Here is a 72,089-nt window from a genome sequence, read left to right on the forward strand (position 1 = left end):
GCAGATCTCATAATACGTAAATAATTGAACTTTAATAGAATTTATGGCATTTCTATCAATTTAATACAAATCGTTCTAATTTTTGAAACACTAGAATGAGTTTATCTGAAGTTTTATAATTTTTCAACAAAATATTTCTGTAAATATAAATTTCGAATTAAGTCATATATGAAATAAACAAGCTATAATCTGCGAGTGTTTTCATGTCCACAAAAAAATACAATATAATGTAACAAATATAACGAGAATTTCATAACTTTTTAACAAATGATGCCATTTAAAAAATTACCTTCATTTTTAAATTTCTTTTAACATTTTCCCAATCAGACTGAAGTAAAAATGTCCAAATAAATTAAAAAATATAGGCATTTCTTACATACAAAGACTAATTATTCTCTTTACATAAATGTGCGTTTGCTGCTTGCGATACAAAATTGAATATACCGATTTAAATTATAATGGTACAGGAATTACTTTTCAATTCTATAAGGCCAGTAATTTATTATAAAAAATAAATAAAACTTCTGTAAAGTTAGAAAAACGTATAAAACTGTTTATAAAACTCAACAGGTTTTCTCTGTAATTAAATAAATATTTTCTTCGTTCAAAGTCATAAAAGTCGTTCAATAAAAATAAAGCGATTCGTTGCAATTGCAAATAAAATAGGAAATTAAGACCAAAACAGTCAGTTGTTAGGAATTCTATTAAAATATATAGAAAATTTTATGATTATTGTGCACATTTGTTTGTCTCTGTATATTTCGGTATTCGTTAATGTTACTTTATACAACATTATAAATGAACCAAACGAAATAAGCTACTGTTGCCATCGTGTCAGTGTTTCTTTCCATCAAAATAATAAAAATAAATTTATGCTTCTAACACAATATAGTGCTTTAAATTAAGACACTTGGCGGGTTTTTTCATCTTTATTTAGTTGATGTCTTAAGCCAAGTGTCTTAATTTATAGCACTTTATTGTGTTAGAAGCATAAACAAATTGTAAAGCACGGTTTCATATCATCAAAATAAAAATAAAGTTAATAAAATATTGATTGATATTTATATAATTTTAAAATTAACAAGAGAACGCACAAAAGTCAGTTAACCTGTATGTATACAGCATGGAAACAACAGTTTCTTCCAGGCCGAGTACTTTAATATTTAATCNAGTGCTTTAAATTGAGACACTTGGCGGGTTTTCTCATCTTTATTTAGTTGATGTCTTAAGCCAAGTGTCTTAATTTATAGCACTTTATTGTGTTAGAAGCATAAACAAATTGTAAAGCACAATTTCATATGATCAAAATAAAAATAAAGTTAATAAAATATTGACTGATATTTATATAATTCTAAAATTAACAAGAGAACGCACAAAAGTCAGTTAACCTGTATGTATACAGCATGGAAACAACAGTTTCTTCCAGGCCGAGTACTTTAATATTTAATCGATTCATTCGTGAAAGCATGTTCTGAATTCCATCTTAATATTTCAGAATACACTTAAGAGAATTAGCACTTATTTTTCATGCATTACAACTTTTAATTGAGAATGTTTTATCGTTTCAACAGTGACTGACATAGCAACGGTCATTTTTACAGATGGAACGGAGGAAATTCGCGCTAGAGTTTGGCGAATTCCGGCAAATTAGAAATATCTACGTTGAGTGCCCTATTAATCTACGAAATAACTGGCGTGCGAGAGACATGTTGCTATCCTGTAAAATTACGTTAAGAATAGTTTCTTTGAAAGAGTTGTCTGTTCCCATGTGTATTAAATAAAGCACTTTACACATCAAATATTATTAATAACTAAGACACATAAGCTTAATAAATTGCGACTTGCTACGTTTATTTATTTGTTTGAGTGAAAAACAATTATTGTTGAACTGACTGTTTGTTTTACTTCTCTCTTTATCTGAACTATTGCTATTATATTAAAACATACTACTTTATTTCAGGTATGAATCTATATATACAGGATGTATTGATATCAAAATGACAAGTTAAAAATTTGGGAGATGGTAGATGATGAAATTCTGAATGCTTTGATATAAGGAACCTATAGCCGAAAATGTGATATAAAGTTTCTACTGCTGATGGAATTGCTTGACCGCTCTTCACTTTGGTAGCTACCCTTCCGTCCATTGACGTTATGTTATTGCTGCTGATGTAAGACTGTAAACACACAACTACAGTGATCTAACTGAGCCTGTGTACAGGACGCTGTATACAGCATTCAATACCATCAGAGGAGAGCGTTGCATCTTACAGAGTGTCGGACAAAACATGAATCGTCGTTTCAGATTATGTAACGAAGTTGGTGGTCATCACATTGAACATTTACTCTAATGTAGTGCAGCCACTGATTCGATGTACAGTTTGATTGTACTCTACTTTTTTGTCAATAAAACTTGTTATAAATACTGTATTCTGCTATTTCATTCAGCATACCGACCGCATAGAACGTACAAAGTGCTGTAGAATCTTTATATCGCATTTCTGGCTATAGGTTCCTTATATTAAAACGTTCAAAATTTCATACTCTGCAATTCCTTAAAATTTAAAACGTCCTTTTGATACATTCTGTATAAAATCGAGTTGAGTTAATAATAATAATAATATTAAGCGCAGAGCCCAAACTATTAGGAGTTGAAAGTTGAAATTTGTCACAGGGTATGTCATGGAAATGTACTCTAAGAAACCATTTGTGGAAAGTCTTTCTTAGTGTACATTTTCCACGAAAAAGAGTATTTAGAAATTCTTATGCTTGAGGAGAAGGGGGTAGAGTGAACGATTACCTGGAANGGACAAAACATGGATCGTCGTTTCAGATTATGTAACGATGTTGGTGGTCATCACATTGAACATTTACTCTAAAGTAGTGCAGCCACTGATTCGATGTACAGTTTGATTGTACTCTACTTTTTTGTCAATAAAACTTGTCATAAATACTGTATTCTGCTGTTTCATTCAGAATACCGACCGCATAGAACGTGCAAAGTGCTGTAGAATCTTTATATCGCATTTCCGGCTATAGGTTCCTTATATAAAAACGTTCAACATTTCATCCTCTACAATTTTTTAAAATTTAAAACGTCCTTCTAATACATCCTGTATAAAATCGAGATGAGTTAATAATAATAATATTAAGCGCAGCACCCAAACTATTAGGAGTTGAAACTTGAAATTTGCCACAGGTATGTCATGAAAATGTACTCTGAAAAAGCATTTGTGAAAATTTTTTCTTAGTGTATATTTTCCGCGAGAAAGAATATTTACAAATTCTTATGCTCGAGGAGAAGGGGGAGAGTGAACGATAACCTCGAATAACACGGCTTCTACTGTACTGTATTTTAGATACGGTTTTTTGCATTTTTCGGATAATCGAACATGTTTTTAGACCCATCTAAAAATTCTCTAATTTCTCTCGAAAGAGGAAAGACCTAATTCTTGCAGACGGCGAAAACGGGTAAGATTGGCTATAATTCTATAATCTTAATCTTCGCTATCGTCACCTTTTGTCCGAGTAACGCCTGGTTCATCTGTTAGTTAATATACAGTATATTTTTAACGCAGAGGCCTACAAGTGGCCGAGTGCATAACACTACTAGCTACGTGGAATATTCTGGAATATCTTTACGTCTGTAGCACCTTAATAAAGACAGTTTTCCTTAGAATGTCTTCCCAGAAGGAAACCCTTTGGCCCATCGCCACGTGTAGCGTTGCCATATACAAACAAACAAAATCGATAGTGATGTTTGTTTGTTTGCTTTTATGGTAATTTTCATAAGAAATAAAACCTGAGTAATGTTTATAATAATTTGTTACTAATTTCAGCGGAACTGTTTACTTATGTTCAGCTATTTCTATATCGGTAAACTTTATATGGAAACAACAGTTGTGTGTTATTTATCCTGCAGATGATGTATGGATGCACATTAAGGTAGAGTTAAATTTTTACGTCTTTATTCTACTTTGTAGAATGAAGACAACACGACCAACATTTCGCACACTAAAATTTAATTAAATTATTTTTACTTTTAAAAGGCCATTTAACTAATCTAAGTACCAATAACCCGCATTTTGGTAATACGATTCCCAATATTTATCGAATTTAAATCTGATTGAAGGCACCCGAAGATCTATTTGCGTTTTTCTGATTCGATAATATGCTGTGTCGAAACACTGCTGTCGAAGTTCAGCAGCAGTGTTTATCGACAGCACATTATCGAATGATCAAGCATTAATGAAAAACACTGAGTAAAGCTTTTCTCGGCTTTCATGGCGTTCGGATGGGAGGATAAACAGATCAGGAATGTCTGATAACACTACTCAACAAATAAAATAAAAACAACAACATTTATGGAACTTATATTATAGCGAGTATATAATTGTATAAAAAAACACTTTTCATGAATATGGCAAACGTAATTTTCCAGCACGTAAATATCTTTAGATTAAGAATATCATTTAACTCTTGTTTATCACTGATGGCACCCAAATTTTCGGTAAATATAATTGAAATGCCTATGTAAAAGTGTAGTTTAAGCGACATTTTTCAAACCATTTCACTATACTTTTCAAGTAATTTTTCTACAAGTTTTTCATACTTTCTATTTTTCTGTTGCCTAAAAACTGTTACAACTTTTTTAAAAAATGTACATGCACTTTGTTCATTGTCATTCAGTTTTTGACTAAATTGTGAATCTTGTATTAATTTTATGATCTAATGTTCAACAAATATTTTTTTTTAAGCTTAGCGTCACTTAGTTTTGAAACATATCTGTTTAAGGTATTTAAGATCCGAGCCTTGGTTAATCTGTGCTTTGACGAAGGTTTTTATTAATCCAAGTTTTATATGCCGTCGGAATAACAAGACCTTTTTGAGATCATCTAGGGGAATATTCTTTACGTTAGCTTGAACTGAAACAATTTCGTCTATCTAAGGCCATTCTTTCACTTCAAAATCATTTACTCGATCAATCGCAAAATCATAACAAAAAAGTCAAGAAACGTTTAAACAAAATGGTTGTAAATATTCTGTAATTTTCAATTATACAACGATATAAAATTAAAATACTAGCAAAACACTAAAGAAAATAATTTTGATGAAATTCCATAAAAAATACTTAAATTTAAGAAACGCTAATACGCATTTTCTCAACGTTATAATGTGCGTAGCTCCACCTCTTACGAGATTTTACTAACAACTCATTTTTATATTACTAATTATTACAAAGAGATATAATTTTTCAAAAAAAAAAGAAATTTTTTAAAATATTGCAAATGCCAATCAAAAACAAAAATTTTCATTAAGTTCATCTTTACTCGAGATATATAGCCTATTTAACATATGACCGTTTTTTCGCTCTCTATTGTGCTGATGAATCAATACTTCTGACTTATTCTCATTTATTCTACATAAAATTGCAACACTTAACAAAGAATTTTGAAGTGTTTTAGACGAAGATATTTAATGTTTAAATCTTCACTTTCATTGTAATAAAGTTCCATTTCTATTAGAAATCGCAAATTGATTTGTTTTCAAGAATCTTTGTCAATAATTACATGAAATATTTCATGTACGCAGACTTTTTAAAAAATCCTTGACAAAAGATATGTTAGTTATGTCGATCAAACGAAAAAATCACGAGATATTATTACATGCCTGTAAACATGAATTATCTAAATGATCGTGAAGTGTTCCAAGAACTTGTTCAACTTAAAGTAAAATAAGTGATTATTATTTTTAAAAAAATTTAATGACATTCATTTATATTTCACATAAACATTTCTGTAATCAGTACGCATTTAATTTCTTCTGCAAATGGTAAAATTTAAAAAATGAAATGTTTCTTTTTAATGGCTCATTAATGTTGTTATAATTGGTGGAAACAGATGGATCGAACATGCAGAATCCACGTGTACGCGTTGTACCTGTTTGCATTCGATGTGTATAAATATCGACTTCTGCTCGTGGTAAATCATTCTAAACTCGTTTAGATACCATCGAAGATGAATTCGTTGTTGATGATCACTGCTTGTTTGGTCCTGATCGGTGAGTATGAACTTCTAATTGATGAAATTGGTTGTTAATTTTTTAAATGGCATCATTTGTTAAAAAGTTATGAAATTCTCGTTATATTTGTTACATTATATTGTATTTTTTTGTGACATGAAAACACTCGCAGATTATAGCTTGTTTATTTCATATATGACTTAATTCGAAATTTATATTTACAGAAATATTTTGTTGAAAAATTATAAAACTTCAGATAAACTCATTCTAGTGTTTCAAAAATTAGAACGATTTGTATTAAATTGATAGAAATGCCATAAATTCTATTAAAGTTCAATTATTTACGTATTATGAGATCTGCACTCGATTCGTGGATAACAATGCAACACAACGGCAATCTGCCAAGAAAGTATTCTTGTTAGGTGATATTCTACGAGTCACCAATCTCCATTATTTTAATATCTATTCTCTACTATTCTACTACTTTAATCTCTTATTTAAGAGTTTGACCTGTAAAGTAAATCAGTTTAATGGTGTTTCTACTTGACCAGTGATTGTCTTTTTATTTAAGTATGAATTTGTCGTCCTGTCTAAATGAGTGACAATTATTTTAGTTTAGTAATTCCTATTTGATTTATAGAATTCTTTAAGCATTTGCAGTCAATCTATTTGTTGACTTGAGAGAAGTGAGTTAATAGAAAAACATCATAAATTCAGATTTACAAGAAATTGCATCCACAAGTTTTTCGTTATAATATCGTTTTCCTGGCTCGATAAGTCGCTGATAGCAAGTGACACATCATCTCGCTAATGTTTAAAATAGCATATTTATAATCAGGACTGTTTTCAGTTTTTATACTTCATGTGGTACAATAATAATGTAATTTTTCGACACATTTTATTGCAAAGCATTAAATATTTTAATTTTATTGTATTAATAAGTATTATTTCTTACGGTTGAAGAAGACTATTTCTTTGTATTTGTTGCAGGAACAGTGTGGGCAAAGGACGGTTATCTAGTGGAAAAGACGGGCTGCAAAAAGACTTGCTACAAATTGGGAGAAAACGATTTTTGCAATAGGGAATGCAAATGGAAGCACATAGGAGGTAGTTATGGCTATTGCTACTTTTTTGGGTGCTATTGCGAAGGATTGCCCGATAGTACACAGACTTGGCCCCTTCCTAATAAAACATGCGGCAAAAAATAATGGCAACGACTTTTTATTGTTCACCAAAAGAAATATTGTAACGCTTCTTAATTCCAAGTAAATAAAATAAAATGTAATACTTTCATTTAAAATATTTTTATTATGTGATGTACAGTTTACTGTATACAAAAGCATTATTATTTTTTTCGTCTGAAATTATTTAACTTTTAATTATAAAAAATAATACGCTATGTTTATTCTCGTTCTATGAATGAACGTAGCCAACTTGATCTGAAAGACAGACAGTAACCAATTCACTCGTTTATTAGCCTAAATTTACATTTATAAAAATTTTTTAAATAATAATGTGAGGCGTTTGTCGGTGATACGGTGTTGATGAATTTCATGTACTGGTTAATCGGCTTTTCTCTCGGAGAAACAGACAGCGGTCGTCTAAAGATGGCTTACTAAGACGTTTATTATGACCAGGGGCTCTTTTGAACTCAAGGACATTATTTTTTCTGACACCAGATAGTCAAGTTGAGGGGTATCACGTATTTGTGATGAATTTCGAGAAAGAGAGTCGCGTGTAAATGGAGTGAACAAAGGCATTGGATTTAGTCATTAACGAGACCATATCATAAACAAATAACAAACAAATTTAATTGAATCAAACGAAATAACAATACAATTAATAGGAATACAAATCATATATTCTAGACCTACCTCGCAAAGAAAAATCAACTATCTAACTTAACCTATCTAATTAACCTGTACGCGTGAGAGAAAGTTTACATTAATTCTAAGGCCATACTACCTTTACAATATGAAGCTTATTTTTGTCTTCGGTTGTATTTCCGTTCGCGATATGAGAGAAATATGGGTTTAAAATTAGTGTCTTTTCCTCTTCTTGGTTCAGTTCGGGTCATGGAAGTGCGGGAGATGAAATGCACACAACTACCAATTGACTGTTTTATTAATTGCTCCACCGAGCTTCCTGTGATATTCTCTTTTATTTCCTTTGTTGTGAGAAAACGCGTCACGTGTTCGTGGAATGTCGACGGTTACAATGCCAAGTTGACACTTTTGAGTTAATTTTCCCATCGGATTGTTATGACTAATTGTAACCTCATCTCTAATTCTTCCCGGGATTGTTTTGCTGTCAAATTTGTTTACAAGTTCCTCGACAAATTAAAATTTCCGACAAATGAGTTAAGTCGCGGATCTTACACCCACGTATCGCGTTGTTTTATTCGTATCCATCAATCAACGTTGTTTGCGCAGATATTTAGCAGTCCGGATGTAACCAAATTTGATATGGTAGCATTTCAAAATATGCGAAAGACGTTTTCCATAAAAACTTATATCGAAACAGACAATTGTGGCTTTTTTGGTGTTGCAAGCAAAACAAATAGTTTTGTTTGTCGCCACACTTGAAAAATCTGGTTTATTGAAATGCTGCAAATTTGATAGCCTCGAAGATAGTATCACAAGGAATGTGCTGTCGAACAATGTTCATTATCATATTAAGTATTATTCTTTTATAGTTAGGATTTCGTGTAGCATGACCCGAATCGTAGCAATGCATTAGTTTTTAGTTGGCAGCGCATAAATGTTTGGAGGGAGAGGGGCACTATACACATGCCCCGCTGCCAATGCATTGATACGACACTGAGTATGATTCCTGCTACTGTAAAAAACACCTGTTGCTTGTGTCTTGAAATTAAATATGCGTTGTTTGCAGGCCCAAAGTATTATAACGGGTTTTGATACGAAATGTTTTTAAGGGAAGTGTCTTCCCCTTTCCTTGCACTGTTTCTACACAAAATTTGGTTTTATTTGGTCTAATAAATCTCGCTTTAGACAGATAGGAGTTCTTTAAATATAATCACCGGTACATAAAATTAACTTAACATTAATACAAGAATCAAGGTGTAATGCGGATTAATTGTAATGTTTTTCTAAAGAAAATAGTGTCACCGAAAACAACGTGTTAATTAATAAGGATGCATTACTTACAAAACGATATCTCAGGTATATTAGTTTTCCGGGTGTTACTGTATATATTACAGAGATAAAGTATGGATATTAGACAAAAAATTTCTTTTTCAGATAACATTTTTGGACTCAAAGTACTTGAAACATCGAGAAATCCAAAAAAAGAAAAAAAATTGTGGGTAATTTCTCTATGTATGGATGTTAGTGTATCCGTGTGTGTGAAGCACGATTTTCTTTACAATGTTTGACGCTTGATAACTCTTTTTCTTTTTGTCGAAAATTACTGAAATCATTTTAAAAGGTTTTTATGAGGGAAATTGAATCTATTAAATTTTGGTGATTAACGGTCGAATGGTATGGAGATAATGGGAATCTTCTTTATTTCTAGTACGGTCGGAATTAATACGATTTAACAATTTAACAAATAAAAATACAAATACGATTTTTTCGCATAGGCAGACACCTTGCTTTTGTCCTTCTTTTTCGTCGTGAGCCGTTCACACGTATTTGTAAAATCTAAGTGACTCGTACAACATGGAATACATATAAAACGGAATAATCAACAGTGTTATAGGGGGGTTGACTGTAATTTAGTTTGTTAATTGATATATAAGTCAGCATTCATATGTAAGCCCAGCGTTGCCCGGGTTAAAAATAACAACAAACTTTAGGATTGTTAAATTATTTCATACATCTGATCTTTCTATTATATTATGTTATATTATTTATTTATATTTAGAAAAAAATTTTAAAAAAGAGTTTATCACACCAAGTAACTAATCTAACACATTTTTAAATTTCTTTAAATTATGTACAGTAGAGAAGTAAAACACAATCACAATTTCTGGTATAAAAGATTTAAAAGCTGCTGCAAACACTAGAAAAACGTCTAGAGAATTAACAATTAACCATACGTGCAAAAATTCATTGAACAAATTATAGTTTACAGTACATAAAACCCAGCGTTACAACATTAAAGACTACACTACACATACCAATACACATGCTAAATTATTTGCATAAATACTTTGATTCATGCTAAACTATTTATTCGTAAGTGATAAAAAATATTTTAAAAATTATTAATATACTTATACAGTAGAGCGTCGTTTAACCGAATCAATTGGGAACTGAGGTTGTTCGGATAACTTATTTTTTCGGATAACCGATTATGTACGAAAAATATATTAACCTATTCCGTGTTGAAATTTTTTTCTGCTGCGTGTCGCTTCGCGTTGAATTTTCATCGATTTTAAACCTAACGTAAACTTTTTAAAATAATAATCGTGACTATTATATTGTTAAAAATTATTTATTTATTTTTTACAAACAAAATAAATATATTGAAAATTATAAAAACAGTAAAAATTATACTTTAAAAGTTAACCTAGTATCAAAAACGTTCGATTCGGCAGGACACACAGTTTTCAGAAAAACACCACACAAATGTGCCAGTGCTGCCGGCTAAAACACACACACCAACAAAAAAAAATATTGGAGTAGTCCAAGATATAGCCAAAGATTGTAGCGACACAGCACTAGCGAAAATTTAAATTTGCCGACTGGAATGCTTTTGGTTAACCGACGTTTCGGATAACCGGCTTTCGGATAAATCACGCTTTACTGTATAATAATATTTGAAAGTTTGGTAGAATTTGGCGAAATCTATATAGGTTAAACTTAATCCTAAGTAATTTGAGCTATTCAGTTCTTGAATAGTTTGAAATTTGCGGGTTTATTATTACTTATTTATATATGGTTTGTATCGTAAATCAAGTACATTCGAAACTTAGTTATAACTAGTACTAGGGACCGGAACGATTTCCTCTCTATACCCGTTAATAGTTATGTTTGAAGAGCAGTGACATAACTTGGAGGAAAATGGGCGGCTGCTTTGGGCGCAAACACGCATGGGAAGCCCCGTAGATGCCAAAATTTGTAGCTATGCCAAAGATGTTTAATGAATTTTATCTCTTAAGTTTTAATGTATGGACTTTCATGAAACTGTTCGAATTGATGAAAGAATACACAATTAAACATGATTACTATTTCTTATCAAAAGAAAGTAAATTTCTTATATTCATTCATCAGCTACAGATAAGAAACTGGTTTTTTTATTTCCATTCTTGTCTTTCAATAGCTAATCACTTGAATCACGACTATTTCTGGTAGTAAAATATTGCAACAGAAAGTTGGTCCAGTCGACAGTAAAAGTTACATCAGTAACTTTTCGGTGTTTAGGTCAACGCTATAGAAGAGTTTTGTTGGTTGAATGTGTTCCTGTTTTTTGCCACGATCGTCAAAGAAAATGTCTTTTGTAGTAGTTGGACATTCGAGTTTCCAAAGCAGAAACAATCGTCCAATTGTTTATGGCATTGTTTCTATTGTTCTATAGCTTTCAATTCAGTTATGTGAGGAACAGAAAATTGTACTTATCAAACAAAAATACTGCATTTAATCGTGCAGTAACACAAATGAGGAAATGGAAAATTAATTTTTGATATTCTTTTGCTTGACATCTTTTACTACAATTATAGCCGTAATTTATTTCGATATGTTCGTATAACTGGTTCTTTTCTGACAAATCGGTTGTGGAAATCACCTTCTGGGATATAATACAGGGACTAATTGTAATATTTGCATTGACTCAAATATTCTTTATGTTATTTTCTATCGGTACTTTATATTATATAATACACGTGGGACTACGACATCTGAGCCAGAAAGTAACTTTAGCTTTATTATTTAACGTACAAAGAATACACCTTCGCATGGAGGAAATAATTGTTATTTTAACTGGGATTTGTGGTATTGTATTCAATATAACAATGAAACAGGAAATTTATAACTAGCATCAATTTACGCATTCTACGTGTATTTTTATCTCTGTATATATCAGCCCCTTTATTCATGGACTTGGGTTGGCTTCTATTTATGGAAATTATGATTATAGCTGCGGTAATACCACTGACTGTTTCCCTATTTGCAAATTCAGTGCAGTAAATATATTTCAGTAAATATATGGCAGTAAATATATAATAAATTCAGTGCAGTAAATAAAATTCGCTTTCTTTCTTTGCAAATTCAGTGCAGTAAATATATGTTGATTCGACTAATACATTTGTTATCTTAAATTTTAATAAGATAAATGTTAATTTAAATTAATCTGACATTAACTCAATATTAACTATTAAATATTTACGGTTATGGAACAGATGGATGATGTTACATGTCATATCTCGGGTGGAGTCGGAGTTAATGAAGATTTTACTCGTTATTTGCACTTACATTTTCTTATAAAGCTCATCCTCACCCTCAAATCTAAGCCTTTTGCAATTTTATAGTAATTAAAAACATAAATTATACTTTTCTGGCTGTTGTATATAACAAAAGGAAAGTATGGCGATCGGTAAAAAAAATTATCTTTCTGTGATTTTGACATTTTTGGACTTAGAATATCTTAAAACGTCGAGAAATTCAAAACACATCGGCGTTTTTTCTGAATGTATTGATGTTAGTGTGCATGTGTGTAAAGCAGGATTTTGCGCACTCTCTTTGAAGCTCAATAGTGACTTTGCAGCCGAAGTTCAAACGTTCAACTTGTACGGCAAGCAGAAATAAACGTTCAACCTTTGAACTTTATGCAAAACACGTTGCACTACACGTTCACTTTCCGCACTGACTCATGGGATTTATATCTGAAACGCTATCGGGACATTCCAATTTTCAACGCGAGTGTTGAGTGTTGAAGTCAACAATTTGACGTCATCAACGACGTTCCAACTCGACTACGAAGTGCTTAGTTCCCATAATTCCATTCTCAGCAAGATGGATTTTATTCAAATGTCTTACCAATTACCCACAATTCATTAGAAAGCAGCAGTCAACATATCTGTTCAGTGCTGAGTGTGTTGAGTCAGCGCTAACAACAGCGCTACCTCAACGTTGAAAAAAGGAACGAATTTTAACGAATGTTGAGATCAGCGCTGAGTCAGCGTTGAAAATTGGAATGTCCCGAATGTTAACCCACACAACACGGACTATGTGTCATCTGTTACTCTCAAGAGAGCTGTTTTCATTATATTCTGGACTGTCCCAAGCTGGAGCATGAGAAGCTCCAATTACGTACTATCATCGACCTCGAGCACGGGCATTGGCCTAATAATGATCAAGACCATCTTAACGACCTGGACAATGATAGGGACACCATTAATCAGCTTACCATTTTTATCAAGCAATATAACAACAGAACCAACGTCCCTACCGGTACCCACGGTTCCAGTTAATCTCCCCTGCTCTGCTCGGCACCTTCTGTCTTGTGCATACACCTGTATATATTGTATCCTTCTTTATTTTTTTGATATTTTGTATTATCATTATGTAATCACCCCATTCTTATTTTCTAAATGTGTATTTTATTGAACTCTATCTTATCATTTATACCTTATTGTACGCGTCTTACATTCACTTTAACATTTATTGTACGCGGTTTCTTTGTTATTATTTTATGTAATCACTCGTCATTCCGCCTACCATTGTAATCATTTGTTATTCTGTCAACCATGAGTATTCATTTTTTACTCTGTTCTTTGGAACCATTTGTCATTCATATGTAATTCTATATCATTTGTATTCTGTAAGCACTTTTACTCCCATGTGAAAACAAATGTGCCATACCTCGCACTCTGTAATACTCATCCAGGGGCCTTAGTTTCGAGTTTTTCGTGTTACAACTCTAAACGTGTTGAAGGTGTCACGTGGTACCATCTCCCACACTGACGTCAAATTGGTAGTCTCGAGTTCTAACTCACGTGCTTTTCCATCTCACCATGCGAGTTGCTACTCACGTTGAGTCGAGCATGTGAGATCGCTACACGAAAGTAAAAATGGCTGACGGATACGCAATTCTTATCGCTATCGAAGAGTTAGAAAGAGCCGAAAGACGTTGTTTGAGAAAGCAACAAATTTTTCGACCACGAGTAGATGACTTTATCTTTTCGTGTCAAGTCAATACTAATTAAAAAGAACTTTAATTTATAATTGATAAATGTATACAGCAAATTTTTCTAAAAATAAAAAGAAGTATCTAATTCATCGAAAAAGAGTATTAAAATGATAGTAAATTATATGTATAGATTATTAAAAGCATAGACACTACATTAAGATTATTTATTAATCAGAAGTGTTAAGTTCTGATTAATAAATAATCTTAATAGACAAAACAATTTAAGAAATAGATCAAGGAAGAAAACTATATGAAGAAAGGATTAAGTTTAAATACATTTTCCATTACATAACGGATTTTTTAGGTTCAACACACGCAATTAATTTTTCAAGTAATTCTCTCCACAAAGCGAATTGTCTTTTTCTTGTAAATTCGTTGTCGAATTTTCCGCTGTTCATTTTCTTATTATTTTCTATATATGTTACTAATATTTCTTTTTGTTCTTCGCTTATTTTTTAAAATAAAACATTCGAGGTTTTCATTTTGTTTCTGCGTACTATATTGCCACAAGACAACTTTTAACTGTAGCACGTGTAAACTAATTCGCGTTGATTTGTTTACAACTTGTTACAGTTAAGTTGATTGGTCGAATCATTATAGTCGCAAACCCAGATGCATTGTAAATAATCCCATCATGCTTATCGACAAACGTAAACAAGTGAATATGACCTACTTCCGCTCGCCTTTCGAGTTCACTCGAAGGGTCTAACTCGAGACTACCGATTATGTGAGTCATAGTAACACGAGTGAATTCGATGACGTCAGTTCGAGTATAAAACGAAAAACTCGAGAATAAGGGCCCAGTTGTACCTAGGGGTACTGAATATGTACTTTAGTCCCTTAATAAAATAAATGATAGAATGAATGAATATTGAATAATGGCAGAAACGTTTAGCAACGACGAATATTACCAGCGAATGTAGATAAACAAATTAAACTATTTTAAAATATTTATATAATGTTTAATAACACTATATATTTATTTTTGCATTTAAGTAGCGTCGTATCCATTACCGTAAGAAACAATAGGAAAGTTCCAATGGGATTTTCCTGTTGTCACGACATACTTCTTTTGAGGGAAGTAGTAGTTGTAAATCCGTATGTGTATGAAAATCCAAAAGGTGCTTGGAAAAATATATCTGAAAATTATCATTTATGGCCACTGAATACCACTCTTTGATGTGTTTTTGGTCGACAAATAAGACGTGTCGTTTCATCTATGAACCCCCAACAATTTGTCAAAGGTGCACCTTTTGTTGTTATTACTTGACTAAATAATTTTAATTTTCCTCTTGTTAGTGTTATTGCGTCCATGTTGAATAGCTGTTTATAATGCATATTGTAAGTGATATTTAATGTTTCATGTACTAATCGTAAAAGTTCACTTCTTGTACTTCCCAACAAAACAGAAATACCATCAATTTTATTAGGATAAACTATCATCTTCGTAAAAATATACATACTGCATCAATTCCAAGTGATCATGATCCATTTTCAGAAATAATTAGAGATGGAAGGCGTAAAGCAGAATGGAGGCGAAACAAATCATCTCTGGAAAATCTGTTAAAATTATGAAATAAGAATTATTCCATTTTTTCATTTTTACTTTAATTTATAATCATTTACCGAAAATAAAAAAGCAATCCGAATCTGTCATTTCATTTTAATTCATTCTTAATTTTGTCACAGGTATAGCATTACTGATATAATAAAATAGCTTCTTCATCACTTTCATACTCATTTAACAAGACTAATACTTCATCAGTAGACTATAAATATAATTTTAATTAGACGATTACTGTGCAAAAAAAAAGTAAACACCGTCTTATAGTTTCTGTGGACACTTCACATTACTTTAAAATATATTAAATGATTACATTATTTCGGAATTCAAATCATCTATTTTTTACAATATTCAATATACAATATTCGTAAATGATAAAATAATCATTATTTTAATAAAATACGTCATAATTTTAACACAAAACACGTAAAGATAAAAAGTTTAAGTTGATTTTCTACTCATCGTGCTCGACATACCAAACGCCATTATCAACCTTCTAGACTTGCCAGATGGCAATGCTCGACCTCTGACATTCACGTTTCCACGATGAAAAGGTCGACCACAACGTCTGTAATAACTTCGTTGCTTTTTGTCGAAAAGTTCTGAAATTTTGAATGCAAGTTTTATTATTACGTGAATTGATTGTATTAAATTTTAGTGGTTAAAGGTCGATCAGATGGGAAAATAATGAAATCGTGTGTACTTTAGTAGGGTCCGACTTAATGAAAATTTTACTCGTTATTAGCATTTATATATGTTTCTAATTGCTTTTAGCCATTTTATAATAATTAAAAATATAAAATGTTTAAAACAAAATATCATAAATATCAATGCCAGCAAATGTCGTTTGGAAAGTTACGCATCTCATAGTTGAATGTATCATAATTAATAAGAGTAATTTCAGTTAAAGAAAGGTGCTATTTTAAATATCAATTTTTATTTTAGTTCATTGTTATTGCCATATTTTTGCTAAAGATAAATTTAATTTAACGTAACGTTATAAGCAACTACTAAGGAAATTTTTAATTCCTGAAAATGTTTTCTTCATAGAAACTTTTCTAGTAAAATGATATATTTGAAATTTAAAAATATTATTCAATAAAAATAAAAATAATGATATGTTTTTTTCAAGATCTATAGCAATTTTAATGATTTTCGAACCGATTTTCAAACGTGCACACTTCTTAAATTATAAGTTAAAAAACTGATGTTTTGTTTTATTGTTGCAATATTGTTTCAATATCTGTGATAAAATTTTTTTTTATAACTAGCTGCAAGGACCCGCTTTGCTGGGCAAAAAGTAACGATAGTGAAGATTAAGATAATTACATTATAGCCAATCTTACCCGTTTTCACAGAATGCAAGAATTAGCTCCTCCGTTTCCAGACTAATTAGAGAATTTCTACACGAGTCTAAAAATATGTTCGATTTTCCGCGAAAACGCAAAAAACCGCCTGTAAATCTTGCATGCCGCTTTATATTAACACTTCCTTTGTTACTCAACACTTCCATTGTTACTCAACACTTCCATTGTTAACATTTCCATTGTTAACACTTCCATTGTTAACACTTCTATTGTTAACACTTCTATTGTTAACACTTCCATTGTTGACACTTCCATTGTTACACATCTTCGAAGTCAACCACTTTCAAACCCATATCTCCCGCACCCTTATAGCACAGAATGTAATTACGTCCCCTGTTTCCAGACTAATTAAAGTATTTTTAGGTTTAGTCAAACGAACTATTTTCAGTTTGATAAATTTTCTGAAACGTTTTCAATCGTTCTATAATCGATCCAATTCGAATTTAAAACGGTTCGAACATTTTTAAAATCGAAATCTTCGAAGTAAACCACTTTCAACCCCATATCTCCCGCACCCTTATAGCTATCGAGACGCAACCATCATAGTACACGAATGGAGACTTGGGGCTACTACCACATACAAACGCCATTCATGTACGATGTGTAGTTTTGGCTGAAAAATGAAATATAGGGACACACACGTCCATTTTTATATGTGAGGGTCAAAAGGGTAAAGAAGGTTTGTGGACAATATAATAAGTTAAAAAGAAACAAAAAATTTTAGAGAAAATAATATTTCGAACTTCACCAAGATTCTGTCTACACAAAACGGAGGAAACAACAGAATTTTGAAAGGAAATTGATTTCCTTTCCCAGGCGAACTGGTGATGAGTTGATAATTTTGCACACGGTACAGAAGACCAAATAAAAAGACTGTTTTCGCGCCACTCCAGGCAGCAGTCCGCCAAAGGAAGTCTGCCATATGAAATTGACATAGAGAACGGCAGCAGTCCGTTAGAGGAAGGTCTTGCCATATGTACAATACAATACTTACGAAGCAGTCCATAAAAAAGAGACAATTTTCATACTGAGGAAAATACGTAAGAAGACATACATACGAATCCAACATACGACATACGAAAAGGTTAAACTGGCGTATAGCATACGATAAGATGGTTGAAAGGAAAGATATTTGAAAAACCTCTCAAAGAAAACATATAGAAGAAATAATAGTAAAGGAAGGAAGTAGATCTTCATACAGATACGAAAGATACCGAAGTAATACAAGCTCTAAATAGATCGACGTAAACTCTTTCACGCGTTGGTTTAGAAATAAGATAGTTTAAGTTAGATTTAGCATATTCGCGTGTAAAATAACTGATTAACTGGTGTGAAGGATCCTGACGTAGATTGGGACTTCACAGTTCGGATCGGTTTAAATATCAACAGCCCTACTATAAAAAGGTTTAGAGGTCGGATCTCGTGATCCGAAACTACGAGAACAGATTTCACTTAATCTGTGCCGAGTAAGTGGTACCCTTGGCAGGTATCCCCGGCTAATCTCACATATATATAGATATAGATATAGATATAGATATAGATTAAATTCAATATTCTAAAAAAATTTCGAATTTATCTCCAACAAATCCTGGATTTGATGAGAGCATTCAGAAGATCTCCAATTGCCCGCCAGTGGACAAGCGGTTTCAATCTCCGAACACGGATTTCGGTCGTGGGTTCTCGCATCGCCCGGATGGGCTGGCCACGTGGACTTTTCTCCACGTCTGTAACGCATGAATGGGGCCAGTTATTTTCAAAAGCTCTCCCGGAAGGCATTATTCTCGGCGTAACGACTATCATAAACGCATGCAACTGCTGTTCAATTACGTGACAATTACGTCCCACTTTATCACGGGGCGATATAGCCTACAAGCTCATGCCCGTAAATGAAAGATTTGTAATTAGAATAAGTGATGACGGTTATCATAAATATTTAAAAGTTTATGTAAATTAATTAATATGTTTTCATATACACTAAATATAAATTTTTTTAACTCCCCCAAAATTTTATGGTAATTTATCGAGCTGCACATCCATTAACAGTTTAAAAATCTGCCAGGCTTCCGCAGTAACACACCATGGTCTGAAAATACAATCGCAGACAGACTCANTTAATTAATATGTTTTCATATACACTAAATATAAATTTTTTTAACTCCCCCAAAATTTTATGGTAATTTATCGAGCTGCACATCCATTAACAGTTGCTGGTGATCTGATTGCGAACTTCTGTTCTAGAAAAAATACACGTTTGTAGTCTACATTTCTAATTCTTATTACGTTTTTAAAAACTTCATTTATTTAACGATTCTGTCATGGAACATCATATTGCTGTTTTCTTATCTAAAACCTCTGTATTTGTGTATCTTTCTTTATTTTCCTAATAAAGTAAAAGTGAAAATGTCCAAAGAAACTAGAAAATACAGTCTTTTGTTACATACAAAGACTAATTATTCTCTCGATATAAATGTGCATTTGCTGCTTGCAATAGAAAATTGAATTTAGCCATTTAAAATACTGTATAACCCTACTAGTAGTACTTTTGGATCCTCTCAGGCAGGTAATTTAATTTGTTCATTTATATATATCAAAAATTAGCACACATATGTAAGCCCAGTGTTGTTCGGGTAAAAAATAACAGACATAAAGACTATTAGATTATTTCATACATCTAAAACTTCTATTATATTATATTACAGTATTTGATACTGTAATATAATATAATAGAAGATATCTTCATTTTTTTTCTGTTTGGGGTTAAAATTATGATATATTTTATTAAGATAACGATTATATAAGCATTTACGAATAACATTGTGAAGAAAGAGACGATTTTAATCCAGAAATTATTTAATTATTTATTACTTAATGACTTGGTTGCGGCAACGCAAGACATAAGAGATCTGCTCACGAAGGATCTGCATTCAGGAAAACTGGGAATCTGGACCCTACATTGGTGTTAATAATATGAAGGAAACCCGGTAAACTCCACATGGCCAGCCCGTTGGCCGTGCCGGATTCCATGATCGACTTCTGGGCTTCGCTGGTTTGATGCAGTAGTCTTTCTTAATATTAATGTGAACATTTAGAATTAAGAAAGTGTCATTCAGATATGTAATAACTCGAGTAGTTAGTTGTGGAAACTTAAATACTTGCAGACTTTTCACAAGGTAACACTTTCGATTGCACGTAGTAAGTGCTATATGTCATTTGTCTTCGTAATGATATAGCACGTTATTGTGCGCAAAATCATCGTCACAGTAATTTAATGAATAAATATTAAATTATTAAATTATATATTTNCGCGCTCCGAAAGATTTCGAATTGTTACCCGAAAAAAAGCGAAAATCAATCGGTATTCGTTATTTTCCGTCGCTTCATTTTGTGTTTGTTGAGTAAAGTGTTCGTTATCCGATCATAAAAATCTTTCGCGAAAGTGTTCGTTATCCGATTTGTTCGTTAATCGAACTGTTCTTTAACCAATCACCCAGTGTACTTCTTAGATGGATTTTCCAAAATCGGGTAGATATAGAAATGACCACAAAAACAATGAACGGTCAATTATTTTTCAAACTTAAGGTTCTAATACAGAGTTCGCAGAGGATGCCAAAAAGCATCTGCATGGTGTCAGGGGTAGTTATGACAAGTCGCCCTTATTCTACTATTGTCAGCTTGTGATCTCAGCTACCCTTCAGATAATTTGTTCGTGTAGTTTAAAATCTAATTTTGTTTTTGATTTCTTTCGTTTCCCACCTCCATCGTCTTCTCTTTCAATTGTCGCTTGCGATTTATATATGTGGACTTTCTATAATTCTCACAAGATCATGGGTCTTGTGAGAATTCGGGTTTTTCGAGAACAGGGAGGAGGAACCATTTCTCACAAACCTCCAGGCTGTTGATTTAACTTATAGTATTTCTCTCTTTACACAAGCTCAACAATAGGCAGGTACCTATCTAACACGGTAAACCTGGGTTCCACGTACAAGATTTTGTAAGAACACCCCACTATTTCGTAAGGTCCCTTGACCGAATTTTTGTTCATGGCAATAACGGCGGCACAATCGACAGACATCTATCAATTAAATCCTGAAACGGTATGTCTCTTTTAACCATATACAACAATAATGTGTAAATTAGTAGACGTTATCACTGATGTATTGGAACCATTCTTATCTCATTGTATTACCATTTGACACCTTTCCATAGTTTATAATCTCTTCGTCTGATTCAAGTTCTCCGTAAAATCCAAATATCGTAACAATCATTGACTTGTAACGATATTCGATCGCGGTTATATATCGGTCACAAGGTCAACGGAAAAACAAAGCGGTGAAAAAGAAAATAAATTTTTTCCATTTAGCAACGAACGGCGTACTAATTTAATTAATTTCCTTAATTTCTTTATTGCTTCCCTCAGAATCTCACATTTATAAAAACAACCACAACGCATTGTGGCTAATTCAGCACAAAGCGAAATTTTATTTTGCATGTTTACAATTAGATTTAAATTCGATAAATATTGGCAATCATATTACCAGAATGCGGGTGAATGGTACTTAGATAAGTTTAATAGCCTTTTGTAAGTACAAATAATTTAATTCAATCTCAGTGTGCGAAAAATGTTGGACATGTTGTCTTCATTCTACAAAGTAGAATAAGGACGTAAAATTTTATTCTATCTAAAGGTCCATTTACACAGAACAGTGATGAGCCGGTCACTGTTCTGTGACCGGCTCGTCACTGGACAGGGTAGTTAAATTAATTAAACTACCCTGTCCAGACTCGTCTGTCACAGTTTAACAGTGCTGTGCAGTGTGAAAGTACATTTGACGGAAACGATATTTTCACTGACGGTAAATTTTATTTTCCAATGGATAACGAACATTTAATTGAAATGGTGTATAAACACACTGTTCTATTTGATTTATCTCATTCGAAATTCATAGACATTGAATACAAAATGAATATTTCTCTGTTTTGTTTCAAGAAAAACTTCAATGAAAAACAAATATTCTTTTATTATTAACGAATTTTTAATAAATAAAAATTTCTTCTAGAAAAATGATATTTGGCGANGAGGGTGCACCGTTCGACGACGCCATTGCTTAAGCTTGTTTTCGTAGTAGAGCGGCGGATCGAACAGCCGCCACGTGTTTCCTGATAAATTTTTTTTTGCGAAAAATTCGCTGAGCTTTGGAGACATCATTAATATAAAAATAATTTTTATGGCCGTTAAATAATAAATAGTTTTTAGTAGGTCCACTGCTCGTTTAAACTCAACGGTTTGTGCAATATTTGCTATTGGTCTAGATTCGACCAATCCTGTCGCGACACGAGTCGGCATGACATTTTACCGTATTATATGAGTTTTTTAGCGTATTTATACGAATACGGTCGGAATTTTTCGCCGTGTTATACGAATCCGTGTTATTTGAACTTGTTTTATAGGGAGGTCTACTGTATATTAATTTTAAAAATTACATTCAGTTTATTATAATCTTAAACTTTTTCGAATAGATGACGCTTTGTGGAAAATCTAGCAAATGGTAAACAGGCAAAAATTAATTGATATATATAAATTTACTGTAAATTTTGAAAAGATACTTACGACATTATCTAACCGAGAAGCATATACATGTACAGTACCTACGGAATTCCTTAACAATTGGTAAAACGGACTAAGTGTGCATAGATAACAAAATAGCAAGCGAACAAAATTCCTCATTGACATATGTTAGGCTCAAAGAACGAAAACGCTCATTTTGCGAAAAAAATAACCACAATTCGAAATTGTCGTTGTGGCTTTTATGATATTTGACCACTACTCGTTGTAGTGATTAAGAAAGGCATTCTTATCGATAGCTGATGCAACTAAATATGTGACAAAACGATTCACCACATACAGAAATGTAACTTGGATACTTTTCAACAACATTTAATCATTCGTGGAAATCTGTTGCAATGCTCTAGATGTCAACATTTTCAAACAACTAATTTACTAAAAATAATTACTTCATCAGGAACTTTTATTAAATCAGTGTTGAAATGGTGGATTTTGAACTTAGATCAATGTAACATGCAAATTTATATATTCTCCCATGCATCCATGCGAAAATCTGTAATAAAAGAAAAATGTAACTTGGATCAGTATGGTTACACTGACCCCATTTTTGAAATTTTAAAATATTAGTCAATAAAAATAATCACATATTTTTCTCAAGATCTATAGCAATTTCAATGAAATAAACTGATTTTCGAACGTGCACTCCTCCAAAATTATAAATTAAAAAGCTTTGTTTTATTGTTGTAATATTAATATTGTTTCAATATCTGTGATAAATTGTGATTCATAATTAAATTCAATATTCTCAAAGAATTCCGAATTTATCTCCGACAAATGCTGGATTTGATGAAAACATTGAGAAGATCTCCAACCAGTGGACAAGTGGTTCCAATCTCCGAACACGAATTTCCGTCGTGGGTTCTCGCATCGCCCGGATGGGCTGGCGACGTGGAATTTTCTCCACGTCTGTAACGCATGAATGGGGCCAGTTAGTTTTAAAAGCCCTTCGGTAAGGCATTATTCCCGGCGTAACGACCATCATGAACGCATGCAACTGGTGTTACGTAACAATTACGTCCCACTTTACCACGGGGCGATAGAGCCTACAAGCTCATGCCCGTAAATGAAAGATTTGTAATTAGAGTAAGTGATGACGGTTATCACAAATATTTAAAAGTTTATGTAAATTATTTAAGGATTTAAATTGTCTTCAGATGATCAACGCAGTTTATCTTTGCTTGTAAGCACTCACATTTATAGGTACTCGCAATCAATGCAAAGTGACAAATAAAATTAAAACTTATGTAAATAATACGAGTAATTAATGCCGCTTTCTTGTGACTTCTTTAGTTACGTACGCAATTTCTAGCAGATAGCATTATAAACATCTGGTAAAGTCTTTAAAAAACTCTCGAAAGAAGTAGATGGAACCAAACACTTTATATATGTTTGAATCCTGTACAATTCTTCAATCAATGTACGGTTAAATATTTCAAAATAAAATTCATTAATATTATGAAAAGTTTCAACAACGTAGAAAATGATAGAAATTCAACGAATTCGATTAAAGAATCGACCCGAAGCGGAACTCGAACTCGCAACTTCCTCTTTTCTTTTTCTGACTGAAAATTTTATATTAATTAGTGAATATTCTAATCATTAAATTTGATAAAAGATGGTGCCTAACGCTTACGTCTAGTACAAGAATACTTAATAAGTATTCTTGTACTAGACGTAATACTAGTACTAGTTACTTAATAAGTATTCTTGTACTAGACGTAATACGAGTATTAGTACGTTGTACTAGTACTCATTAATAACGGCATTTAATTAGCCCGAATAATTAAGGAGAGCATTTGGTTTAATATATACAGTATTGTATATAAAATCTATAGTCCTTAAGATATCTTTTATGTATAGCAATTTATATTGTAATTTACATGAATAAAATCATTTCTAAAAGATTTTTAAAAATATAAATGTAGACACGCGTTAATTGTGTCAGGTCTTTCGAAATTATCATTAACATCGAGAAAATGAAAATATAATTAAGCTAGCAAAATTCAAAATGTAGGTTCAGTGAGAGAATGATAAACATAAAGTAATTTTTTTATAATTTTTACGCCCTGTGGGCTCTAAGAGGGCCTCTTTTTAGCAAGCCCATTATGGGTTCGGCCAGGCTCACAATGGGAAATATCTCAGATAAAAGTATTACATTTTATTTCAATTAATTGCAATTAACAAGCGTTACAATATTTCTGTTGGTGCACAATAAAAAAAAGTTGCCATTATATTTTACATGTTTTACCGGGAGTACGTGAAATCGGTGTAATTCCGGGCAATCCTTTGCACCAGCATGCAGAATAGGAGCATTTGCCAAAACTACCTCCTTCCTTCTTGCAATTCGTATCGCAATTTTTGTCTCCTGTCTTGTCTATGCATTCGAGTGTGCAGCGCTTTCTCTTGTCAAACAAATAACCATCCTCTGCCAACACAGTTCCTGCAACATATACAAAGAAACAATCTTGTTCAACCGTAAGAAGTAATACTCATTAATACAATAAAATTAAAATACTTAATGCTTTGCACTGAAAATGTATAAAAAAATGTACATTATTATTAATTAATATTTCAGATGAATTATAAAAACGAAAAAACAGTCCTAATTATAAATATGCTATTTTAAACACTAGCGAAATGATGTGTAATTCGTAATTTATCGGCGACTTATCGAGCCAGGAAAACGACATTATAATGAAAAACTTGAGGACGCAATTTCTTCTAAATCTGAATTTATGATGTTATTCTATTAACTGACTTTTCTCAAGTTAACGGATAGATTAACTGCAAATGCTTAGAGAATTCTATAAAACAAATAGCACTAAACTAAAAATATTGTCAACATACTCATACATAAATGAAAACATCACCACTGGTTAAGTAGTAACACCATTAAACTGATTTACTTTACAGATCTAACTTTTAAATAAAAGATTAAAGTACTACAGTAGTAGAGAATAAAGATTAGAATGAGTACTACAGTAGTAGAGAATAAAGATTAGAATGATAGAGATTAGTGACCCGTATAATATCCCCCTTAAGAAAATAGCTTCTTGGCAGATTGCCGTTGAGTTGCATTGCCATCCATCAATGGAATGCAGATCTCATAATACGATTTTTCAAAAAATACAATATAATGTAATAAATGTAACGCGGATTTAATAACTTTCTAATAAATTATAACGATACTAAATTATGCCATTTATAAAATTAATAACCAATTTAATCAATTATAAGTTCATACTCACCGATCAGCATCAAACAAGTAGTGATCGTCAACAACGAGTTCATCTTCGAAGCTGTCTAAATGAGTTTAGAAGCAGTTATCACGAGCAGAAGTCGATATTTATATACATTCAATGATACAGGTACAACGCGTACACGTGGATTCTGCATGCTCGATCCATCTGTTTCCACAAATTATAACAATATTAATAAGCCATTAAACAGAGAGGTCACATTTTTTCAAATTTCTCTATTTGCAGAAAGAATTAAATTTGTACCGATTGCAGAAATGTTCATGTGAACTATAAATGAATGTCATTAAATTTTTTAAAATAAAAATCACTTATTTTACTTTAAGTTGAACAAGTTCTTGGACCTCTTCCCAATCATTTACATATTTTATATTTAGAGGAATGTAATAATATCTCGTGATTTTCTCGTTTGATCGACACTACTGACCTATCCTCTGTTAGGACTTTTTCAAAGTCTGCATACATGAAATATTTCACGTAATTATTGACAAAGATTCTAAAAAACNCATTGATATTTGTATTCGTTTTGTTTTGAATTATTAAATTTACTCTTGTTAAATATACTTAAATGTCTCTTAAATTGATTCCGAATCGGATCTCATACGCGTGTTAATCCGCGTATAATAAGTGCGATTAACTGGTGTCAAGGATTCCTGACGAGCATCTGAACTTCGCCGTTCGGATCACATAGCGGTAATCGCTCTCCTATGAAATATTTGAGATCAGATCTAGTGATCTGCATCCTAGAGAACTAGTCTTACCGACTAGCGCCGATTAAGTGTTACACGAGTACTACCTACTCCGTAACCCCGGCTAATCTCACACAATTTATATTTTAATTTACATGAATAAAATCATTTTTAAAAGATTTTTAAAAATATAAATGTAGACACGCGTTAATTGTGTCAAGTTTTTCGAAATTATCATTAACATCGAGAAAATGAAAATATAATTAAGCTAGCAAAATTCAAAATGTAGGTTCAGTGANTGTGTACGGCATCATTCTGTAAATATCTGCTAGTTACGCTATGTAGATGGTCCAAGTTTAAATCTGTGCTATTGTTGAAGTACGATTTCCTGTAAATAAAAGTATTAGTATTACCCGTATACATTACATTAGTACTGAAAAATACACAATAATACTTATATTTAAAATTTAAATAACGTCATTAAGAACACCGAAACAGAAAGAAAACAGAATATAACAAGTGAAAAGTATCGATAAAATCTGTCTCTTATAAGAATTATCGACGAAAGGACAGATGATGATTGAGATGAAACAAAACAAAACAAGAAGCTACATTTGAAATTGCTGTACAGAGAATCAGTTAGTAAATTTCGGTATGTATTTCATTTTTTTTTTCTTATCTTATTAATATAGAGAATCTATTTATAAGATAAGAAAGAAAGAAATCAAATACATACCTCAATTTACTAACTGGTTTTCCGAACATCAATTTCAAATGTATCTTATTGTTTTGTTTTGCTTCATTTATCAATTACAATTTTTTTTTAAATTTAACATATAAGTTAAAGTAAAAAACATATTATANATGTAGACACGCGTTAATTGTGTCAAGTTTTTCGAAATTATCATTAACATCGAGAAAATGAAAATATAATTAAGCTAGCAAAATTCAAAATGTAGCTTCAGTGAGAGAATGATAAACATAAAGTAATTTTTTTATAATTATAAGTTAAATGACTTCACACGAAAAAAATTCATAGTGAATTTGTATACAGTAAACTGTACATCAAGTAATAAAAAAATCTCAGATAAAAGTATTACATTTTATTTCAATTAATTGCAATTAACAAGCGTTACAATATTTCTGTTGGTGCACAATAAAAAAAAGTTGCCATTATATTTTACATGTTTTACCGGGAGTACGTGAAATCGGTGTAATTCCGGGCAATCCTTTGCACCAGCATGCAGAATAGGAGCATTTGCCAAAACTACCTCCTTCCTTCTTGCAATTCGTATCGCAATTTTTGTCTCCTGTCTTGTCTATGCATTCGAGTGTGCAGCGCTTTCTCTTGTCAAACAAATAACCATCCTCTGCCAACACAGTTCCTGCAACATATACAAAGAAACAATCTTGTTCAACCGTAAGAAGTAATACTCATTAATACAATAAAATTAAAATACTTAATGCTTTGCACTGAAAATGTATAAAAAAATGTACATTATTATTAATTAATATTTCAGATGAATTATAAAAACGAAAAAACAGTCCTAATTATAAATATGCTATTTTAAACACTAGCGAAATGATGTGTAATTCGTAATTTATCGGCGACTTATCGAGCCAGGAAAACGACATTATAATGAAAAACTTGAGGACGCAATTTCTTGTAAATCTGAATTTATGATGTTATTCTATTAACTGACTTTTCTCAAGTTAACGGATAGATTAACTGCAAATGCTTAGAGAATTCTATAAATCAAATAGCACTAAACTAAAAATATTGTCAACATACTCATACATAAATGAAAACATCACCACTGGTTAAGTAGTAACACCATTAAACTGATTTACTTTACAGATCTAACTTTTAAATAAAAGATTAAAGTACTACAGTAGTAGAGAATAAAGATTAGAATGAGTACTACAGTAGTAGAGAATAAAGATTAGAATGATAGAGATTAGTGACCCGTATAATATCCCCCTTAAGAAAATAGCTTCTTGGCAGATTGCCGTTGAGTTGCATTGCCATCCATCAATGGAATGCAGATCTCATAATACGATTTTTCAAAAAATACAATATAATGTAATAAATGTAACGCGGATTTAATAACTTTCTAATAAATTATAACGATACTAAATTATGCCATTTATAAAATTAATAACCAATTTAATCAATTATAAGTTCATACTCACCGATCAGCATCAAACAAGTAGTGATCGTCAACAACGAGTTCATCTTCGAAGCTGTCTAAATGAGTTTAGAAGCAGTTATCACGAGCAGAAGTCGATATTTATATACATTCAATGATACAGGTACAACGCGTACACGTGGATTCTGCATGCTCGATCCATCTGTTTCCACAAATTATAACAATATTAATAAGCCATTAAACAGAGAGGTCACATTTTTTCAAATTTCTCTATTTGCAGAAAGAATTAAATTTGTACCGATTGCAGAAATGTTCATGTGAACTATAAATGAATGTCATTAAATTTTTTAAAATAAAAATCACTTATTTTACTTTAAGTTGAACAAGTTCTTGGACCTCTTCCCAATCATTTACATATTTTATATTTAGAGGAATGTAATAATATCTCGTGATTTTCTCGTTTGATCGACACTACTGACCTATCCTCTGTTAGGACTTTTTCAAAGTCTGCATACATGAAATATTTCACGTAATTATTGACAAAGTTTTAAAAAAAAAACAATTTGCGATTTCTAATAGAATGGTACTTTATTACAATGAAAGTGAATATATAAACATTGAATCTCTTCCTATAAAGAACTTCTAACTTCTCTATTAAGTGTTGCAGTTTATGTAGAATAAATGAGAATAAGTCAGAAGTATTGTTTATCAGAACAATAGAGAGCGACAGAAGGGACATATGTTAAATATATATCTGGAATAAAGACAAACTTTTATATTTTTATTTCTGATTGGCATTTGCAATATTTTAAAAATTTTCTTTTTCCCTAAAAAAATTGTGTCTCTTTGTAACAATTAGTAATATAAAAATGACTTGTTAGTAAAATGCCGTAACAGATGGAGCCACGCACATCTTAACGTGCGTGGCTTCATCTGTTTTTAAATAGAGATTTTTTTATCATAATTCAACTAAATTAGTTGCTTTAATCTTTTGCTAGTATTTTAATTTTATATCGTTTTATAATTGAAAATTACAGAATGATTACAGCCATTTTTTTGAACGTTTCTTAATTTCTTTGTTATAATTCTGTGATTGATCTAATAAACAATTTTAGAGTAAAAGAATGGCCGTAGAGAGAGGAAATTGTTTCAGGTCAAGCTAACGGAAATATATTCGCTAAGATAATCTCAAAAAATATTTTGTTATTCCCACTGCATATAAATCTTGGATTAATAAAAACCTTCGTTATAGCACAGGTTAAACAAGGTTAGGCTTTTCAATATCTTAGATATTTTTCAAAACTAAGTGACGCTAAGATTAATANGGTATCAATCTATATATATTTATATATTCGAGACAAGTTCATAATAATACTATTAAACGCAGTGTCCAAACAGTCAAGAGTTTAAAGTTGAAATTTGGTACACAGTGTACGTCATGAGAATGTACAATAAAAAAAATTTTTGGACATTGTTTCTTGCGTGAAAAAGGGAGAGTGTGAACGATCTCCTCGAAAATCACGGCTTCTACTGTACTAATTTAGATACGGTTTTTTGCGTTTTCGCGAAAAATCAAACATATTTTTAGGCCCATGTATGAATTTATTAATTAGTCTCGAAAGAGAAAAGACCTAATTTCTGAATTCGGTGAAAACGGGTAATATTGCTATAATTCAATAATCTTAATCTTCGCTATCGTTACCTTTTCTCCCAGTAACTCCGAACTCATGTATTAGTTAATGTACAGTATATATTTAACACAGAGTCGCACTGGTGGCAGAATGTGAAATAAAAATGAATACAGAAATGTCATTAAATTTCTAAAAATAAAAATCACTTATTTTACTTTAAGTTAAGGTCATTGACGACTTCACGATCGTTTAGATATTTTATGTTTAGAGGCATGAAATAATATCTCTTGACTTTCTCGTTTGATCGACACCACTGACCTATCCTCTGTTAGCACTTTTTTGAAAGTCCGCAAACATCAAATATTTCACGAAATTATTGACAAAGATTCTTGAAAACAAATTAATTCGCGATTTCTAATCGAAATAGTACTTTATTATAATGAAAGTGAAGATTTAAACATTGAATCTCTTCCTCTAAAAAACTTCAAACTTTCCTATTAAGTATTGCAGCTTATGTAGAATAAGTGAGAATAAGTCAGAAGTATTGATTCATCAGAACAATAGAAAGCGAGAAAGGGGTCATATGTTAAATATATATCTGGAGTAAAGACAAACTTATTGTAAATTTTTATTTTTAATTTCCATTTGCAATATTTTGAAAAATTTCTTTCTCCCTGAAAAATTGTCTCTTCGTAATATAAAAACGACTTGTTAGTAAAATCCCGTAACAGATGGAGCGACGCACGTTAAAATATGCGTGGCTCTATTTTTTTTCAGATATTTTTTATCGTAATTCAACAAAATTAGTTGCTTCAATTTTTTGCTAATATTTTAATTTTATATCGTTGTATAATTGAAAATTACAGAATGATTACAGCCATTTTCTTTGAACGTTTGTTAATTTTTTTCTTATGATTTTGTGATTGATCTAATAAATAATTTTAGAGTAAAAGAATGGCCTTAGAGAGACGAAATTGTTTCAGTTCAAGCTAACGGAAATAATATTCGCCGAGATGACCCCCAAAAATTTTTTGTTATTCCCACTGCATATAAATCTTAAATTAAGAAAAACCTTCGTCAAAGCACGAGTTAAACAAGGCTAGGCTTTTATATAATTTAGATATTTTTCTAAACTAAGTGACGCTAAGATTAATGAAGGAAAAAATTACTTTAAATTTATGACTTTATTTATGACTTTAAAATAAAACATTTCTTTAATTAATTTATTATTATATTTTATTTATTTATTTAATTAATTAATTTGTTTTATTTTTTTAATTTCATNATAACATTTGTTGTTTCAACAACGTCTCACCCGGCGCAGTGGTGGTAAACTTTTAAATATATTTTGCGTCGTAATAAAAATATAACTTGACATACGTATTTATAAATAATTTATACTCAAATTACATCATTTCTATTGGCAAGCGCCAAATCCGACAGAGGGCGCTGTTTTTGAGCCAAGATGCCTGCCGAAACGGGTATGGAGCCGACCACGTGTTTGTTCATTGCCTGAGCCGATTCAGTTTCTATCGGTGGAAGTTAAAATCGACTATTGCGAGTGACGACTACTGCAAGGACCAAATGAAGAACAAATCATTGAATTTATGTCAAATTATAGACTATATCGGCGACAGGAAACGTTGTCTTGTAGAACGTGAAGCCGTTTTGGATATATGTGACGTACACACACACACACACAAAACATAATGTGTGCTACAAACTTTTGACTGGCCTATGTTGTATATGTGCTGGATGAGTCAGCAGGGCACCCTTCAGATTGGAACTAATTTTAATTATTATGATAAATAAACTTTGTTTTTATATTGGAACATGGTGTATATTGCTTAAAATATTTAAATACTTCTCACCTGTTAACGTGTAATAAACATGCTATCACATGTTTACAAAAACCAGACAGCTCCGTTTTGCACGTGCATTCTCCCTGTAATTGAGATGTATTAAAATGCCAATATCTGAGATTGCAACATTAAAGCAACAACATAAACTTCGGTGTTGTTGTTAGAGTTTAATCCACAAAATACGATGTGTCCCCATCCAAAACGGCTTCACCTTCTACAAGACAACGTTTCCTGTCGCCGATATAGTCTATAATTTGACATAAATTCAATGATTTGTTTATCATTTGGTCCTTGCAGTAGTCGTCACTGATAGAAACTAAACAGGCTCGGGCACTGAACAAACAGGTGGTCTGCTCCTTACCCGTTTCGGCAGCCATATTATCTCAAAAACAGCGCCCTCTGTCGGATTTGGCGCTTGCCAATAACCAAGGGCGGCGTAAGGCATGGGCAATGTGGGCCACCACCTATGCCTCGCGATCCGAAGGGCCTCGCGCCTCGAAGGTTTATGCATTAACTAAAAGCCGAGAACGCGACGAAAAAATTTTACTCGTCATAAAACGATAAATTGTTTGTCAAATTTTTATTCATAAAAATGCAGTTTTCAACTGCTTTTTATTTTATAAAATCCGTCTACTTGAGCCGCTAGAGGGCCTTTTAAACAATAGCTAGTCTGTTAGTGCTGGTCAGTAGTAGTCCAAATTCAATAAAACATTTGTTTCTTGAAAATTTGATCACGATTTAAATACAATATTTATTTTTAATATTACCGATGTCATCGAAAAGAATACGTGTTGTATTATCATTAAAAGACAAATTAAAGTATTTGTTTCGATTATCCGGATTTTTCCTTATCCGGACAACATTCATCCCCAATTAGTCCGGATAATCGAGATTCTACTGTATACAGCAAGAAAACAACAATTTCTTCCAGGCCGAGTACTCTAATATTTAATCGATTCATTCATAAAAGCCTGTTCTGAATTCCTTCTTAATATTTTAGAATACACGTAAGAGAATTAGTAGTTATTTTTCATGCTTTTGCAGTACAACTTCTAATTGACAATGTTTTATCGTTTTCAACAGAGACTGACATAGCAACAGTCATTTTTACAGAGGAGGCGAAGGAAATTCGCTCCCTCTGTAAAAATGAATGATGGCAAATACTGTATAATGAAAGAAACTGAGTAGGAAGAATGTGGCTATATAAGTAAAGAAGAAAACTGTGGAGTAAGGGAGGCTTGGTGGTGAAATGGATAAAGATGCGATAAAGCTTTTAAACTTTAGAAGATATCTGATAGTCAAGCTGATTAACACAGATATTTGCTTGATTGATTTCATGTATAAAAACGTGTGATATAAAAGAAATTATAATATACCATACTTTAAACAAAAAAAAACGCTTAGCAAAGTAATATAATTTTGTTTTACCGTTATCATTTATAAGCAGTAAGATGCTCTTAGAAAAGGATTACAATAGACAATACTGCTTCTTAATTTTGCTATTTTTACTTGTATATCAATATTATCTTTGACTGTAGCAATTCTAACAAACCTGTTACTTTTTTATAGAATTGTAATGGTAAAATTATATTCCTAGAACTACAATTGACACGCATCTGTAAATATTTATGCTATATTAAAGTAATTTTAATTGAGGGGTTTAGTTTCGCCTATGTGAGTCGACCAGACACCGATGGATCTTCCTTGATGTTTTCTAAAACAAAGTGTAACAACTTCTGTAAATAGCATGGCAAAATTTACAAATAGCGAAAGCATTTGGCTTGTCGAGAAAAGAATTTCTAAATGAATACTTACACCTCTTTATCAATTGCAAATCACAATACTCGGCTGATAGCATTAAACAGAAAATAAAAACTTTTTGTTATCGAACTCAATTTATTACAAACAATTGCTGTAGAAATGTGTGCAGTTTTATTTGTAACACACTTCGTAAACTTAATTTAACGTTATAAATTAAAATGTTTTACATTTCTTGCAAGAAAACTCATGAACTCGACAGATCACAAAATTAAACTAAAAAATTCGCAAGAAAAATGTTTAGCTCCTAAGAAAGCCTTCAATGTACAAGTACAATTAAACAAGGTAAAATGTACAAGACAAATATTTCCTAAGAATTCTAGTCATGCCGTTACTGCATGTAAAAAATAAAGAGTATGCTTCAGTTACAACTAAGTTCGAAGATAGGATCTATTTAGTACGAAATTTCTAACAATAGTTATCGTTTGTCCCCCGTGAGTAATTAGCACAATTGGTAACAATAGCCTAACGTTGATTATAATGGACGGTGTAACTTTCCCGATTTATAACGTTTTGGGACCGATCTATTTATAAGAATAATATAGCCAATTGACCATATGATTTCTCATTATAATAAACGTATTTCACGATATATTCCTGTTATATTGTTGTAAATTAAATTTTTGATATATAATTCATATAATAATACATATTTGTAAATTACATTTGTAATTACAGTAGAGCGTCGGTTATCCGAAGGAATTTCAGTCGACAAATTTAAATTTTCGCCAGTGCTGTGGCGCTGTAATCTTTCGCTGTCTTCGGCTACTCAAATATTTTATGTTTTTGATACTAAATTGACTTCTGAAGTATAATTTTTTTAGTGTTTTTATACTTTTCAATATATTTATTTTGTTTGTACAAAATAAAAAAAATATTTTTAACGATACAATATTCTTTGTTAGGCTTAACATCGACGAAAATTCAACGCGAAGCGACACGCTACGGAAAAAAATTTCAACACGGGATAAATTAATATACTTTTTCGTACATAATTGGTTATTCGAAAAATAAGTTATCCAAACAACCCCAGTCTCCAATTGATTCGGATAAACGACGCTCTACTGTATTTCCAAGACGTTATCAGCATTTAATCTGTTTTTTTAAAGTAGTTTGATTATTATTATATTTACTTTTTAAACGTTCGTACTATTTTCATGAACTAAAAAAATTCAACAAATGTTCGGTAAACTGAAGTTGATACAGAAGAGCATATAATAATTCTTTAATTAATAATGTAGCAGTGTTCTTTAAATTAATTTAATGTATAGAGTTATTTTAAATAGAACAATTTATATTGTAAAAACAATAAATTACGCTATAGTAAATAACGTGTTCAGTAAAACTCCATCTTTTGATATAACCTGTACATTACACAATTTAACTGTTAATCCAATTTATGAAACCAATAAATTCTTAGAAGTAAAAACAATTACTCTTCTTTCAATAGAATGAAAGCAATAAATGAGGAACAAATGAATACGTTAAAGGTTTAAGAATTTTAACTATTCCCTGAAAAACACAAAGTGGGCGGAATAAACTTCATATTGGCTATATTAACTGTCAATCTGATTCATTATTTTCCAAGCACTTTTGGGCTTGGTGAAAAAAATCAGTTTTTAAATTAACTCAAATATAAAAGATATTTTTTGTTATAATTGACATTTTTCAATTGACAGGAATATTTCAACTTTTTTTTTCGTAATATCATTAGCAAACAGAAAAGCGAAACATGTTAATACAATTTTTATTAACAATGCTATTTGTAATTTATTTCAAACGCTGTTATCAAACTGTAATTTTAAATCGTTATAATACTAAACGTCTTCTTTATACAAATAAATTATTTTGCCATTTATTTAAATTGCGAATATTCAGATTTTGATTGTATTGCTGCTGCATACACACACACACACACACAAATAAAAAATGTAAATTAAATATATCGTCTTACGTAATAGTATATTCTATTTAGGTCGAAGCAGATTAATAACATATTATAAGAAATAAATAAAACACCGCATATTTTTACAGTAATTTAGCGCTTTCCATATATCTTTTATATCGCGACAATAAGACCTTTGTTATCTGATGTTTAATAATATTTATTCATCATTTAGTAATGAAAAAATATTATCAAATGTAGCCTCTAGAATATTTGTCGCGGCGGCCCGCAATACAGCGATTCTTTTCATTAATGTGTAACTGCTTTCTAACAAAATTTGAGAAAAATTATTTCATAATTGAATCGATGTAAACACCGACAACTTTAAGTTGTTGCTTTTAAATTATTGATACTTTTAAACAAAATGTTACTGATATTTATTAAAACAATGAGCCGCCATTTTTTCTGGCTATAAAAGACATAATCAGACTCATGTAATTTTTATAATATCGCTATTTTTTACGAGTCTGTTTTTTCGAATAATTTTATTTATTGAGTATTTCAGTCTCTGTTGTTATACGATAATTTTCAATAACACAAAAAAATAGAAAACATGTATAAAACAACAATAATAAGAGCAACAAGTTTTAAAATATAAAAGTAATTCAGATTGATATTTGTAATAAAATTCTGAATAAAAAATGACTTACAGCATAATATTGCTGAGTTTCTTTGTGTAGCGAAAATGACGTCAGGAGCAGCTATGGTCACATGTCACTACATTATAGTTTAAAAACACTTTCCTCTCGAGCTAAGCGTGGATGCTATAATTTGTTTTTTTATTGCAGCTACAGTTGAAAGTAGCGCTTTCGTTAAAAAACTACAGTATATACATATAGGCAAATACAGATTGAGCGTTTCTTTTTGCGAAAATGTGAGCAAAGTAAAGACATAGAAGACGGATAATTATGTTCAAAATATAGTATTTTCTTAATCATTAGATAACTATCAGAATAGTTTTACAAAATTTAATCATTCTTAATCTTTCCATAATACAGTATAAAGTCGATTATCTGAATCAATTGGGGACTGGGGTTGTTCGGATAACTTATTTTTCGGATAACCGATTATGCACGGAAAAATAGTTTAAGGTATCCGATGTTGAAATTTTTCTCCGTTGCGTGTTGCTTCGCATTGAATTTTCGATGTTAATCTTAACGAAGACTATTGTATCGTTAAAAATTATTTTTTTATTTTGTACAAACAAAATAAATATATTGTAAAATATAAAAACAAAGATTGCAGCGCCACAGCACTAGTAAAAATTTAAATTTGTCGACTGGAATTCTTTCGAATAATTGACGTTTCGGATGATTGGCTTTCGGATAATCGATGCTCTACTGTATTTTTATCAAAAGTCACTTCTACTTTTTTATTTTCGCAGCATAATATCGTATTATACGCACAAGTATTCGTTTTTCTTTACACGTGTAGCAAAAGTAAAAGCTGCTTTTATCTTTGCTGCAGCGACGTTTTGCAGCAAACGTTTAATATGTTAAAGCAGTAAATGTTGAAACTAAAGAAAACAAATTATGAATATTTATATGTGTATATATATATATATGTACAATACATGTTTAAAATATATAGCAGCCAACTGTGTGAAACACTGTCGAATGCTTTTCTATAGTCTATATATGCCATGTGTATGTTTCTGTGTTGTTTGTGTGCTTGCCATAGAATGACTAAATGTAAAAGAAACTGTTCTTTGAATCTCCTGTGATTTCTACGGCAACATTTTTGTTGTTCCGTAAGAATGTCGTTTTCTTCAACATGTTTGTATATTTTGTTTCTGATGCAGGATGTCAATAATTTGTAGAGCGTTGGTAGACATGTAATTGGTCTGTATTTTGTGGGGTCTGTAGTGTTGTTGTTTTTAGGTTTCATGTAGGTGATGCCCTGAGTAAGAAATTTTGGCATGTCCTGTAAATTGATGATGATGTGTGTTAGATGTTTAGCTAGTTCCTGGTGCAGTGATGTAAACCTTTTGTAGCAGAAATTGTGAATGTTGATTACATCAGATGTCTTCCAGTTGTGTGTTCTGTTAACAGCGTAGCGGATGTCGAGTACGTTTATTTCAGTATAGTTGATATGTTGTGCAACCTTCTGTTCTCCATCTTGATCCAGCCTGCATCAGCATTGTGCATAACAGTACTGGACCAAAGAGAAGACCAATAAGTTGTGAGTTCTTCTTCTGTTGGTGTGCCACTGTGCTGTGTATCTTTGTTTATTTTGGTACTGATTTGTCTGTAGAAAAGTTTTTCATTGCTTGTAAATAATTTATTTTGTTGTATTCGTAATGTACATGTTTTGTATCGTTTAAGTCTACGTGCATAAATCTATGGTGTAGTTGTTATCTGTATGCTAATATGTTTGTTTCGAGTTTTGTGATCATGTAGTAAGTACGGATGATAAACTCGTTCATTTCTGTTGTCGATTTCATTCGTTGGCGTGGTTTTGCAGCCTTTGTGGTCTTTAAATGCTTTGCCACAGAAACACAAGGCTAGGTTGGTTCCTCACATCTGTTGAGGACATTGCAGTAGCTATGCTTGGCTAGTGCTGCTTTTGCCACCAGTAACCAAGGGAGACTGTGGCCTGTTTTATGAACGTGAGCCTCTGCCTAACCCACAAACGCGAACCTTGTTAACTCAGGCGACGTCCGAGCCGGTATCACACTTTTATCTGGTTATTACCATGAAAAATATCTCCACAGAATGTGGGTGTGGTCACTCTTAGCACCTGTGTGGTCACACGGTGGTCACTTAGTGTGCACCGTTCGACGTCGCCATTGCTTAAGCTTGTTTTCGTCGCGGAGCAGCGCACCAAACGGCGGGCGATTTCTGATAAGTTATTTTTCTGCGAAAACTTCGTTGAATTTTAGAGACATCATTAATGTAAATAATTTTTATGGCCGTTGAATAAGAAATGTTTCTTTCACAAGAAACGTATAAAATTACAGTACTGTTTTAGACTTACGGTACCAAATTTACATATTGTCCAAACGGTAGTAAACAACTTACTCGTCTAAACTCTTCGTATCCTGGCGCTGGACGGCAGAAAGTATATATATAATATAATAAAGTTACAGAATATTAAGTTAATATATAATTATATATACGGTATCTAATTTATATATAATTAATATATAACTACATGTACAGTACCTAATTTATATATAATTTATATATAATATTGTACAGACGATAGTAAACTCAATTTACCCGCCTAAACTCTCCGTAGCGTGGCGCTGGACGGCGGGAAAGTAGTTCTGCTGCCCGATGACGTTTTACGTAATTATAGGAGTTATTTTACCGTTGTGTACGGATACCGCCACAATTTTTTCGCCGTCTTATAGGAATCGTAATTATAGNATATATACATGTCAGTCTTTTAAATAATCTCTTTTGCTTCTTTACATTTACAAAAAATATAAAACTTAGATAATATATTATTACATCTTGGGCAATTGGATTGTAAATAATCTAAGAATTTATTACTAATTATTATCTAATTTTTATTTAGTCTAAGATGTATAAAAATCTTTTCACATTAAATGGTAAAGTTGTAAAAATATAATTATTATTAAATCGGAAATCTAGAATTATTCTATACCAGTCAGGATTTATTATTTTCTGTATATGTTCAATATCTTTAACTTGGAATATTCCAGTATTCTTTGTATTAATAATTGACTTTGATGTCCATTTGTGTTCATTTGTTCCATGAATAACCCCATGAAAAAACCATAACTATTTAATATTTTCGATAATTGTGTAAAATCCGAATAGCGCTGGGCCTGAAATATACCAGTCAGGATTTATTATTTTCTGTATATGTTCAGTATCTTTAACTTGGAATATTCCAGTATTCTTTGTACTAATAATTGACTTTGATGTCCATTTGTGTTCATTTGTTCCATGAATAACCACATGAAAAAACCATAACTATTTAATATTTTCGATAATTGTGTAAAATCCGAATAGCGCTGGGCCTGAAATAATAATTTAAACTTAAAATAAAATCTTTTCAAAAAATATTCTTTCATTTTGATGAAAAAATAACGTTTTTTAGCGTGAGAAAGCAGATAAGAGAGTCACTTCCTTTGACGGAAGTATGAGTATCCTCTGTTTTTCCCTTATCTGTTAAAAATCTCACCACGATGGAAACTGACGACCCCACATTTCTTCCCCTTTTTATCCGTTCACGTGGGTAAAAAACAGTAGGATGATTGGTCGCAAATGGAAAGATATAGTCGAAATTCAGCCGAATTCGGAAAATTCATCGGCAGTTCGGAAAGTGACAGGACTCCACGCATTTGCTCTCTAAGGCTAACGGCCTTAAGCGTTCGTCCGTAGATCGGAGAGTGGAAAAGACTCCACACATATGCCAGCAGACCAACGCCATAGTCGTCTCCTATCAAGTTAATCTTAAGTTAGGAACTTAGAAGATAGAATTAATATTTGTGCCTATCCAGACCTCTCTTGAACCGAAATCCAAGAACGTTGTCAATGAAGTACCTTCGCCAAATAAGAAGACGGCAAAGTCATTTAAACAGGTTGTATGTTATTCAATAAATTGTGAGCTCTCTCTCTCTCGTTAATGTATGGGTTAAGAATACAATTTTCTCTCGACGCGTTTGATTAATCTATTCGTTGTCTTGATCGATTGTTTGAATATTTGATTTTTCTCATACTGTATAATATTGTTATTTTTAGATTATTAAATTTTACTATTTTACTGTTTAAGAAGATATGTTTCCTGAATTGTCATCTGAATCAGATCCCACCTCGCGTGTTTGTCCGCGAATGATAAATTGACAAACTGGTGTCGGGACCTGACAAGATCTAGACTTCACCCTCTAGATAGTTCAATAAACATTTTACCGTCCTCCTATAAAAAGTTAGAGAGCCGATTTCATGATCGTGTGCCCGTAAGCGGCGTGAACTATTTTCTACGTCCTTGGCTTCTCACAATTGCAATATCCAATTTCTACTTACTTGTTTATCCATTGATTTTTAATATAATAAATATGATAGTTTCGTTGATAGATTTCCTGCGGGTTTAATTTTTATTAGAAACTTTATATATCTCTTCATTAATGTGGTATTTAATTTAAATCTATTTGTTTCCAATCTAAAGGTACTGTACTTCCTGGGATATTATTTTCTAATTGAAAAATTCTACGAATAAATTAAATAAAAATAATATGTATCGTAGACATTAAATTTCTATTTAAAACAAGAAAAACGCCATCTTAATATTGATTACTTTAATAACATACACCGTATTACTAATACAGTGTAACGTCAGCCGCAACTTCGGTTAGTAAAGAAACATGATGTCGAGGCNACCTTAGCCTTACTGAATACTATAATTCGATTATTTATTAAATTATTAGCCTTAAGTACTATTTTTTATATTGTTTTTCGAGTGATACATTTGGGGTAAATATTATTTTCGAAGATTTAATTTTATTAACTGTGTTCAATTCTTCTCCATTTATATACAAGGACACAAAAAGACAGATTATTAAATTATACACTGGCTATAATTTAATAAGCTTAATCTTCGCTATCGTTACTTATTGCCCGAGTAATGCCGGGCTCATCTGATAGTTAATATACAGTATATTTTTTACACAGAGTCCTACTAGTGGCCGAGGGCAAAACATCACTGGCTACGTAGAATATTTTGAATATCATTACGTGTGTAACACCTAAATAGGGCCAGTTTCCTTTAGAATATCTTTCCTTTCGGACATCTTTGTTTTCTGTTATGGTAATTTTCAAAAAAAAAAAATACAACCTGAGTTCTGTTTATAATGATTTGTTACTAATTTGAAACGAACTTTTTACTTATGTTCAGCTATTACTTTATCATGTAAACAACAGTTGTATGCCATTAATCCTGATAATGATGCATGGATGAACATTTAGATAAAGTTAAATTTTTACGTTTTCAAACGTTAGACGTGTTGTCTTCATTCTACAGAGTAGAATAAAGACCAGGAAGAGTCTAATAACTGTACTCAACAAATAAAATAAGATAACAAAATATATGACTTCTATTGCAGCGAGTAGGGGAGATCCTTGTACTTTGGGACACCTTTTACTTTGGGTCAAGCTCGTCACTTGAAAAATATTATATTGAGAAGTAGTAAGTAGCGATATATAGTAGCTATTTCATTACAACATTCAGGATGCATGACGTAAAGTCGGCTATTTTGACTAGTTTTAACGCTGTGACACGTTGTGTGATTTTTATAGATGTTTGTTTTTTTTACAATCCATTTGGATTTTGGTTTTAATCGAAATATTTTGAGGTGAGTAATTTAATTAAGGTACAGTTAGTTGATAACCACATTCGTAACCACTTATTTTAATAAATAACATTGAATTTCTGTAATTCAAAAATTATAACCATACTTTGTTATAAACAAGAGAAAATTGTACCTTTGGGAAAATTGTACCTATGATAATAGTTGAGAATAGGCATTGCTATTCTTAACTATTTAATATTATTATGTTTACTTTTGTTGTTATGTTTCTGTTGGTAGCGAAGAAAAAGAATGAAGTGAATAAAAATGTTAAAAAGGAAGTTTTTGAGAAGAAAAACGTTGAAGTTAGTAGCTCTGAAAATGAAATTTCTGTGAGGATCTTAGAGACTGACGACTCATGTTATGAAGTTCGAGAGTAAAATAATTGTGTGGGATGCGCTGAAAATTATTTTACTACTGTGTTTTGAGCACAGAAGACTGGATTCAATGCGTTACTTGTCGATTCTGGGTGCGCGAAGATTGCATTTTTTTCGAAAATTACTGTCAGAAATGCGGTATTAATTCTAAAAAAATTAGTAAGTACGGTAGTAATATTTGTGACCTATATTTGTAATGACTATTCTTTTTCTTAATACAAAAATAAGATTATCTTTGATTTTCAATCATTGAAATGCCTTCTACAGAATACTTAAACTTTATACTTACCTGCATTTCCAGCATATAAAACATTTTTCTTAACTGATAAAGCTAATATTGTTATAAAGGAAAAAGACTTGGATAAACTATTTTTCTTTCATCTGGCGGAAGTTAAGATTTAAAAAAACGTTAGGATTGTTCGTGTCCCAAAATACGAACATTGGTGTACCGAGGTACAATCCATGATTGTTCCTTGGGACAAATATCTTCAAGTAATTATTTGACATTTTCTCATAAATAAAATAGCATAGGGTCAAGTGTTGCACTATATATAGTGATGTTATTAAATACTAATAGAAATATTCAATAGTCACAGCTAAAGATCAATTAGAACTTAAATTATGAAGGTTTAAAAAAAGTGTCTCAAAGTAGAAGGATCTCCCCTATACGGGTCAATAAAACATTCTTTTTATGAAAATGGCAATCATAATTTTTCAGCACGTAAATATTTTCAGTTCTAGAATATTATTTTCTTCTTGTTCGTCACTGATCACACCTAAATTTTCGAAATGAAAATAATAATTTAAATGCGAACGTAAATGTGTAAAGTGACAATTTTTAATCCATTTTACTGTACTTTTCAAGTAATTTTTTTTACAAGTGTTTCGTAGTTTTCTATTTTTCCGTTGCCCAGAAACTGTGTTACAACTTTCTTAAAATACGTACNGAAATGAAAATAATAATTTAAATGCGAACGTAAATGTGTAAAGTGACAATTTTTAATCCATTTTACTGTACTTTTCAAGTAATTTTTTTTACAAGTGTTTCGTAGTTTTCTATTTTTCCGTTGCCCAGAAACTGTGTTACAACTTTCTTAAAATACGTACATGCACTTATTTCATCGTCATTTAATTTTTAAGCAAATTGTGAAAGTTTGACTAATTTTCTGGTTTAAAGTTAAATAAATATTCCTTTTTTAAGTTTAGCCTCATTTATTGAATAATTTAATAAAGAATCTGTTTAAGCTATTTAAATGCCGGGCCTTTTTTAACCTGTGCTTTGATCAAGGTTTTTATTAACGTTGACATAAACACCGAATACTTTGCTGATGGAACTTTCACTATCGACTGGACCATCGTTCTGTTGCAATATTTTAATATCGAAATCTTAACGGTTCTATTAAACGTATAAAAAAAAGATATCCGTCTCTGGGTGAGGTAAAGTAATCATCTTGGTTTAAATATCTATATATATAACCTATTAAATTGGTATGTGTCCGCGTAACGGTGTGCCGAAAACGGGCACTAGAGGCGCCCTAGCGAAAATTTTGAATTAACAATAAATTATTTACATTTGTAATAGGAATTTATTATTGATATCAATTTATTATTTATACCACGGAATAGTATAAATAATTATTATATGCTTTGCCTTGCCTTATTATATGCCTTGATTAACCTTGCGCGACTTGTTTACGACATTTCGTGAATCAGTAAACGTCGCGCAATGACTCACGGGAAATTTGTCGAAAAAAATGGCGAATACATTTAAAATCGAGATTTAAAAGCAAAGGTAAATAAACAAATTAAACTATTTTAAAGTATTTATAGAACGTTTAATTAATAGATAAAATATAGATCCCTATGATGCGATTAGGACGGTAAATTTACCCTCGAATGAAAAGGTGGCGACCCCCCTCTGGGCGAACAATTAATGTCTAATGAACCATATTTCTACGCGCGACCCTTCTCGACATTTAGCTTACCGAAAGTTATTCTACGGGTCATGTGACCGTCTGTTTGCCACAATTGACCCTGCGAATGAGCGGGTCGGCGATTCCTGGAGCGCGCGTTATTTTTTTTTCGCGCGGTAGGCTCCTGTTTTACCACGGTGTCACGTGACCGGAAGTGACGTAGGCAAATTTTTAGCGGCGCAAAGCGTCGCACGTAAGGGTATCGTTCCTTTCATTTTATTGTTCGCACAGAGTGCTACAGTTCGGGAGGTCGCAACCCTTCATTCAAAGGGTAAATACTACCATTGAGACTTTAACAATGCTGTAGAGCATATTGATAAGAACGAAAAAGTGAAAGATATCGTGCCTCATGGAAATTTGTAAAGAACGCCCACTAGGATGCAGCCGGGCTACTAATTATATCTTATAACATTAGGATATAGGTTAATTAATATTAAGTAAGATAGTTGATTTCTCTCCGCGAGATAGATCTAAAATATATCATTTGTAATCCTGTTAATTGAAATATAATGTCGTTTGATTCAATTCAATTTGTTTGTTATTTGTTTATGATATAGTCTCGTTAATGACTAAATGTAATGCCTTCGTCGACTCCACTTACTCGCGACTCTCTTTCTCGAAATTCCTCACAAATACGTGATAGTCTGCAACTTGACTATCTGGTGTCAGGAAAAACCAACGACCTGCAGTTCACAAGAACCCTGGTCATAATAAACGTCTTAGAAAGCCATCCGTAGACGACCGCGGCCCTGTTTCTGTAACAAAACAGACGATTAAGGGGTAGATGGGTTTTACCAAGTCCGTATCCTTGGCTGGTCCCTCACATTTATACTTAAGAGATTTTTATAAATCTAAATTTAGACTAATAAACGAGTTAATTGGGTCCTGTCTGTCTTTCGTATCAAGTTGGCTACATTCACTGATATAAAAAGAATAAACCTAGGATATTATTTTTTATAATTAAAAGTTAAATGATTTCATACGAAAAAAAATCATAATACTTCTGTATTCTGTAAACTGAACATCACATAATAAAAATATTTCAAATGAAAGTATTACATTTTATTTCACTTAATTGCAATTAAGAAGCGTTACAATATTTCTGTTGGTGGAGAATAAAAAGTCGTTGCCATTATTTTGAGCTGCATGATTTACCAGGAATGGGATAAGTCGGTGTACTTTCGGGCAAACCTTCGCACCAGCACCCAAAAGCGTAGCAATAGCCGTAACTACCTCCTTGGTTTTTCGCTTTGCATTCCAAATCGCAGTTTTGGTTTTTTCCTAACCAAAAGCAACTGTATTTGCAGCCCGTGCTCTTGTTTACCAGATAACCTTCTTTTGTCCACACTGTTCCTGCAACAAACACAAAAAAATAGTCTTGTTCAACCGTAAGAAGTAATACTTATTAATACAATAAAATTAAAATATTTAATAGTTTGCACTCAAAATGTGTCAAAAAGTACATTATTATTGTATCACATAAACTATAAAAACTGAAAACAGCCCTGATTATAAATATGCTATTTTAAACACTAGAAACATGATGTGTCATTCGTAACCTTGTATTTATCAGCGACTTATCTAGCGAGGAAAACAACATTATAATGAAAATCTTGAAGATGCAATTTCTTGTAAATTCGAATTTATGATGTTATTTTATTAAGTCACTTCTCTCAAGTCAACGGATAGATTAACTGCAGATGCTTAGAGAATTCTATAAATCAAATAGAACTAAGCTAAAATTATTGCCAACATATTCATACTTAAATAAAAACACCATCACTGGTCAAGTAGCAAGACCTTTAAACTAGTTTACTTTACACGTTTAACTCTTAAATAGAGAGTAAGGTACTAGAGTAATAGAGGTAGAAACTAGAATAATAGAAAATAGTGATCCGTAGAATATCCCCCTGAAAAAAATACTTTCTTGGGAGATTGCCGTTGTGTTGTATTGCTATCCATCAATTAAATGCACATCTCATAATACGTAAATAATTCAAGTTAATAAAACTTATGGCATTTTGATCAATTTAATGCAAATCGTTCTAATTTCTGAAGCACTACAATGAGTTTATCTGAAGTTTTCTAATTTTTCAACGGAATATTTCTGTAAATATAAATTTCGATTTAAGTCATATATGAAAAAACAAGCTATAATCTGCGAGTGTTTTCATTTCCACAAAAAATACAATACAATGTAATAAATATAAGGCGGATTTCATAACTCTTTTATAAATTATAACGATACTAAATTATGCCATTTATAAAATTAACAACCAATTTAATCAATTATAAGTTCATACTTACCGAATAGGACCAAACAAGCGGTGATGATCAACAACGAGTTCATCTTCGATGGTATCTAAACGAGTTTAGAATGAGTTACCACCAGCAGAAGTCGATATTTATACACATGAAATGCGAACAGGTACAACGCGTACACGTGGATTCTGCATGTTCGATCCATCTGTTTCCACCAATTATAACAACATTAATGAGCCATTAAACAGAGAGGTCAGATTTTTCAAATTTCTTTATTTGCAGAAGAAATTAAATTCGTATCGCGTGCATAAAAGTTTATGTGAAATATAAATGAATATCATTAAATTTTTTAAAATAAAAATCACTTATTTTACTTTAAGTCGAATAAGTTCTTGGAACACTTGACGATGATTTAGATATTTCATGTTTAGAGGCATGTAATAACATCTCGTGATTTTCTCGTTTGATCGACACTACTAACCTATTCTCAGTTAGGACCTTTATCAAAGTCTGCATACATAAAATATTTTACGTAATTATTGACACAGATTCTTGAAAACAAATGAATTTGCGATTTCTAATCGAAATGATACTTTATTATAATAAAAGTGAAGATTTAAACATTGAATCTCTTTTTCTAAAGAACTTCAAACTTCTCTATTAAGTCTTGCAGTTTATGTAGAATAAGTGAGAATAAGTCAGAAGTATTGATTCATCAGAACAATAGAAAGCGAGAAAGGGGTCTTATGTTAAATATATATCTGGAGTAAAGACAAACTTATTGTAAATTTTTATTTTTAATTTCCATTTGCAATATTTTGAAAAATTTCTTTCTCCCTGAAAAATTGTCTCTTCGTAATATAAAAATGAGTTGTTAGTAAAATCCCGTAACAGATGGAGCAACGCACATGTTAACGTAGATGGCTCATTCTNACAAACTTATTGTAAATTTTTATTTTTAATTTCCATTTGCAATATTTTGAAAAATTTCTTTCTCCCTGAAAAATTGTCTCTTCGTAATATAAAAATGAGTTGTTAGTAAAATCCCGTAACAGATGGAGCAACGCACATGTTAACGTAGGTGGCTCATTCTGTTTTCAAATAGAGATTTTTTATCGTAATCGAACTAAATTAGTTGCTTTAATCTTTTGTTAATATTTTAATTTTATATCGTTGTATAATTGAAAATTACAGAAAAATTACAGCCATTTTGTTTGAACGTTTCTTCATTTCTTTGTTATGATCTAATAAATAATTTTAGAGTAAAAGAATGGCCTTAGAAGAAATTGTTTCAGATGAAGCTAACAAAAAGAATATTCGCTTGCATAATCCCAAGAAATTTTTGTTATTTCCACTGCATATAAATCTTGGATTAATAAAACCTTTGTCAAAGCACACTTTAAACAAGGCTAGACTTTTAATTACAATTTTTTTTTTTCAATTTTTGGAATGTTTTTTAGGTCCACAAATTTTTGCAAAAATTTTTACCCGCGCGGAAAAATTTTATTGCGATTTTACTTAGCCTTTGATAAGGCTTGATTAAGGCTTAATTGTTTTTTAATGGGAGTTTTTATCAAATTTATTTCATGTTGCACGGATTTTTTTTGGTAAGTTATTTAAAGCTGCTTTCTGATGACAAAAACGGCCTCCAAATGTTTTTAAATTATTTTAATTAATATATTTTATTTTATATAAATTTAATTAATTAGGGGGGTCGGAAATCGCAATAAAATGTTAATTTTGTAAAAATATTTAAAAGTATAGGCGTCGCTCATATTCACCCTACTTTAACCTTGTCCTTTCGAGACGTCTATCAGAAGGCCCCGAGAAATATGACTAGAAATGTTAGCCATATTTATAAAAAGTTTTTTTTATACAACTGTACGCTCGCTATAATATAAGTTCCATAAAATTGTTGTATTTATTTTATTTCTTGAGTAGTGTTATCAGACATTCTTCGTGATCCCTTTATCTTTCCATTCGAGTGCCATGAAAGCCGAGAATAGCCCTACTCATTTTCTTCATTATTGATTGGGCATCTCATTCTGAGTTCAGCAGCAGTATTTCTCGACAGCACATTATCGCATCAGTGATACGAAAATAAATCTTCGGGTGCCTACAATCAGATTTAAATTCGATAAATATTTGGTATCATATTATAAAAATGTAGATAAATGGTACTTAGATAAGTTTAATGATCTTTTAAGGGTAAAAATAATTAAATTAAATTTTAGTGTGAGAAATGTTAGACGTCTTGTTTTCGTACTACAAAGTAGAATGAAGACCTAACAATTTAAGTGTATTTAAATGTGCACCTATTGTTTGAAGGATAAATAACATGCAACTGTTGTTTACACGATAAAAAAATCACTGAACATAAAAAAAGTTCAGTTTAAATTAGTTACAAATTATTATAAACATAACTCAGGTTTGATTTTTTATGAAAATTAATATAAAAAAAAATAAACAAACATCACTGTCGATTGTGTTTGTTTGTATATTACAACGATACACGTACCGATGTGCCAAAGGGTTGCCTTCTGGGAGGACATTGTAAGGAAAACTATCCCTATTAAGATGTTACAGACGTAAAGATATTTTAGAATACTGCACGTAGCCAGTGGTGCTATGCAATCGGCCAGGCGTAGGCCTCTCTGTTAAAACTATACTGTATATTAACTAATGAATGAGTGCGGCGTTACTCGGAGAAAACGTAACGACACCCAAAATTAAAATTAGTGAATTCTAGCCAATATTATTTGTTTTCACCGAATTAGCTCTTTCCTCTTTCGAGACTAATTAAAGAATTTATATATGGGTCTAAAAATATGTTTGATTTTTTGCGAAAACGCAAAAAACCGTATCTAAAATAGTACAGTACAATTCGTGTTTTTCGAGGAGATCGTTCACTCTCTTTTTTTTCCCGCAAGAAACAATTTCCAAAATTTTTTTTTTAACGCACATGCTCATGACATACACTGTGTACTAAATTTCAACTTTTAACTCTTGACTGTTTAGGCTCCGCGTTTAATATCAACTTATCTCGCATCTCGATTATATATATATATATAGATTGATACCTGTAATGACGTAGTATGAGTTAATATAACGGCATGAGTTGAAATAAAGAAATAAGTTAAATAAACAGTCAGTTCAAAAATAATTGTTTTTCACTCAAACAAATAAATAAACACAGCAAGTAGCGGTTTATTATAATTATGTCTTAGTTATTAATAACATTTAATGTGTTTCTAATAACACATAACATTAACTGCTTTATTTAATACACATTAAAACAAGCAACTGTTCCAACTCAACCATTTTTAACGTAATTTCACAGGATAGCAACATAAGTCTTTCGGAGGGAAGTTATTTTGTAAATTAATAGTGAAATCTACGTAGACATTTCTAATTTGCCGGCATTCGCTAAAGTCTAGCGCTAAGATTTTTTTTGTTTTCTCTATAAAAATAACCTTTGCTATCTTAGTCCCTGTTGAAAATAGGAAACAGTTGTCAATCACGAACTTGTACTGCATGAAAAATAATTACTAATTTTTTAAGTTTATTCTAAAATATCAAGAAGAAATTCAAAACAGGCTTTCGTTAATAAATCTATTAAATATTAAAGTACTCGGCCTGGAAGAAACTGTTGTTTTCATGCTGTATACATATAGGTTAACTGACTTTTGTGTGCGATTTCTTGATAATTTTATAATTATATAAGGATCGGCCAATATTTTATTAATTTTATTTTTATAATTTTGAAAAAAAAACTTTGACACGATGGCAATAGTAGTTTATTTGGTTTGGTTATTTTCTAAAGTTGTATAAAGTAAAATCAACGAATATTGATACATACAGAGACAAACAAATGTGCACAAAAATCATAAAATTTTCTTTATATTTTAATAGAATTCGTAACAACTGACTGTTTTGGTCTTAATTTTGTAATTTATTTGCAATTGCAACGAATCGATTTATTTCTATTAAACAATTTATGACTTTGAACGAAGAAAACATTTTTTTAATTACAGAGAAAACCTGTTGAGTTTCATAAACAATTTTATACATTATGTTATATAGAAATAAAATAATGTATAAACTGACGTCATCCATTTCATATGAACTGCTTCTATGGCAACTTGCCACGTAAATCCCCGCAGAGTTAAAGCTAAAATTTACCCAGTTACAATTTTCCTTTACTTTAACATATCAGTTTATCAATTTGATTATTTATTGCTATTGACTATAAATTAACAAAATCGCGGACAAAATCGCAATTGGCGGTCAAAATCGGATAAAAGTAGAAATTGTGAAGTTAGCGATGTTACGACAGTTTTCGTTAGCAAATCAACGATATATTATAATACTAGTAGCCCGGGACGCCCCCTAGTAGGCGTTCTTTACAATTTACCATGAGGCACGGTTTCTTTGACTTTTTTGATCAATATGCTCTACAGCTCTGTTAAAGTCCCAATGGTAAGATTTACCCTCCGAATTGGAGAGGTGGCGACCCCCCCAAACTGTAGCCCCTGTGCGAACAATAAAGTCAAAGGAACCATACTCCTACTCGCGACCCTTCGCGAGATATAAGCCCCGGAAATAATAAATTCCTATTACAAATGTACTAAATTATTTATATTGTTATATTGACCAAATAATAATTTATGGGCCAAATGAATAATAATAATTTATATTGTTAATTTAAATAATAATTAAAATTGTTAATTTGAATGTTTGAAATATGACATATGATAGGGGCGCCTCTAGTGTCCGTTATGAAACGGTTACGGGACGGACACAAAATGAATGGGTTATATATATAGATTATTTACGAACATGAACTAATCAGAAAAAGGTGGCAAAAAGGTTTTCTTTCTTTAAATTTATGTTTGTTTGGTGCAATTTTGGAAAAAATATAACCTCATGGATGCCATAGGTAATATCGGCTTTGCTTGGCAAGAATTAACTGATAAATGCACAAATGAAGTGTGGAAGAAGTTATGACTAAATGTATCAAAGAATTCACAATGAGAAGAGCCTATTGCTGTATCATTAGGTTGACCAAACTCAACCTAATTGATACTGCAGGACTAGGAGATGTAGATGAGCAGGATATTGAGGAGTTACAGCAGGTTTCTGGTGAGAACCTTACCAACAATGACCTTCAAGAACTGGCAGAAGAAGGAATTTGTGTAGAACTGGAATATAGAGATTCTGAAAATGAAGAACCCAAAGAATTTCTCTACAGATTTCCTTAGTTTGGTAACAATAACTGAAATTGTTGATCAAATTGTAGCGAGTGATCCAGAATTTGAAAGGAAAGCAAAACGAGGCATTTTGGATGCAATCTTCTGCTACCGACATTTGCTTAAGGAAATAAAAAAAACAACAAAAGAAACTTCATGAATTTATTGCAAAACAACAAGAATTTCAGAAAAGTCAGGACCTTCATCACAAAAAATGAACTTTACATTTCTGTGTGCATATGTTTGTGTGTTGTTTAACATATATTATTATGCAAATTAATATAAAAATAAGTTAAAATTGAAGTAAAATTTGTTTATTTTTGGTCACATGTTCCCTTATCCCTATTTACTCTGTTAAAATGACCTCGTTTAACACTGTTTCGTTTAGCGCTTTGTTGTCTAGAAATGCATCCTCGTGTTAAGTGGGGTCTTACTGTACTTTAAATATACTTTTAATGCATAAACAGTTTTCATTTTCTCATAGCCAAAAAGAATATCACACATTTCATATATCACTCAATTTCCTATCAAAAGGAATGCTAATAGTAGAAAATGTCATGGTACAGGCTATTGATATTACCCACAAATTTTGAAATGGATATAAAACCTCCATATTTAAGTCATTCTGATGTGATGTCAATCTCTCCTATCAGGAAGTAACTCCTGTTTAAGTATGTTGAGTTTCAATAAAAATATGTAATACTACAGTGAAATTACTGACATAAAAAGACACATTTTACAGAACTATAAGAGAAAATTTATCAATTGCAAAAATGGAAGTTATGAAGTGATTGGTCATGGAATGGATTATTGTAAATTTAAAAAATTAGATAACTTTTTTTTCTTTTAATTATTAATTTATTTAAAATAGTTTATTAAAACAGACTAAATCAGTACAATAATTCAAAAAATTCTTATGAAAAATGAAACAACTGTGTATTTATGTATCAAATAAATTAAGGTTTAAGTTTATGCAAATTTATGCAATTAGCAAATTTTAATTTTTATAATCAAATACAGTAAGACCTCGTTTAAGCAGGGGATGCATTCCTAGACAACAAAGCACTAAGCGAAACAGNAAACATTCAAATTAAATTAACAATTTTAATTATTATTTAAATGAACAATATAAATTATTATTATTCATTTGGCCAATAAATTATTATTTGGTCAATATAACAATATAAATAATTCATTATATTTGTAACAGGAATTTATTATTGTCACGGAATGCCTGTAATGTTTACTAAAAGGCGAATAACGAAAAACCGGATAGATTTGAACCGCTACGATAAAACGATAAGGTTTGAAATAGTTTAGCTAATTTTTTAATATAATAATAGAAACCTTTAATGGCACGACCAAAGAAATACGCCACTGTGGAGGAACGTAAAGCTGCCGCTGCTTTAAACATGCCTCATAGGAATTTGTAATACTGCTAAAACGCCCACTAGGGAGCGTCCCGGGCTACTAGTATTAAAATGTGGCATGCAGCGTACAGTATGTCCGCCATGTTCCTTCCGTTTCGGATTTTTGCGAATGACGTTGTAATGCAAAGATTTTTGTTTCTGCAAACTTTTTCGATTTTCAGAGTCAAAAATCCAATTTTTATATTTATTAAGGTTTCAGTTTTTAAATAAAATCAAAATTTTAGGCTAGATTGTTTACAAATAAAACAAATTTCTTTAAATTTAAATTTCGTTTTGATACAATTTCGTAACAATTTTGAAATGCTGTATTTTTTTAAGTTGAACGATGAAATTAAATCTCTCTTCGTTGCAGAGAAACAGAGTATTTTCTGACCGAAATTCCCGAAAATCCCCAGGAATTTTTCGGGTGTGGTCCGTCCGGATATGTCGGGGCCCGTCTTTCACTACCCGGCATCTTTGTGGGCCTGGCCTAACCCATAATGGGCTTAGCGAAAAGAGNTTTGATAACGGACACTAGAGGCGCCCCTATCGTGTGTCATATTTAAAACATTCAAATTAAATTAACAATTTTAATTATTATTTAAATGAACAATATAAATTATTATTATTCATTTGGCCAATAAATTATTATTTGGTCAATATAACAATATAAATAATTCATTATATTTGTAACAGGAATTTATTATTGTCACGGAATGCCTGTAATGTTTACTAAAAGGCGAATAACGAAAAACCGGATAGATTTGAACCGCTACGATAAAACGATAAGGTTTGAAATAGTTTAGCTAATTTTTTAATATAATAATAGAAACCTTTAATGGCACGACCAAAGAAATACGCCACTGTGGAGGAACGTAAAGCTGCCGCTGCTTTAAACATGTTTTATAGGAATTTGTAATACTGATAAAACTCCCACTAGGGGGCGTCCCGGGCTACTAGTATTATATAGGTTATTGTTAAGAATATGTCAATTTTTCTTTTTTAAATTTTTTTAATCTCCGAATTATCCAGCTGAATTTTCAATCTCTTACTCGAAATTTCTGTTTACTTTTAATTTATATTTAGAAAAATTATTTTACATAAGAGTTTATCACAATGTAACATATTTAAAATTTTTTTAAAATTGTATACAGTACAGTAAAAATAAAAAAAATTTTAAAATGTCTTAGATTTGTCATCTGATGTGATAAACTTTTCCGTATTATAACCTTTGTCGTTATATAAATCAAATACTACAATATAACGAACACTAAAACAAAAAGCATAAAATGTGTTTGGTTATATCAGCCTCCCATTGTTACGTTTATTGCGGTACTCGGAAGATATGAAATAACGCAATTTCATCCATCAAGTAGCAAGCAATTAAAATAGCCATCTAATATATTAGAATATTTAAGATATCATTTTTTCCCTAATATTAACTTTAAGGAACTGTACCATTCGCAGCCGAATATTAATATTTCAGAAGTGATCCTTGTTAGACAGGTTGCGATGACCCCTCAAGTTGTAAAAGTTAACGTCCGAAAGACTTGATATAAAACTTGATTGAATAAAGTTATTTCAAGTGACATAATCACAATTCCCGGCTGTAATTTTTAATTATATTTTTAATTTATTTAATTTAATTTAATTTAAAATATATTTTTTTTTACCTGAAATTAGTAGTGTCTTGTTTCTGTACATCATATTTCTTTTTAACAGTAGAGTAGTGCAGGTCATTTATCTAACACTTTTCAGAGGAATACGTTCAAAGTAAAATAACGTGTTTTCGGTTTGTCTCAGAAATTCATATACTGTTAATCCGTACCTCCTGGCATTAGGATTTACCCACGTTTCCTGATCTTTCATCTTTCTTACTCCGTTTTTGAGATTCAAAAAAGACAGGCAGACGGCCACAGAGACATCACTGGGAATTTATAGGTCTAAATTTTTTTTTTTAAATTGCATCCCAAAATTCTTGAAAAATGATCCGATAATTGCCTTTTTGTGATAATAAAGTGTTTATATTTTTGCAACAAATAGTATAAACTACATGGGAAATAGATTCTCTTAAATATCGCATTTAAGTAAAAGTTATTAGAATTAGTTTAACCTTTACTATCGACTGGACCAAGGGTCGGCAACCTGCGGCCCGTGAGCCACATGCGGCTCTTTGGATGTGAAGCTGCGTCTCTTTAGTTCCATACTCAAATATTATTTATTTTATAAAAAAAAAACATTTAAAAATCGTTCTGAATCGATTAACGACGATTAGGCACTGATTCTATCTCTCAGCCACTTGTACTGGCTTTTCACCGCACCCCTCCCCCGTGACACGCGTAGTCACTGTCGTCAGTCCGTCGGAAGCTCTCGAATGACGCCGTCGTCGGATGTTTCTATTATCTAATTTGTTCTAAAAAACACTATTTATATATGACTAAATAGATATTTTTTCTTATGAATAAATAGATTAGTTTTTTTTATCAAAAAACTTTATTTATGCGAGTACTATTTATTGTTGGCAAGAAAAAATTTTGTGGCTCTTTAAAAACTTTGAAATTTTGTAAATTGTAATTTTGGCTCTTCCGACTCAAAAGGTTTCCGACCCCTGTACTATACAATTTGAAATATTTTAATTAAAATAATGAACAACAGCAAATATTGTTTGTAATAAATTAATTCTGATTGTAGTCTATTTACACCAATTGTGTTCCGACACGTGGTTCAGTGGCGTCACAAGATACAGTGAATTACAATTACGCTTGTCGAGCATCTTGACCTGACGAAGTAGCGACATCTCGTAATAAAAAAACAGAACTATGTGTACGGCATCATTCTGTAAATATCTGCTAGTTACGCTATGTAGATGGTCCAAGTTTAAATCTGTGCTATTGTTGAAGTACGATTTCCTGTAAATAAAAGTATTAGTATTACCCGTATACATTACATTAGTACTGAAAAATACACAATAATACTTATATTTAAAATTTAAATAACGTCATTAAGAACACCGAAACAGAAAGAAAACAGAATATAACAAGTGAAAAGTATCGATAAAATCTGTCTCTTATAAGAATTATCGACGAAAGGACAGATGATGATTGAGATGAAACAAAACAAAACAAGAAGCTACATTTGAAATTGCTGTACAGAGAATCAGTTAGTAAATTTCGGTATGTATTTCATTTTTTTTTTCTTATCTTATTAATATAGAGAATCTATTTATAAGATAAGAAAGAAAGAAATCAAATACATACCTCAATTTACTAACTGGTTTTCCGAACATCAATTTCAAATGTATCTTATTGTTTTGTTTTGCTTCATTTATCAATTACAATTTTTTTTTAAATTTAACATATAAGTTAAAGTAAAAAACATATTATAATGGTACAGGTAGTACTTTAACATAAAGTACTACCTGTACCATTATAATTTAAATAGCTAAATTCAATTTTCTATTGCAAGCAGCAAACGCACATTTATATCAAGAGAACAATCACTCTATGTATGTGAGATAAGTGTGTATTTTTTAGTTTATTTGGACATTAGTTTAATTAAAAAAATGTTGAAAGAAAAAGAAATTAAAAATTTTAGAAAAGAAACAGAAGTCAAACTGATATTCTATCAGACAATTATTAAATAAAAAAAGTTATTAAAAATGTATTATATGTTAGAAACGTAGACAACAAACGTGTATTTTGTCTAGAGCAGTTTGTATAGAATGGATGACGTCAGATTATACATCATTTTATTTCTAAATAACATAATGTATAAAATTGTTCATGAAGCTCAACAGGTTTTCTCTGTAATTAAAAAAATGCTTTCTTCGTTCAAAGTCATAAATTCTTAAATAAAAATAAAGCGATTCGTTGCAATCGCAAATAAAATAGGAGATTAAGACCAAAACAGTCAGTTGTTAAAAATTGTATTAAAATATAAAGAAAATTTTATGATCATTGTGCACATTTGTTTGTCTATGTACGTATCATTATCCGTTGATGTTACTTTATACAACTTTACAAATGAACCAAACGAAATAAGCTGCTATTGCCATCGTATAAATGTTTCTCTTATTCAAAATTATAAAAACAAAATTAATAAAATATTGGCCGATCCTTACATAATTATAAAATTATCAAGAAATCGCACACAAAAGTCAGTTAACCTATATATATACAGCATGAAAACAACAGTTTTTTCCAGCCCGAGTTCTTTAATATTTAATCGATTTATTAACGAAAGCCTGTTCTGAATTCCTTCTTAATATTTTAGAATAAACTTAAAAGTTTAATAATTATTTTTCATGCAGTACAAGTTCGTGATTGACAACGGTTTCCTATTTTCAACAGGGACTGAGATAGCAAAGGTCATTTTTACAGAGCAAACGAAAATAAAGTTCGCGCTAGACTTTAGCGAATGCCGGCAAATTAGAAATGTCTACGTTGATTGCACTATTAATTTACAAAATAACTTGCCTGTGAGAGACTTATGTTGCTATCCTGTAAAGTTACGTTAAAAATGGTTGCTTTGAAACAGTTGCTTGTTTCCATGTGTATTAAATAAAGCAGTTAATGTTATGTGTTATTAGACACACATCAGATGTAATTAATAGCTAAGACATAATTATAATAAACAGCTACTTGCTGTGTTTATTTATTTGTTTGAGTGGAAAACAATTATTTTTGAACTGACTGTTTATTTAACTTATGTTTTTATTTAAACTCATGCTTTTATATTAACTCATTCTACGTTATTACAGGTATCAATCTATATATATTTATATATTCGAGACAAGTTCATAATAATACTATTAAACGCAGTGTCCAAACAGTCAAGAGTTTAAAGTTGAAATTTGGTACACAGTGTACGTCATGAGAATGTACAATAAAAAAAATTTTTGGACATTGTTTCTTGCGTGAAAAAGGGAGAGTGTGAACGATCTCCTCGAAAATCACGGCTTCTACTGTACTAATTTAGATACGGTTTTTTGCGTTTTCGCGAAAAATCAAACATATTTTTAGGCCCATGTATGAATTTATTAATTAGTCTCGAAAGAGAAAAGACCTAATTTCTGAATTCGGTGAAAACGGGTAATATTGCTATAATTCAATAATCTTAATCTTCGCTATCGTTACCTTTTCTCCCAGTAACTCCGAACTCATGTATTAGTTAATGTACAGTATATATTTAACACAGAGTCGCACTGGTGGCAGAATGTGAAATAAAAATGAATACAGAAATGTCATTAAATTTCTAAAAATAAAAATCACTTATTTTACTTTAAGTTAAGGTCATTGACGACTTCACGATCGTTTAGATATTTTATGTTTAGAGGCATGAAATAATATCTCTTGACTTTCTCGTTTGATCGACACCACTGACCTATCCTCTGTTAGCACTTTTTTGAAAGTCCGCAAACATCAAATATTTCACGAAATTATTGACAAAGATTCTTGAAAACAAATTAATTCGCGATTTCTAATCGAAATAGTACTTTATTATAATGAAAGTGAAGATTTAAACATTGAATCTCTTCCTCTAAAAAACTTCAAACTTTCCTATTAAGTATTGCAGCTTATGTAGAATAAGTGAGAATAAGTCAGAAGTATTGATTCATCAGAACAATAGAAAGCGAGAAAGGGGTCATATGTTAAATATATATCTGGAGTAAAGACAAACTTATTGTAAATTTTTATTTTTAATTTCCATTTGCAATATTTTGAAAAATTTCTTTCTCCCTGAAAAATTGTCTCTTCGTAATATAAAAACGACTTGTTAGTAAAATCCCGTAACAGATGGAGCGACGCACGTTAAAATATGCGTGGCTCTATTTTTTTTCAGATATTTTTTATCGTAATTCAACAAAATTAGTTGCTTCAATTTTTTGCTAATATTTTAATTTTATATCGTTGTATAATTGAAAATTACAGAATGATTACAGCCATTTTCTTTGAACGTTTGTTAATTTTTTTCTTATGATTTTGTGATTGATCTAATAAATAATTTTAGAGTAAAAGAATGGCCTTAGAGAGACGAAATTGTTTCAGTTCAAGCTAACGGAAATAATATTCGCCGAGATGACCCCCAAAAATTTTTTGTTATTCCCACTGCATATAAATCTTAAATTAAGAAAAACCTTCGTCAAAGCACGAGTTAAACAAGGCTAGGCTTTTATATAATTTAGATATTTTTCTAAACTAAGTGACGCTAAGATTAATGAAGGAAAAAATTACTTTAAATTTATGACTTTATTTATGACTTTAAAATAAAACATTTCTTTAATTAATTTATTATTATATTTTATTTATTTATTTAATTAATTAATTTGTTTTATTTTTTTAATTTCATTTATTTCATACGAATTGCTTCCTTGGCAACTTGCCACGTAAACCGTGGCAGTTTGTATGAAATGGATGACGTCAGTTTATACATTATTTTATTTCTGAATAACATAATGTATAAAAGTATTGATGAATCTCAACAGGTTTTCTCCGTAATTAAAGAAATGTTTTCTTCGTTTAAAGTCATAAATTTTTCAATAAAAATAAAGCTACTCATACAGTTTCTAATAAATTAGAAAATAAAAATAAAGCTATTCATACAGTTTCTAATAAATTAGAAAATTAAGATCGAAACATTCAGATGTTTGATATTTTATTGAATTATAAAGAAAAATTTATGATTTTTGTGCACATTTGTTTGTCTCTGTATGTACCGGTATTCGTTAATGTTACTTTATACAACTGTATAAATAAACCAAACGAAATAAGCTATTATTGCCATCTTGTGAATGTTTCTTTTTTTCAAAATACTAAAACTAAAATTAATAAAATATTGGCTGATCTTTATATAATTACAAAATTAATAAGAGAACGCACAAAACTCAGTTATCCTGTACGTATACAGCAAGAAAACAACGGTTTCTTCCAAGCCGAGTACTTTAATATTTAATCGATTCATTCATAAAAGCTTGTTCTGAATTTTTTCTTAATATTTCAAAATACACATAAGAGAATTAGTAGTTATTTTTCATGCAGTACAACTTCTAATTGACAATGTTTTATTGCTTCGAACAGAGACTGACATAGCAACAGTCATTTTTACAGACGGAGCGAAGGAAATTCGCTTCCTCTGTAAAAATGACTGAATGATGGCAAATACTGTATAATGAAAGAAACTGAGTAGGAAGAATGTGGCTAAATAAGTAAAGAAGAAAACTGTGGAGTAAGGGAGGCTTGGTGGTGGAATGGATAAAGATGCGATAAAGCTTTTAGACTTTGGAAGATATTTGATAGTCAAGCTGATTAACACAGATGTTTGCTTGATTGATTTCTTATATATAAACGTGTGATATAAAAGCAATTATAATATACCATGCTTTAAAACAAAAAACGCTTAGCAAAATAATGTAATTTTGTTTTACAGTTAACATTTATAAGCAGTAAGATGCTCTTAGAAAAACAGTACAATCGCCAGTGTTTCTCAACCTCTAACAAATCGTCGCCCCCTTCAACGTAATATCGCCCCATTCAATAAAACCGTTATGAAAAAGTAATTTTAATTGAGGGGTTTAGTTTCGCCTATGTGAGTCGACCAGACACCGATGGATCTTCCTCGATGTTTTCTAAAACAAAGTGTAACAACTTCTGTAAATAGCATGGCAAAATTTACAAATAGCGAAAGCATTTGGCTTGTCGAGAAAAGAATTTCTAAATGAATACTTACACCTCTTTATCAATTGCGAATCACAATACTCGGCTGATAGCATTAAATAGAAAATAAAAACTTTTTGTTATCGAACTCAATTTATTACAAACAATTGCTGTAGAAATGTGTGCAGTTTTATTTGTAACACACTTCGTAAACTTAATTTAACGTTATAAATTAAAATGTTTTACATTTCTTGCAAGAAAACTCATGAACTTAACAGGTCACAAAATTAAACTAAAAAATTCGGAAGAAAAATGTTTAGCTCCTAAGAAAGCCTTCAATGTACAAGTACAATTAAACAAGGTAAAATGTACAAGACAAATATTTCCTAAGAATTCTTGTCATGCCGTTACTGCATGTAAAGGATAAAGAGTATGCTTCAGTTACAACTAAGTTCGAAGATAGGATCTATTTAGTACGAAATTTCTAACAATAGTTATCGTTTGTCCCCCGTGAGTAATTAGCACAATTGGTAACAATAGCCTAACGTTGATTATAATGGACGGTGTAACTTTCCCGATTTATAACGTTTTGGGACCGATCTATTTATAAGAATAATATAGCCAATTGACCATATGATTTCTCATTTTAAAATAAACGTATTTCACGATATATTCCTGTTATATTGTTGTAAATTAAATTTTTGATATATAATTCATATAATAATACATATTTGTAAATTACATTTGTAATTACAGTAGAGCGTCGGTTATCCGAAGGAATTTCAGTCGACAAATTTAAATTTTCGCCAGTGCTGTGGCGCTGTAATCTTTCGCTGTCTTNTGATATATAATTCATATAATAATACATATTTGTAAATTACATTTGTAATTACAGTAGAGCGTCGGTTATCCGAAGGAATTTCAGTCGACAAATTTAAATTTTCGCCAGTGCTGTGGCGCTGTAATCTTTCGCTGTCTTCGGCTACTCAAATATTTTATGTTTTTGATACTAAATTGACTTCTGAAGTATAATTTTTTTAGTGTTTTTATACTTTTCAATATATTTATTTTGTTTGTACAAAATAAAAAAAATATTTTTAACGATACAATATTCTTTGTTAGGCTTAACATCGACGAAAATTCAACGCGAAGCGACACGCTACGGAAAAAAATTTCAACACGGGATAAATTAATATACTTTTTCGTACATAATTGGTTATTCGAAAAATAAGTTATCCAAACAACCCCAGTCTCCAATTGATTCGGATAAACGACGCTCTACTGTATTTCCAAGACGTTATCAGCATTTAATCTGTTTTTTTAAAGTAGTTTGATTATTATTATATTTACTTTTTAAACGTTGGTACTATTTTCATGAACTAAAAAAATTCAACAAATGTTCGATAAACTAAAGTTGATACAGAAGAGCATATAATAATTCTTTAATTAATAATGTAGCAGTGTTCTTTAAATTAATTTAATGTATAGAGTTATTTCAAATAGAACAATTTATATTGTAAAAACAATAAATTACGCTATAGTAAATAACGTGTTCAGTAAAACTCCATCTTTTGATATAACCTGTACATTACACAATTTAACTGTTAATCCAATTTATGAAACCAATAAATTCTTAGAAGTAAAAACAATTACTCTTCTTTCAATAGAATGAAAGCAATAAATGAGGAACAAATGAATACCTTAAAGGTTAAAGAATTTTAACTATTCCCTGAAAAACACAAAGTGGGCGGAATAAACTTCATATTGGCTATATTAACTGTCAATCTGATTCATTATTTTCCAAGCACTTTTGGGCTTGGTGAAAAAAATCAGTTTTTAAATTAACTCAAATATAAAAGATATTTTTTGTTATAATTGACATTTTTCAATTGACAGGAATATTTCAACTTTTTTTTTCGTAATATCATTAGCAAACAGAAAAGCGAAACATGTTAATACAATTTTTATTAACAATGCTATTTGTAATTTATTTCAAACGCTGTTATCAAACTGTAATTTTAAATCAGCAATATTAAATCAGCAAATATTAAATCAGCAAATATTAAATCAGCAATATTGCGTAATTATAAATATTCTTTTATATTTATATATTTATTTTGGACTTAAATATGTATTATTATAAGATTTTATTAATTATTATCGTCGAAGAATTCGCGTGGCGTTGACATATTTCTTGTGTTTTCGAAATCGCTCGCCAGGACTCGTCGCTGCAGCTTTATTTGTTCCCGAATCCAGCAAAAGACAAGTCTAAGACGTTGAGTTCGGAGAATAAGAAAAAAAATAAAAAAACAATAAAAAAAATACAAACAAATTATTATAATTGTCGTATATCATGGCACGCAAAAGTGGAAATAAAGCCTCGGTACTGTACGACGCTCTGAACAATGTAGCTATGGCTTCCGAGCAGCAGCTGAATAATGATCAGTTAATGGAAAAGGTTGCCAAAGTTCGTGAAGTTTTCCCGTCTAAAAGCAAGCACGACGTCATATTAGTTCTTCAGTATTATGAATTTGATGAAAATTTAGCTATTAGTGCCTTTACGGAGGATGGAGCTGCGCAGGCATTGAATGAATGGAGTGTTACTAGTAACAATAAGTCAAAGACTAATAGCAAAAATAAGAAGAAAAATAAAAAAAAGAATAAGAAGGAAGCAGTCTCTCGCGAGAACCTGCAGTCCAACGAAGTGCCGGCTGGCAAGGAGAACGTCTCGACGGATCTGCAGGCCGAGGTCACTACATCGTTGGAACGGCAGCCGGAGGANTAAAATTTAGACTACATTGTCGTAATGCAAGTTCTAGCATATTTTCCTCTACATCTTGCATTGTCGGCTAATTTCAAAATTTATTTGTGATTATTTGTTGTTCATAAACTACTCACGGGAATTCCAAACTTTGATACAATGTCTTTCTTTGAGCCTTTATCAAATTCTCACAACACACTAATTTTTTCAGTAAACACTATATTAACAGTTCTTCAAATTCCAACTGGATGACTTATTAAATAAAATAAAATCTCATAACCTGAAATTAGTCCAACAGTTGTCAAAATTATCACTTTTCTACATTTTCGACATTCGTTAATTGTAAACTGTTTATCTGTTAATGACTGCATTTTGACCTAATTTTTCTCTTTCCTCTTTATAACCTTTAGTCACGTGGGGGCAGATTACATGATGGTTTTAAATCTAAGGATCACTATTTTTCACACCTGGACTGCAGTTTTACAAATGATTTACAGATTGATACCTGAAATTGAACCTAAATTCAAATTTGACCTAGAGGAAGTAATCTACTTTTAATGATTGATGGTCCTTACAAATTAAAAAAAAATTTGTTATACAGAAATTTAACTTTATTATTTAGAAGCACTTTTACATATATATTTGGCTGAAAGATCTTAAGAAAAGTTGTAAATTACAATATGGAAAACTTAATAGAATATTTGTGGTATTGCATACAATTATAATATGAATTAATCAATTTAAAATAAAACAATTTGGTTTGAATTTCATGTTTTTTTTTGTTTTAATGTACTGTATGTAACATGTATAAATATGTTTGTTAATTAAAAAATCATTTTAAAATCTTTAAAATTACAAAATGTTTAACTCATTTTTAAAAAAATAATAATTAAATTTACTGGGTAGTAGATCGGTGATTTTTATTTTTTTCTATAAAGAAAACAAAAATAATTTGTATTTAGTCTATTGTTCGTCTGTTTTGTCGCCCAGTTAACTATTGCCTAGTTGTCCGTCACTCAGTTCATGGTGTTCCTCAATTTCTACCAGAAAATGCCCATCCTACAGTATTTTTTCTTTGGTGATAAGAGTTTGCTAAGTTTTATGAGGTGTGAAAATTTAATTCCTGGAATGGATACGTAGTATCACACATGATTGTAATTGTATTTAAATTGTGAGTATTCGTCTTTGAACAGGTTTGAACTAATATGTGCATAAATTGCAAGCTGATAGAGCCAGTCATTAGTTAGCCATTGGGAAAGCAATAGATGTACACGTGCACTTGGTAACATTTACAAAGCACTGAGTTGCAGTATTTTTACAGTGAGAGACTTCCTGGCCAAAAAAGTGATTATCTAATTAGATCATCCTGCCTATTCACTCGACTTAGTTCTATATGATTCCTGGCTGTTTCCGAAATTAAAAGCTGCGTCAAAGGGAGAAAGATTTTCTAATATAACTGATATCAAACAAAATGTGAGACAGGCACACAACAACATTCCAAAAAATGAGTTACAGGCCTGCTTTTGTAAATAGGAACACATATTTAAGTGTATAGATGCATAAGGAGAGTATTTTGAAGGTGATAGAAGCCACTAGTGTACAGTTTCACACATTTTTTAAGGATGCATTCTGGGAATTAAATTGTCACATGTTATATCTTTCAAATTGTGTACTGCTGAACAGCATTTCTAACAGCCAATAACACTGTTTTAGTCACGAACTAAATTCACCCATAGTCTGCAACTACTATTGATATTAAAAACTAGTTTGTAGTCTACTGCTGATTGTGAGGAAAAGGGATTAAGTTGTCTACTATTTTTTCAACAGAGAAGTAATAATTCAAATCATGGAATGCTATTTTTTCTTTATGACAAAAAAGGAAAGAATGTAAGGACTGAAAACAGACAATGCAAGAAAATTTGGATATGCTGATGATTTGGTGATTGCCATGTGTCATAAAGATCTTAAGATTAACTGAGAAGACCCTGACACAAGATTTATCTACCCTAGGACAATATTTTTGTCCTAGGGTAGCTGAGTATGACAAAAACTGAAGCTATGTGCTTTCATCTTAATAACAAACTGGCAAATGAAGAGCTAAAGATTTATTTTGAAAACAATCTACTGAAACCCAATAAGAACTTGAAATATCTTTGTGTCACTTTGGACAAGACTCTGTTGTTCAAAACACATCTGATGAGTCCTGTTGCCAAAGTCAATACCAGAAACAATATCCTTCAAAAGTTATACAGAACTACATGGGGCTCTTCAGTGTCAACCTTACAGATTTCTACTCTTGGCTTGATTTTTTCTGCAGTGGAATACTGTGCACCAGTTTGGGTGAACAGTGTTCTCATTAACAAACTAGATGCCCAATTTAATCATGCCTTGCACATCATAACAGGTACTATTAAATCTACTCCTATTGATTGGTTAGCTTTTTGGAGTAATATCCCTCCACCTGTACTCTGAAGGGATGGCGCTCTGCTGAAGGTATATAGGAAAATACTGAGCAATCCACAACTTCCGATTCACCAGGATGTAGATGACCTCAAAATAAATAGACTTAGATTGAGACATCCCCCTCTCTTAAAAGCTATGACCCTGAATTCCAGCAATTTCAACCTTATTGAATCTTGGATAAAGCTATGGGCTGATGTCTTTCCAATGGAATGTCAAGAACTCCCCTGTATTACAAAGCAATCACCTGGATTTGAATTACCCAGAAATTCTTGGAGTGTGTTGAATAGGATTTGGACAAGACAGGATATGCAGAGACAATCTTTTTAAATGGGAAAGGTTGCATACCCACAGTGTTATTGTGGTGCAGAAAGACAGACTCTATGACGTATTTTGGATGATTGCCCAATGAGATTCTCTCCAGGAGAACTGAGTGACTGATTTAAACTATGTTTTCGAATTGGATTTACATTTGTGATTGGTGTTTGTATTGCTTTCTGTCCTGTATACTAACTAAGATATGTATTACTTAAAGCCATAAGCTAAATAAATAAATAACTGAAAACAGACTTTGATGATTACAAGAGTTGTATGTGTGAAATCTCATTGTATGTTCATCTGTTGCTTACATTATGCATTGTTTAGGTTAATAAATTACTTATGTTAATAAAAAGCTTTTAATTTTTTAAAATCCACAATAAAACCAGTAACAGAAAATTTAATTTAATTAATAAATTGCTATTTATTCAACTATCTTCTTATGCTTTACATAGATAAAATATTTTAATGTTGTATTTCAAACAGAAACTTTCTATTGCAGCAAACAACCAGATAATTCTCAGACCCAAACTAGTGTGCAGCCTAGGATACCGTCTGTTACACCAGAAGATAATAATTTACCAACATCATCTTCCTCTTCAACCTCTTCCAGATCGCAAGGAAGGAAGGGTAATCTTTTCCTATTGATTAATAATCTCTCAGATTTAAGTTTAGCAAATTGCATTTTTCCAAATGTTATGTCTTAACTGAAATTTAAAACTTTTTCAGGATTAGAGAAATGCTTAAAAGATCTTTCTCGACAGACGGCTGCACTACAACGAATACATAATCTTTTAGAAGAAGAATTAGAAAATTCTGATAAAAGGATAAAAAGTGCTTTCCAAGAAGTTCAGAAATTGCTAGAGGAAAGACAGACACAAATAGCTCAAGAAATGGAAAAGGTGAAGAGAGATGCAAGACAGTTACTAACACAGCGACAGGAACTCGCTGTAGAATTGAAGAAGAGGGCCGAGCGTGCCAGCACTCTTTCGGAAAACGACCTTAACGAGCTTAGGATAGAAATAAAGCATTTTGTAGTCGAAAGGAAGTATGATGACGAACTGGGAAGAACACTGCGCTTCATTTGGGATCGGGACAAGATGACTGAGGAAATCAGAAACTTTGGTGAAGTAAATCAAGTCAAAAATTACTACAGTCAGAGACGCTGTTCCGTGTCGTCGGTAGCTAGTTCAACAAATCCCGAACCTGTAGAACCACCTCCAGTCACGGACCTTTCTGTTTCAGTATCTAGTTCAGAAAAATCTGAAGAACCAATAGAAAGGAACGAAGCAAATAGTAGTGTAGCCAGTCAGTCGNATTTTTAAACAGGCTAGAGGAAAGACAGACACAAATAGCTCAAGAAATGGAAAAGGTGAAGAGAGATGCAAGTACGTAAAGTGAAATTTTAAAAATGTTCTGACTGGAAATACTGCAAATTTCCATTAAGAGCTAAAAGAAATAAAAATTCAAATGCTCATTTTATTGCTTTACCATTTAAATTACTTTCTTTTATAGGACAGTTACTAACACAGCGACAGGAACTCGCCGTAGAATTGAAGAAGAGGGCCGAGCGTGCCAGCACTCTTTCGGAAAACGACCTTAACGAGCTTAGGATAGAAATAAAGGTGGAATTTTATGTAGTTAATTTACAAAATTGTCAATATACACATAATTAATTAAGTCTTATTGGAAGAATTTATGAAGGTGCAAAGTTATTTATCAAAACGTAATTTGTATTGTAGCATTTTGTAGTCGAAAGGAAGTATGATGACGAACTGGGAAGAACACTGCGCTTCATTTGGGATCGGGACAAGATGACTGAGGTAATTTTCACTAGCATTTAGCAGTTATTTAAAACTTATATAAGGCTAATTCATAGATGGCTGAAACAAAAATTGAAAGCAATGTCACATTTTCATTATGCTTTTTAAACAAATTCTTCATAGATCTAATATTACAAGTTTTTTTTAATTATTTTTTCTTTTAATTTAGTTATTTATATGGGTCAATATAATATATCAAAATAGCAAATGTAAAGTATTCTAATTAAGTATGGAGTTACACTTCATTTTTATGACAGAAATGGAGAATACACTGAATTAGTGTATTTAGTGATTGTCAATTGTCATCATGAACATAATAAAGCTTATACAATTTTGTCGTGGTAATTTAATATTTCAACACCTTATATTATATAGTTTCAGATATCTAAAAATTGGAAAAATTAATATTTTATGCAAACTCAAATGTTCTTTTTGAAATCAAAAATTGTACTTTCCAAATTTCAGTTTGAATACGAGAAGGATTACACTTCTTTGCAAGTCATTGCATTCTCTTTACATTGTGTATTTTTATGTTTTGTTTCTTAATGAAAAAGTGAGTTGCTAGTATTGTTAAATTATAACAAATAATAGTAACCTTTATAACAGTACAGTGGTTCTTCATACTTTGAACATTCCAAAGTATAAGTGGTAGATTCTAGATAAATTTGATCTGGAGTTTGAATGATGCTTTTGTTTGAAACCGCATATGCAGTGAAAATTGTTCTCACTGTGAAAGCATTTCTTGTTGTTTTTTTTTTTTTTTTTTATTCATAGTGCATTTAGTTATATATATAACTCCTACCTATTAACTATGACACTCAAGAAGTATGTGGAAGAAACAATGTTTAAGAGGAAGATTGTAGTATCAACAATTGAGTTGAAAAAGGAACTTACTGCAATGTCCACAAATACCACATTTGTGCATGGATCTGGCAGCAATGTTTAAGATGCCAATGTTGATGGTGTGCAACTGATGTGTGTTTTTTCATTTTATTATACAGTATTTATTTTATTTGTTCTTTTCATGTTTTAATTTATTATTTAGGATGTTTAATCGTGTGTGTTTGCTGTTTATGTTCATTGAAATGGATATCGTTTAGGATCTGGGAATGAGTTAATTTACTCTACATTATTTCTAATGGGGAAAATTGATTTGGACATTGAATGGCTTCCCAGAATGAATTAAATTCAAACTATGAGACACTACTGAATTAGAATGCCCATGTTTGACTTGCAAATTTGAATTTGGCTTAAATTTCTGCATGTTGCTAGTGAGAAAGACATGTATTAAGTTGGCTTGTTGCATTTATGGGTCATTAATATATGTTTAAATTAAATATGCTCAGAATAATATGCAAAACCTTAAAAATTTTTGTTTGCTCTATGCTGTTTTTGTTCCAATATCTATGAATTGGCTTTGTGTTAATGAAGAAAATAATTTAATTCTGAAATTTTGTTTTATAGGAAATCAGAAACTTTGGTGAAGGTAAGTTTTTACTATTTCAGATGATTTTAAAATTTATAAACTAGTGATTTCTCATTGTAATTATTGTTTTATCTGTAGTAAATCAAGTCAAAAATTACTACAGTCAGAGACGCTATTCCGTGTCGTCGGTAGCTAGTTCAACAAATCCCGAACCTGTAGAACCACCTCCAGTCACGGACCTTTCTGTTTCAGTATCTAGTTCAGAAAAATCTGAAGAACCAATAGAAAGGAAGCAAATAGTAGTGTAGCCAGTCAGTCGCCCACTCAGGTATGTAATTATTAACATGTTACTCACTTACAAATTTAATAACATTTAGAATTAAAATAATTAAAATCGATCATATTTTAGGATCGATATCCTCAGAATCACATGCGCCAGGAGAGTCGACCGAGAATATTTTCCAACAGAGGACGATGGTCCCCTGCTTACCGCAATCCCCAGAATAATTTTAACCCTAGATATCCTCACCGAGGAAGGGGTGGCAGGGGAAGAGGTGGCTGGAGAGATGGAAACTATCACAATCAAGGTTCCCAGTACAACGTGAACGTGCGTGATAGACCTCCCAACAACGACAGGGCAGAGGGTAACTTTGACCACTCCCGTGGTGTGTCCAGTCATCCGCACAGGTCTCCACGCGTCGACTGGCACCACCGCCAGTGGAACAGCTTCTCTTCCAAGTCTGGTCAAGAATCTAATCCTAAAGAAAACGCAGGTAGAGACACGGGATCCGGAGAAGGACATTTCAACAAATCTGAATTAAAAGAACACGTTCCGAACATAGTAAACGGTTTCGACGACCATTGACAAATTGTAAATTACAGTTTATATAAAGAAATGAAAGCCAACTGTGACATCATGACCAGGTTTGTTGGGTGCTGCCAATTGTCTATATAAAAAAAAATAAAATAAAAAAAATAACAGGAGAGTTTGAAAATTGTGCCTGATAGTCAACTTTATTCATTTTTGTCAGATTAAAATAGAAATTTTTAGCAGCCCGAATTTAAATGGCTGTTGTAGATAAAACTTTTGTAATTTGTGTCATTAAATGTATCTAATGATGCCGTATTGATATTTCTTATATATAAGTATTTTTTCCTCCCGTTTTGTTAACCGACTTGTCAGTTTATCTGCCAGTTCTTGTAATTAAGAGATCATTCGCCGTGCGAGGAATGCAAAAATATATAATGAAACGATTACCAAGTTGGGTGGAAGTGCCTGTTAAACTTCAAAGTTTGTAGCTATCACCACTGTTCATGCTGCTGTTATGGTTAAATGTGTACAATTTGTGCATGTGTGTGTAATTATATGTAAAATCCACTCCTGCTTGTTCGTATATTTATGTTACAGTTTGGAGGAAATAGAATTGAGTGCATTTTCCTCGTTTCCGATCGTAGAAAAATCCAAAGGCATTTCGAGAAACGTAGCCGACAGGAGAGTACTGAGCGGTACGGGACGATGGCGAAAATAACGAGTGGCGTTTTTTTCGAAATCCACCGGACCGAGAGCTCGGCACATCCGACCGTAATTTTCCCCGAAAGTGCCAAACGTCGATTCCTGTAAAGTCTCTTCTCCGTTCCGAATTTCCTCCGAGTCGAGTTATGGGAAAAAAAAAAGGAAAAAGCTATCTCTGACCAGTGCCTTAAACTGTTCAGTTAGCAGAGAAATTACATGAAACTGAACAATAATACAATCATTAGGCATTCGGCTGGTACCGACTGCATTCCATTTGATGTGCGTGCTTGCAGATGTCGTCTGTTGGTGCCTTGTAAGAACAGGGTGTGGTTTTTGCGCGAATTGTGCGGCCCACTCAAACGTGCGGTTAGTCATTATCTCTACAGAGCAATAATGACGGTCAAATGGCATGCAAATGGTCATGTAATCAGTTTGTGCATTTGTAATCTTAGCTTTTTTAATTATTATTATT

General features: G+C 31.4%; 6 protein-coding genes across 6 annotated transcripts; 3 read left to right on the plus strand and 3 right to left on the minus strand.

Annotated features, from left to right (window-relative positions):
* The first annotated feature begins 5,995 nt into the window (after nt 1-5,995).
* On the plus strand, nt 5,996-7,321 carry LOC111630406 (beta-toxin CsEI). Its single transcript, XM_023374501.1, has 2 exons — nt 5,996-6,060; nt 7,012-7,321. The coding sequence occupies exons 1-2, from the start codon at nt 6,018-6,020 to the stop codon at nt 7,227-7,229; spliced, it is 261 nt and encodes an 86-aa protein (XP_023230269.1). The 5' UTR covers nt 5,996-6,017; the 3' UTR covers nt 7,230-7,321.
* A 17,548-nt stretch (nt 7,322-24,869) lies between these two features.
* Nucleotides 24,870-26,059, minus strand: LOC111630249 (toxin CsE9-like). Its single transcript, XM_023374331.1, has 2 exons — nt 25,975-26,059; nt 24,870-25,166 (listed from the first exon to the last, which is right to left on the minus strand). The coding sequence occupies exons 1-2, from the start codon at nt 26,015-26,017 to the stop codon at nt 24,955-24,957; spliced, it is 255 nt and encodes an 84-aa protein (XP_023230099.1). The 5' UTR covers nt 26,018-26,059; the 3' UTR covers nt 24,870-24,954.
* A 1,701-nt stretch (nt 26,060-27,760) lies between these two features.
* LOC111630260 (toxin CsE9-like) lies at nt 27,761-28,950 on the minus strand. The gene is made up of 2 exons (XM_023374341.1): nt 28,866-28,950; nt 27,761-28,057 (listed from the first exon to the last, which is right to left on the minus strand). The coding sequence occupies exons 1-2, from the start codon at nt 28,906-28,908 to the stop codon at nt 27,846-27,848; spliced, it is 255 nt and encodes an 84-aa protein (XP_023230109.1). The 5' UTR covers nt 28,909-28,950; the 3' UTR covers nt 27,761-27,845.
* A 16,834-nt stretch (nt 28,951-45,784) lies between these two features.
* LOC111630267 (toxin Cll5c) lies at nt 45,785-47,115 on the minus strand. Its single transcript, XM_023374351.1, has 2 exons — nt 47,052-47,115; nt 45,785-46,097 (listed from the first exon to the last, which is right to left on the minus strand). Exons 1-2 carry the CDS (start codon nt 47,092-47,094, stop codon nt 45,877-45,879), a joined length of 264 nt encoding a protein of 87 aa, XP_023230119.1. The 5' UTR covers nt 47,095-47,115; the 3' UTR covers nt 45,785-45,876.
* Nucleotides 47,116-63,517: 16,402 nt separating this feature from the next.
* On the plus strand, nt 63,518-64,101 carry LOC111630397 (spermatogenesis-associated serine-rich protein 2-like). Its single transcript, XM_023374491.1, has one exon. It carries the CDS (start codon nt 63,670-63,672, stop codon nt 64,099-64,101), a length of 432 nt encoding a protein of 143 aa, XP_023230259.1. The 5' UTR covers nt 63,518-63,669.
* A 3,223-nt stretch (nt 64,102-67,324) lies between these two features.
* Nucleotides 67,325-71,223, plus strand: LOC111630418 (SPATS2-like protein). The gene is made up of 8 exons (XM_023374509.1): nt 67,325-67,485; nt 67,585-67,714; nt 68,185-68,243; nt 68,371-68,480; nt 68,598-68,678; nt 70,143-70,164; nt 70,243-70,432; nt 70,514-71,223. Exons 3-7 carry the CDS (start codon nt 68,219-68,221, stop codon nt 70,410-70,412), a joined length of 408 nt encoding a protein of 135 aa, XP_023230277.1. The 5' UTR covers nt 67,325-67,485; nt 67,585-67,714; nt 68,185-68,218; the 3' UTR covers nt 70,413-70,432; nt 70,514-71,223.
* The last annotated feature ends 866 nt before the right edge of the window (nt 71,224-72,089 follow it).

This window comes from Centruroides sculpturatus, unplaced genomic scaffold (genome assembly GCF_000671375.1).
Source record: "Centruroides sculpturatus isolate CEXI.00-Female unplaced genomic scaffold, Cexi_2.0 scaffold71, whole genome shotgun sequence".
Lineage (NCBI taxonomy): Eukaryota > Metazoa > Arthropoda > Arachnida > Scorpiones > Buthidae > Centruroides > Centruroides sculpturatus.

Excerpts from the sequence above, each read along its gene's own strand:
- LOC111630249 (XM_023374331.1), bottom strand. The coding sequence starts at position 26,017 with ATGAACTCGTTGTTGACGATCACTACTTGTTTGATGCTGATCG. Across the intron at positions 25,167-25,974 it reads TACTTGTTTGATGCTGATCG|GAACTGTGTTGGCAGAGGAT; the intron begins GTGAGTATGAAC and ends TATATGTTGCAG.
- LOC111630267 (XM_023374351.1), bottom strand. The coding sequence starts at position 47,094 with ATGAACTCGTTGTTGATCATCACCGCTTGTTTGGTCCTATTCG. Across the intron at positions 46,098-47,051 it reads CGCTTGTTTGGTCCTATTCG|GAACAGTGTGGACAAAAGAA; the intron begins GTAAGTATGAAC and ends TGTTTGTTGCAG.
- LOC111630260 (XM_023374341.1), bottom strand. The coding sequence starts at position 28,908 with ATGAACTCGTTGTTGACGATCACTACTTGTTTGATGCTGATCG. Across the intron at positions 28,058-28,865 it reads TACTTGTTTGATGCTGATCG|GAACTGTGTTGGCAGAGGAT; the intron begins GTGAGTATGAAC and ends TATATGTTGCAG.
- LOC111630418 (XM_023374509.1), top strand. The coding sequence starts at position 68,219 with ATGGAAAAGGTGAAGAGAGATGCAA. Across the intron at positions 68,481-68,597 it reads AGCTTAGGATAGAAATAAAG|CATTTTGTAGTCGAAAGGAA; the intron begins GTGGAATTTTAT and ends TTTGTATTGTAG. Across the intron at positions 70,165-70,242 it reads AATCAGAAACTTTGGTGAAG|TAAATCAAGTCAAAAATTAC; the intron begins GTAAGTTTTTAC and ends TTTTATCTGTAG.
- LOC111630406 (XM_023374501.1), top strand. The coding sequence starts at position 6,018 with ATGAATTCGTTGTTGATGATCACTGCTTGTTTGGTCCTGATCG. Across the intron at positions 6,061-7,011 it reads TGCTTGTTTGGTCCTGATCG|GAACAGTGTGGGCAAAGGAC; the intron begins GTGAGTATGAAC and ends TATTTGTTGCAG.